Source organism: Brachyistius frenatus, unplaced genomic scaffold (genome assembly GCF_029030835.1).
Source record: "Brachyistius frenatus isolate BFR_SWC_R1_liver_20210118 unplaced genomic scaffold, ASM2903083v1 Contig_5, whole genome shotgun sequence".
NCBI lineage: Eukaryota > Metazoa > Chordata > Actinopteri > Embiotocidae > Brachyistius > Brachyistius frenatus.
Genome location: NW_027210604.1, coordinates 5,531,658 through 5,592,605, shown reverse-complemented (window position 1 = coordinate 5,592,605; position 60,948 = coordinate 5,531,658). Strand labels below are relative to the sequence as shown.

At 39.6% G+C, this 60,948-nt stretch overlaps 1 protein-coding gene across 2 annotated transcripts; it reads left to right on the top strand.

The window, feature by feature from the left end:
• Positions 1–18,176: 18,176 nt before the first annotated feature.
• LOC138632738 (glutaredoxin domain-containing cysteine-rich protein 2) lies at positions 18,177–29,936 on the top strand. 2 transcript variants are annotated; one of them, XM_069718529.1, is made up of 6 exons: positions 18,177–18,309; positions 18,526–18,641; positions 19,078–19,261; positions 21,218–21,327; positions 23,741–23,968; positions 26,397–29,936. In XM_069718529.1, exons 2-6 carry the CDS (start codon positions 18,585–18,587, stop codon positions 26,568–26,570), a joined length of 753 nt encoding a protein of 250 aa, XP_069574630.1. In that variant the 5' UTR covers positions 18,177–18,309; positions 18,526–18,584; the 3' UTR covers positions 26,571–29,936. The 2 variants fall into 2 exon arrangements, with proteins under 2 accessions (XP_069574630.1, XP_069574638.1); XM_069718537.1 differs by lacking the exon at positions 18,177–18,309 and having other exon boundaries at positions 18,320–18,641; positions 21,236–21,327.
• Positions 29,937–60,948: the final 31,012 nt, after the last annotated feature.

The following is a 60,948-nucleotide window of genomic DNA, read 5'->3' as shown; positions in this document are numbered from 1 at the left end:
CTTGGGACTGACCTGGATTATTCTACCTTGGCAATTACATTTTAAAGCGAAGTGAGTGATGCTGAGAAATACGCTGGCCCCATCCAGCCTGTCTCTCTGTTGGTTTAAAGTGACCTACTTGCAATTTTTTTTTTAGCTCTATATAGTTACTAATTGCAAAGACAGATTTAATTTGGCCTGTTCTACCCCGCTGCAAAGTGTTGTGCTGTGAATGTGTGTTTACATCATAGGCTTTTTGTATATTATGAAAAACTTTTGAGACGTGATCTGACTTGTCCTGATTTGATACACCTCACCAGTCTTAGAAGATTGAAACAAATATTAAAGATAATGTGAAACTACTGAGGCCCTGATCTCCCACTGTGAGATGTCTAATCAAAACATAGTCTGCAGAGTGTGAACAAGTATGAGAGACTATAAATACACCAGTACCAAACTGGCTGTCTTTCTTCAAACAGCCCGGGCTGCGATCGCGCAAGCGTGTCCAATCTAGAGTGCCTAGGCGATGCAAACATCTTTTGAGGATGACATGTCAGTCAAACGAACAAGAAAACAATGAAGAGCGATGAGGCATGGAGGAGACCGACTGGCTGAGGTGTCACTCAGTGCACAGAGGATGCACGCACATATATATATATATATATATATATATATATATATATATATATATATCGCAAACATACACGCGTGTATACATGTATTTACAGCTAAAAATGTACTTGCACAAAAGAACCAGAAATGCTCAGAAAGATTTGAATAATTTTACCCAGAAGAGCTACTAAATTCACAACTGTGAGCTTCGCCATGAACAGATACAGTGAAAGCAAGAGTGATCGACTGTAGGGACGCTGAAAGCAACCTCACGAAGAACACAAAATCTTAAGGAAATGGTGAAGAGAGGGTGGGAGAAGACGCAGGGCCGGGAGACAAACATAAAAAGAAAGAGTATTTAGACAGACAATCAAGGACAGCACAGAAGCAAACAGTATTCAAGAGAGAGATTGACTGTAAGGGAGTGAGGTGCACAGTAGCAACAGGGATTCAATTACAGAGTATTGTTCTGATTCCCACTCCCTGGGACACCAGCAAACATCAGTCTGTCAGTGGCAACAGCGGAGAGGGGAGGGGTGTGTGTGTGTGTGTGTGTAGTATGTGCATATAGATACATATAGATACAGTACATTTGTACTATGCATGTATGTGCCATCTCAGCAAGAACTAAAAAGCTCTTGCGGTGTAACTTTGTCTGTGGTCGAAGTGAGTTTGGCCCGAGGCGAGCCCTGCAGAAAACTGGAGAATAAATGACAGGCTCCGTCTCCCAGCGAACACTTACATCAGTCATTCTTTCATTAGCACAGCTGAGAGCCGTGCGAGGATAGGGAGAGACAAAGTAAAGGACAGGGAAGTGACGAGGGGGGACTAAAAGAATAGACAGGAAGGAAAGCTGTGATAATAATAGCAAGGTAGAAATATGTAGAAACAAAAAAAACATGTATGGAAAAATGAAGCCACCAATATGCTGGTGCACCAAACTCTCAGAGATTCATTAATTGTCTGAATAGGGTAAAAGTTGACATCTGGTGGAACAGTATGCAGAAAGGGAAGAGCAGCCGAGGGTGAGGAAAAACTAAGACGAGGGGATCAAAGAGGAAGAGACAGCGTGAAATCAAATTCCGGAAAAACAAATGACAACCCAAGTGTATGGAGCTCCTCAGATCTTACCCATGACAGAAAGGAATGCGAAAACAGTAAGATGATAGTATATTTAGAGCACTGATATGTTTGCAGTTGAGCTCAACACCAGCTGTGGTGTTAACAGCAACCCTGGTAAATGGACCTTGTGGTGAGACTGTTTTCCTGTTTCCTGTGTTTCAAATGTCACATTGTTCTGCCAACAAGTTCTTTCAGTAAGTCTGGGTTGTTTGTTGCTAACTTCGAGTCGACTCGACTCGACTCACAGGAGCATTTCCTAAATTGAGCGTAGGCACGAATACCCGTTTGTTAAGGGTTAGGGAAACATTGATTTGGATTCAAATGAACTTCAAACGTGTCGAGTGTTAAAGTTGCTGCTTCCTTAAAGTTATCCAACTTTTGCTGTCATGGCAGTAAACACAGTAAAAACGACTCGTGGTAGGAAACCGGCGTTATCCTGCAACTAAGCCTTGCTGTTATATTAAACGATTACACCCAAATTTCCGCGAGCAAGGAAATACAGAAAATTATACAGACTAATATTTGGATTGCTACCACAACAACGGATTGACTTTCCATTGGTATTGTTTTCGTGCTACTGGCACATAAGGCTGTAAAAAGCTGCTTGCACAGAAGACCAATAGGGTCTTTTCTTGGAGGAGGACGGTCTCTCTTCTTCCCTCCTTTTTATAGTCTGGGCCATATAAGAGAAACCACTTTCATTTTAGAGTATTCTTCTCTTTAAAGTTTTAACCAGCATTCACTTGGTGCAATGTTGTTTATTTTGAATTTGCAAAACACCAGTTGTTTTATAGATGGGAAGAGCATGACGATGAGCGGTGGATGACGCACTGTTATTCTGGACTGGTCAGGACTTATTATTAGAACAGATGAAGTGTTTTTGAACATCTGTAATTAGCTATGTGCTGCCTGTGTGAGATGCTGCTGCAGTGTTGTTATTTCAGCTGCGCAGACATGCTGCACAGTACCATGAAATTAAGTAGAATGTATGTATGAGATGAAATAATGTGTTTGGAGACAGCCGGTTAAAAGTGGCTGAATTTGCTCTCTTTTTTTTTTTTTTTATGGTGCACAGCTTTCACCGAGCGCACATTGACGTACACATGTCTACTTGGCCTGTTTAGTTTCTACCCATTCTTTAGCTAAACCCCACTGCAGTTGTCCCCTGGTGTAAAGATGTAAAATATATGGATGTGTCTGGCTTTGCAAGGCAGCACTACATGCTACACTATCCAAGACAAATGCAACTGAATGGAACGAATTTGGCTCCAAAGGGTCCGAGGTCTATTTCCCACTTGAGGAAACCATGCCAGAAATATGGATTTTGCCCCTTTACTGCAAGGCAGTTCAGACTAATGCTTCCATGAGCTGCCCTATGCTGTTATTTATTACAGCGGAGACACCTTTTTCCCCTCACTGTGCCACAGTAACAGCAAGCAGAGAAAGATATCCACAGAAGGTGGGTGAAGAATAAGAAATGGAAACGATGAAAGTTCAAGGAATTAGATAAAGTGGGCAGGAGGGGATGATGAAATGGGGGCCTCGGTTTAATATGTAACGTTTCCGCTCTCATGTTTGCAGGGCAGACTTAACGTTCTGCTGTGAACCTTTAAAGATGCTGTAAAGTACAAATGAAAATGAGTTTTAAGTTCATCACACCACAGAAGTATGGGTTGTTAACAACCCATCCAAATTTGAATGAAAAAAAAAATACTGACAAGTTTGTTAAATTAGGCTTTGAAATGGTGAGAAAATCAGCAGTCTTCTCTGCTCTGAGACTGGGGGGGGGGGGGGAGCGTGTCCTGAAGGAGCTGAAGCTCCGCCCACTCGCTGGAAGGTGTTCAGTGTTCTGTATGACAGTCCTGTGGCTGCAGTTCTTTTCCCCACTAAGCGGTCCGTCTGACATCCAACCTGTCGGGTGACTTTATGCATGACGTCCCACTGGCACTCTGTCTCTCTGGTGGACGGAGCAGCCTGCTTTGGGAAAACACAATGGAATCAGAATTGATTTGTCCAATGAGTGAAACATACAGATGCATATAAATCCAGCTTGGGTTTGGAGATGAACGGCCGGGAGGGTGGAGCTCGGTTCGGCTCCGCGCTGCAGGAGAGTGTGTCCGTGAACTCCGTCCGTCTCCGGTGGAAGTTGGTGAAACGATTCGCCATGAAACGGTCCCTGCAGAGGCGGCTGTTGGTGTTAATCCCACGGTCTCCTTCAGCGAGGCTCTTCATGAAATCAGTCCACCTCTTTTTCCTTCATCAGTAGGAAATTTAAATAGCGCTGCAGCGCTGCTTTGGAGGTTCTTGTTCCAGGAAAGATGAACTTGCGGGTGGGGGGAGACGTCCTGTAGCAGCCAGCTGATGTACGATAACAATCTGACTACGGCAGGAGTCGCAACTGAAGTCCAGTGGGATGACCTCTTATGCAAATGAGCTGCAGGCTTTTATAGCATTTCACCGTGTGAGAGGAGGAGCCATGCAGGAGGTCATATAAACCGTCTGTGAGCTAACCTTGTGACGTAGATAGGTTGGCTTTTAGCCCCGTCTAAAAAAAAACCTGAGCTGAAGACGGGTGTGAAACTGTTCAACGGTCTAACTCCACATTTCAGTGCGACAAAGTTTTCTAGCTTTGCACATGCTTTCAGCGACTCATTTCGCTCGTGTATATAATGTACTGAGAAGCAGATCTTGGAATTTGCTTTGCAGCATCTTTAAATGATAGCTGCGGAAATTAAAATTCCCACCATTTTGAACAATGTTGTCAAAGGAAAACTTACGTTGACATCGAGACAGGCTGAAACAAGCAAATTGCTTAACTAAATTGTTTAATTAAATTTGTTATGCTTAGAATAAATGGGAATCTGAAAGCTGAAAACAGGCACCTCCTGTTTGGATGTTGACAGCACAGCAAGGTCATTCAAATGGGCACTAAAATCAATAACTTTAAATAGTGCCTTTGAAAAACATCTGTCCTTGAGCATTCTTATCTGCTCTCTTCCTCCTTGAACATGATCACATCCCCGCAGCAGTGACTCTGATTAGCTCTTTCCAAAGAAATCTGCATGGTTTTAGTTCCCCTGGCTGAAATTAGGCTGTTGGCTGAAATAACAATTTAGATGGTTTTGTCTTAGTCTTTGTTCTTTTTCTTTGGAGGGGGGAGAGGGGGATGTAAAACATTATTATGAAATATTATGGAGCCGTTACAGGTGGTTGAATGCAAACCAGGGAGCATCAAGTAGCTGCAACATCATCATTCAGGATATGTACCACGCAGTACGAAGGTGGACCAAAACGTTATGAGACTGCTCCTGTTGTGTGAGACCGGAGCGCAACACCGTGACCTTCGTGAGTAAATACTCCAATGTTGGTCCTGTTGGTTTTCCTTAATTTAGTCTGCATTCACTGTGTAAATATGGATTTATTTTACAACAAAATTCTAATCTTACATTACTGAAGTTATCACTCCCATGAGTTTTCTACTGTTTGTAGCAGCACAGTAGGAGCAGGAGCAGAAAAACAGAGCAGGAGATATGGCGGGAAAGTTTTGGTGACTTGGAATAGTGACGGGACTATTTGTTTCAGCAGCCAAGGTCAGGAATATGACTGATATTTGTGCAGAAAACTGTTTGTGGATAATGGCATGATCCATCACCTTAGGTCTCTCTCTCTCTCTCTCTCTCTCTCTCTCTCTCTCTCTCTCTCTCTCTCATGTGGGACCATATCTTGGGAATACTTTTGATGAAATAAGCATTCAGACAAGATCAGAATGTAAAGCATTTTACACGGACTTTTCCCACAGTGCTGGAGACAAACTCTCATAGAGAATATATTAAGGATACTGTGACATCAAAACATGATATTACATCTGAAGTACTTGCCTTTGTGAAATCATTTTCAACACTTTAGGTGATGGAGAAAAATCAGATATTGTGTCAGTGCTTGACATGATAGCCCACAAATTACATTTGTTGTACTAATAAAATTACCAATATAAAAATATGGAGGGAGCTGATTGTTATCCAATGTTAGTGTTAGTGGTACCTGTTGTTGGGAATCTTTAGGGTCTGCATGCCTGTTTTTGTTCTTTAAAAAAAAAAATAAAAAAAAAAAATCATTTTGCAAGAAATCTTCTAATCCAAGCAAACGCTGTTTTTGCTTTTACCTTTTGCCGTCTGAGTCGGGACGGGACAGCTGCAGAGTACATGGCTGAGAAATTTAGTTTTTTGTCTAATGAATACAGCATATTTAATACAGAAATATCTTTAACTAGGAGGGGTTGAGCAACCGTTTTAAACCCTACAGAGGGGATTTCTCTTTTCAACTTTATGAAGGCTCAAAGGTACTCTTTCAGCTTCATAATCAGACCATCCCCTTCTTCATTTCTCCCCCCACTCTGACACTTCTTCCCTTTCAAACATGTTCTGTCACAATGGCTTTGTGACATAGTCTATCTGCACTCTGTAATCATGCAGACAACCATGTGTAATTAAAGCCACATGTGTTGGCGAGCAGTTGCAGTGCTCAGCCTGAGTTCAGGAAGCCTCAGCTTTGTAAAAGACGACTCGGAGTATCAAATAAATCGGATGTCTAAGTCAGAGGGAGGCAGAGGAGTTGTGTGTTGCTGAGAGTGAAAAAGAGAGACTGAGCGCGGGGAGTGAGAAAGGGAGGAGAAAGAGAGACCTGCGGGATGCGACAGTGTGACAGGCAAATCAGGCTTAGAGGGAGGAGAAGAGAGGGGAAGATCAGGGACTGAAGCGAGGAGGAGAGCAGAAATGGAGGTCAAGGTGGGGGAGGAGGTGAGCAGTGAGGAGGGAAAGAGTTAGGGAGACAATCCGCCATGGTGTTACATGAGTCTGTTCAGCTCAATGCTGTCAGAATTTATCAGTGGTGTGGAAAGATGATAAATGGTAGCTCTTTGCTTCAGCGTGTAAGGTGGATTTTAGAAGAGTGTCAAGAAATGTATACAGCGAAGCAGGTGTCAGTTCGAACTTACATCCTAAGCAGCAAAGACTTCAAAACCAGGTGTGTTTTTATTTAAGAGATACTATATTCAGTCCTAAAAATAATATGCTATTACTTACGAGCTATCTACCTCTTAGCTATACCTTTGGAAGGTGACGGGGGGCTGGAGCCTGTCCCAGCTGACAGTGGGAAATTGGTGGGGTACACCCTGAATGGATTGAAAGTCTATCACAGCGGTCTATCACTGTGATAGACAGGCACCCACTCGCGACTACAAAGGCACAGGGAGAATTCTATGTATGAGTTAAGCCTTACAACCAGGTGTAACAGCAAATCATGTGACCCGTTAGTCCTTTACAGGATACCGTGTCATTCGGTGAAACGTAAGGTGCCTTCTACAGCTGTTTAACCACCAAACACCATGTGGTTAGGGTTTGGGATAAACAAAGTCATTTTATATGATAGGTACGGTACATTACATAAGTATAAGTTACATTATGTTGTTAACTTATTGTTAAAAGAAATCCATGATCGCGCTTGCTCCGTCAAGGGCACAAACATGGATCTACCGAGACAAAGTTCTGGTGTTCTCCATCCAACCCCCCCTGACCTCAGTCTGTACTTTGTCACATGACCTCCTGCCTTGACTCTGTTCGTACACGCGTGTACTTTTCCCACCTAGGTCAGGCGAAACGTGGCCCTGACACATTATCTTATAGTGGACTAATGGGCGTATTGCACATGTCGGCGTGATACTGGACTGTGCCTGATTATGTAGAATTTCATACTTCATCGTTTTACTTTCATGTTTTTGTGATGCATTACTTGCAAAAACACAACAAATAAAGAAGTAACACTAAAACAACAACCTGAAATTAAATATGAGAAATATAATATTTCTCATAATAAACCAGTCCATGCTTCTCTTTGGTTAGGGCCCTATTTAACCTCGCAGCCATGTTCGCATTTGTCCTGAAGGAAAAGAGCTGGCGTTTGTTTGTGGTGAAATCAGGGTGAAACCAAGATTGCACAACAGATTTCTTTGCAGTGTTAAAATTTGGTTGTAGTAACATCGGTATGTCAAAATAATATTTTTCTTCGATGGAAGTGACTTGACTTTGAACATTTAAGCACATTGTGAATGCAAGTCTGATATTTAATGCGAAAATGCGTAAAAGAGTGAGCAAACATTACTGCAAAGACCTTCACAAAGTTTAAGTGTAAGAAAGCGAATAATTTACAACAGTAAAATGACCAAACAGATGCAACACAAAATGTAAAACATCCCTCCTCTTCCCATGCTCTGTTTTTATTTATTTATTTGCTTTCACTTTAACATGTGTTCAAGTATTTATAGCATTTCCAAACTTACGGTTCTTCATGTTTTCATGTTTTATGCTCCTGTCTCTGATGCATTTAAAAAATTTTTTTTTTTTTTTTTTTTTTAAGTACAGTTAGTGTTGCAGTAGAGCCATACTACATGTATGTTAGCGGTAACATTTTTAAAGGTAACAGTGAGTTATTGGACATGAAATCATATTTCAGTCTTATTTCTATACTGCCAGTATTCTTTCAGCTGACAGGCAGCAGCTTTTTAATTGCACATGCACCAATTTGTTTTTGGTACAGCACAACTTGCTCTGCTTTTGCTGTGGTTGCATTGTTGTAGGTTTGTTTGGATAATTTCATTCAGATGTTCTTTTGTGGATGTGTATTTATGTGTGCGTGGTAACATCTCTTGTTTTGGGCTTATCACACAGGATTCAGGAGGATATGGACAGGCTAAATAGGCAAATGTGCAAGCAGACAACAGAACCAACCAAGAGATTGTAAGCTGCTTTTTGTTGTACAGGAAAAAAAAAGAAGTGCATTACAAGAACAGGGAAAGAACACACACATATATTTGTATGGCTTCGTGAGGACATTCATTGACATAATGCATTCACGCTCCCTTTACCGTAACCTTCAGCACAACTAAGAGCCTAGCCCCCTACGCTTATGCATTCACACCGAATCAGGAAATGTGGCACCCCTTTGCAGGGTTGTTGGGAGGTGTTGCATGTCACTACATGGCCCATTTGTATCATGCTGTAAACGTTAACCCTCCTAATCCAGAAGGCGGTGGTATCATGCACGTAAAAGCTCTTTAACAACCACCGTGGAACAACAAAAGAAAAAAATATGGAAAATGTTAACGATTACTGTCTTTGTACTCCCTCATCTCAGGTTTATACAGCTCTGGAAAGGTCATCACGGGCAAAGGTCAGTCTGTCTTCTATCTTCAAAGTTGCTTAGTTAACAGCTTAATGCTACAATGCAACATGTTAAACAGGGTACTTCTTATTGGCGGTTCAACTTCTTGCTGCATGGTTGCTGTTTTTTTTTTTCCTGCAACCTAGGCAGTCCTCACCCCTGCGGGCTAATAACGCTTTCCACATTTCAATGAATGGGAGGATTGCTGTTTTTTCCCGCATTGCCTGATTACGTGTGAATGCAGCTGAACTCCTAACCTAAAGCTAATTCAAACCTTAACCCTAAAAACCAAAGCTTGGCCCTCAAGCAACTGTTTGAAGAGGTGTGAGGAAGGGAGGAGTTGCCAAATGTCCTCAGTTTCCTAAAATGTCCTCATTACACTGGCCTAAACTCAAACTGGTTCTCACAAATATTTGGACTGTACAGACGCACGCACACACACACACACACACACACACACACACACACACACACACACACACGCGCGCGCACACACACACACACACACACACACACACACACACACACACACACACACACACACACACACACACACACACACACACACACACACACAGAAAGACTTAGTCAGACTTGGAATACAAACATAGCAAACTGCTTGCCTCACTGCTCGCTCTTCTAACCAGCCAAGCATCGCACTTTGGAGCTCCAGCTGTATTTCTCTCTCTCACTTGCTTCTTCTCTGCTGTGTCAGCGATTTAGTTTTATACATAAAGTTTTTAATTACTGACAAACATGATTACATGAATCGCAAAACAACAGAATAATAAACATAACAGTAAATGGTGTTGCATCCTGCCCACATAAATTATTGAGTGTACATCTTTTCACTTGTATTGTTCTCTATTCTGTATGGAGGATTATGAAGGTTATGTGAGGAGGCTGAAACTCACAAAACCTGCAGTGATAATATTCAGCAGCCTCTGCAATAATAAATATGAGGGGTTGCTGGTTATTTTGTCATTCCTCGAGCATAATCTCATTGTGCATGGTCCTCTTATTACAAATGTACAGTGATATCCCTCTAAAGGTCATTTGTGGATTTGTTTGGATCCTATAATAGCCAATGGGGTGCAAACACAGCTGAGAGGTAGAAGAGTATTCAAATTATATTTTCTATTCAGGTGCTTTTGACTCGATCTTGAATGCAGATGCACAAATTCTTGATCTTGTAAAAAAAAAAGAAGAAAAAAAAAAAGGAGAATTAAACTGAATTGTGAGTAGGATTTTTGTGTCAGAGAAAAGTAATCTCTGAACAAAGGAGCATGCAGAGAAAGTGCTATGAGTTCTCTCTCTATACGAATATGGAAATATATGACAGGTTGGGGCACCGAGTTAGACTGAATACAGTAAGTACAGCCAGAGGCTGTCTACACCATTATTGGACCAATTATAATGCAGGATGGGCAAGGAGGGAAGAAAAATTGGGAGAGACAGCAAGGATATAAAAAACAAACGTGACACCTCAGGGATTTCATATGAAAAAAATTTGAATAATCATATAATATAGATTTCCAGGACTTTTTAGACTTGTTATGGTGCATAATGTATGGCAATAGACAGAAATCTACAAAAGGTATGAAGAGTTTACAATCTAAGTTAATTCATTTTTGACATTTCATTTCCTATTCATTGTGGAACATTTCCTCTGATACGGATCTCTTCATCAGGAGCCAGTTCCACCAGCTGTTTGCAGAAGCGTAACCGACATTCAGTTTTGTGTGCGTGTTTGTGTGTGTGCGGGAACTTCCTTTATTGCACAGTTCATTCTTGTGGTGGAGCCACTGTAACAAAAAGTGAAAAGAACACATCATTTTGGAAGATACCCATTTAATTGGACTAATTCAGAATCTTAAACCTCATATTGGTTAAACTTTGAAATATATATATATATTTTTTTTTTCAAAAAGTGAACTGAAGATTGTGTATCAATTTAAATGTCCATTGAAATTGCACTAAAGTAGACATATCTTCACTGTCAGTACGGACAGAGGAATGATAGACATATTTCATGGCAGACATTTTGACTTGTTGCAAATAGAAATGCATATCAATGTTGGCTCAGTTCCATTTTGTGTCCTAGTAAACCATGACAGGGAGCCAACATGGAAAAAAAAAATTTCTCTGGAGAATTTTGAAAAAAAAAAAAAAATTCTGAATATGTTTCCAAATATATAAAGTAAATATTTACTGACATCAATATATACAAATTTTTGTAAATGCAGATATCTGTTATATCCGCCATTGTTTTTATGTTGGATTAAGGATTATCTGTTTACTTGGTTTCACTCCAGAGTAAACTCCCTCTTCTCAAGTGACATCTGCCATGGCCGTCTCTCTCTTTGCGACAGCCAGATCCTCTTGAAATGAAGGGCTCCTCTAAAGCCCAAAAAAAAAAAAAAAAATCCATTAGATGGAGACCGAGGCAGTCAGATGCTGCCTCAGTTTCTTTTGCTTCTTTAGCTATTTTTGGAAACAAACAAATAACCAACAAAACTCTTGGATCTGGCACAGATTATATTAAACCGTCACATGACATTCAGTTGCAAACCAAATGTTCTAGTTTCTCAAAAAAGAAGAAGGAAAAAGAAAGAAAAGTTGCATCAAAATTCTAACTAGATTCTGTATTCTTTTTCTGGCTTTCACCTCGCTAAGCCTGCTCATTTAAACCCCTGCTGTTGAAATGTTGAGACTCGTGTGCAGCTCTCTCAAAGTGCAGAAAGGATCTGTATTTCCAGTTTGAATGTAATCCATGAAAAATGTTCCAGTTCAACTGGATTCCTACCTGCACATACAGCTGGGTTGTTTAAATAAGTGGGGTTGTGTTGTTGAAGTGGCTGCATTTTATTGCCACATGTACATAGTAAAGTTTAAATACCAATGTCATCCACAGGGTAACCGATGGCCTCTGCACTGATCCCATGTCAAACGTTACCTACTTTATATAACTGTATCAAAACTTTTACATCAATTTTTGACTGCCAAAAATGACTGCCTGATGAAATTGGAATTGTATATGTACTTTGAGGGATATGTTAGAAATTCTTTATTGCTCCAAAATGTATTTAGTCTATCACAAGCAGGGTCATGACTGGTGCAACATTTTGATATCCAGGTTTAACGATAATAAGTTATGTGTTTGTCTGTGGCATCCTTTATTATGCTAATCAGACAGGTTTGTCTGTTTCAAGTTTGTCTGATGCAGTCAAACAGCTACACAGGGGTTTGGAATACAGAGATAAAAATAATCTCTGTCAGCACTGGACATTTTTTTTTTAGGATAAGTGTGGATTTCTTTTGAAAAAAATGCAGAAAGAGTTTGGGCAGTTGACATGGAGATGGTTTAGTTTACCATCACGTAAACTAAGTCAGTTTCAAGTCTTTCAGTCTCCACAGTCCTTGTTGTTGTACTTATGGTAATATTCTTTGCAGATGATACACTGTTTTTCTGACACTTCCTGTCTTCCTGTCTGCAGCAGCAGATATCTTGAGGTGTTGAATGTTTTGTGGTATGATCTGATTCCTTCTGGTCTTCATTCTAACTGGGATTTTCTCATCATCGTCCTCCTGTAACCATTGATTTGCCGTGTACCTCCTTCTCTGTTCTCCTTTTTTTCAATTAGGATCTTCTTCTCTGGGTATGACGGTCTTTACCACTAAACTTTTTTTTTTAATGGTTATTGGTGGTTTAAAATCAAGATACTGGTTTGTGTAACTGGAATGTAAACTTTTAAATGAACCCAGGTGTTTACAATCTGGGCAATCTGTTCAACATGTTACATGCACGCATTATCTTACTACTATTGCACTATTCCTTTACTCTGCTTCGAACAAATACCCAAAATTATCAAAGGCATTTCCTGGTTTTGGCAAGACATTATTAGATGGAAATTTGGAGCAGCCATTTATCGTTCCCAAAGGATGAATCCTAATAATTTTGGCAATCCCCAGGAACATTTTATTTCCAGCACCAGCAGCAGGTTCCCATTCTTGCCTTCATTAGAATATCTGGACAACAATTAGATTCTGCACCAAATAAGAAATTTGAAAATGTTCGAATAACTTTAGAGAACTAAAGACTTTTGCCTCACCGTGAATTTGTTGGTTTTACTATTTGTACATACATTGATGTCCCCCTTAGAATATATTTGAATCATTTTGGTGATTCAGTGACTTTTTATGTTGCATCATGAGCAGGTAAAAATGTTTATAGGTCCATTTTGTTTAACATTTTTGAATAAAAGTAATGACATCCCCTTCAGCCTCAGCTTTTCGTTGACAGCTTGACACACTGAATATAGATGATGAGCAGCAAACGTTTAATCTGCTCAACATGAGTATATTAGCTTTGTCATGCTGACCTTAATAACATCATTACTGGGATAACTCATAGCACTGCTGTGTCTAAAAACTCTCAAAGAGCTGCTAACAAGGCTGTATCCTTAGTCGTCAACCCCATTTCAACTTGTTATTTAATAAAAACAAACATTCTTGCAAAAATTCAACAGCAGAAATCAGTTTGTTTGCACCGCTCAACCCGCCTTCAATTATTTTCAGACACTGTGACTGCAGCTGCTTGACAAGCCATTTGAAGACTTTCAAATGTGCAACAAAATTATAAAGTGTAGTAGGAGTGTGTGCTGATTCTCTGCCCTGATTCCCTTGTTGCTGTCCTGAATATCATTTTGACTGGGATTGCAGTTGGTGGAGACAGTCATGCATCATTTTTGAGAGGGACTTTTGTTTTTTCTGAAGATAAAATTAGAGTGGGGTGGGGAGGTCACAGGAGGAGGCCTTTGTAACATTCCAGACATGAGTTTCTGCATGAGCTCAAGGTTTCATGGGAGCTGAACAACCATCGTCACGAGCATGCAGCTAATTAAAATGAGATCAAAAAAATGGTCCCAGTGAAATATTAAATATTAACTTGAATGTGACGTGCGACATCTATCATTTGATAGACACTGTAATTAAGATAATGAAGTTTAAATGCATTAGTAGTTCTATTTAAAACATTGCTGCTGTGGAACAGATTTTTTTTTTTAAATGGCAGACTAATTTAATTAGTGTTGAAGATTTCTGCTTTGTCATCATTTACGTGCTTTTGTAACTTTGGCAACTTCTGCATTTTGTAGTGAAATTAGTGAAAAGCATACAGACTAAATCTGCTGTCTGGGGTCCTGATCTTTTGTCCCTCTTTTTTTTTTTCTTCTTTGGTCTAACCTTCAGAGAGGATATGACATTAATGTCTTCAGACATGATTTAAGACAAATATGGTAGCTTCATTGCTCCTCCTCTGTCTCCCCTCGGTTGCCCCTCGTCATCCCATCCATCTCAGCCTTTCACTTCTATCCATCTCTTTCTCTTTCTCCTCTTCCTCTAACAGTCCTCCTCCGTGCTGCCTGCCAGCCCCCCGAGGGCAGAGCAAGAGAGTCCAAAAGTACAATCTGGGGGTTGGTGCATGAATTCGGGAGATAAAGGGAGAGAGGGTGTAGAATAGAAGTGGTTTCATTTTAAATGATAAAGCTCTTGTCTTTGTGTGCGTGTGTGTGTGTGTGTGTGTGTGTGTGTGTGTGTGTGTGTGTGTGTGTGTGTGTGTGTGTGTGTGTGTGTGTGTGTGTGTGTGTGTGTGTGTGTGTGTGTGTGTGTGTGTGTGTGTGTGTGTGTGTGTGTGTGTGTGTGTGGTAAACACCGTATGATGACATTATTTCATAGTTAGAAACCCTTTGCATGTTACTCCACTTTTCCCAAATAATCTGTCTTCAGGATAATGACCGCTATGGGGAAACTGAAGTCAGTGTTTCCTGCTGATCCTTGTTCTGCTACTGCCTGAAAATAGGTGCTTGCTCACAACAGAGTCAGTCAATACCGTTTCCCCTTGGGAGAACGTCAGATTGAGTACAAGTGAAATAATGAGTTTGTATCTTTTACAAGTGAGTGTTTTGGCACCTTTCTCTCTCTCTCTCTCTCTCTCTCTCTCTCTCTCTTTGTCTTGTTTCTTTTCTTTTGCACTTTACTTACACAAGGCAAAAGTTCAGAGTTGGAGGGAGAGACACATGCTGCCCCCAGGCTCAAGACTTACCAAGTATGATGTGCACACCTCCTTAGGGTGCGCCAACTCTCGGACTCTAGGAGGAGAATGTTCAAACTCAGCACACACACATGCGCCTACAAACACGAAATGTCGATTGTACAGGACATCCATTGATGCAGGGGAGGGGGGTAGTTAGGTAGGATGTGGGGCTGTAGCTGCAGAGGGTTTTGAGGCATAAACAACTGTAAGCATGCTATGTGCACGGGGCAACACAAAAGAGCTTTGGAGAGGAGCAGCCCGCACTCATCACGCTCATACCTGGTCCATGGATATAGCACAAGATTGATTCAAATTTACACACCAGTTAGCATGCAGACTTTCCATCAACCCATATGGGGAATAGACTTCGATTCGGCTGTAAATTTGTGGTTCAATGAGCCTTGTCTTGAGCACTTAGGTCCAACTGCATTATCACCAATACAACGAAACCAAAACTATTATTTCTCTGTTTCGATCCGCATCATCAGAGCACTGAGAATGGATTAGATGAAGATCCATACTGTAGCCAGCCAGTATGCTTTTGTACCTGAGTGATGCATCTCATGTCGTATTGAGGGAGCATAATGGGGATAATAGAATATACATGAACTGTTAATGTGGACACACCGACAAATTTACAGCGGCAATCACTTTAACCGAAAGCAGCGCGAATCCTGGCACATTAAAGGATTCCTTCACGGCGATGCACCCAAAACAATTTCTCGCTTGAGTAACCATACTTGCTTGTTCTGCAATCTGATTAAGCTAACTGTCGGTCAGAGATGAGACAAGAGAGGCTCTCTGTCCACTCACAGTGCTCTCGCTCTCCCTTTGTCTCTCTTTCAACCATCCATTCACACTCGGCTTAATAACAGTCATCTGTAAAGATAATTGTAAGATTGATCCCGACATGCATGGGGTTAATGGCATCCATTTGTTTCATTAGTGTTTGTTCTATAAAATGGCCTTCCGCAGATGCAGGAAGAGTTGCCACTGCCATCAGCAGTTTCAAACTGTGGAGAAGAAAACTTTGCAAAACTACCTAAACAGAATAATTTCAATATGTTGGCCTTTATGGACCCGATACACAAAACAGGTGCACACACACACACACACACACACACACACACACACACACACACACACACACACACACACACACACACACACACACACACACACACACACACACACACACAAACTAAAGATCCCACACATGATATCTGGATGTGACCTACCTGGAATTGACTCATCAGAAAGTGATGGAGACTTCAACTTCAGATGTGATTGAAATCTTAAATTAGTGTCTAAATTGGTGACGCTGACATCATGAATCATCCCCAATTAAGGCTCGGATGGTAAAAATGGTAAAATTGGAGATTTGAATGTTTCTTTTACATGATGAGATCATTAATGAGGCAAAACATTGCTTATCTGAAGCCTAATATTTAGCTAATTCACCACCAATCTATTTATACTTGTGGACCGTCTTGTATATACAGTTTCTCCTGGGAAGCTTTATCCGCATTATTCAGCTCATATCAGGCAGCTTCTCAGTGAAACAGAATTTAAAGGTATTAAATGGAGAGTGAGTTACAACACATTTCATAAGGTGTTGATGGCTAAATCTTACTTCCTCTTTCAAGAGGACAAAGGTCATTATATCTATGATATACAAGCTAGTAGTCAAAATTATTTGCTCACCTGAGAAAGACAGTTTGATGAACAGATGTCTCGGTCCTGCTATTGTGCATGCTGACTCACACTGTGGTGGCTTCATGGCACGCTTGAATTGAACAGAGACATTGATAATTATTGCACATTATTATTGCAGACAATGAGGAGTGTGACTCTTGTCTCACAAAACTTTAGAGTGGAAGTGAACTTTTCACAACCAGTATGGACTGTAGGAACCATTAAAGTGACTGATAGTGTTTTTAATGTAAATATGAGCACGTGAAGATGGGTTTGAAAGAATGTGATCCAATGATTTAATAAAACAGCACCACACTATGAGACTTTATGCGTGTTTAATGCATGGTACACTTCCTCTTAGTCATACAAATTGGATGTCATTCCAAGTACAGAATAAGAGTACCTAATTTACCTAATGAGTAAAACCATTACACTACACAGGAAAATAATTAGCACATTGGGAATTAGTTAACACGCTAATTGTATGACTCATCAGTTCACATAATTACAGTGTACAATAAGAGTGGAGGATACATTCATTTGATACTTTTCATGATTCATGATCAAACAATTTTTTTCTGGAAATTACTTTCTTTTAAAGTTTATAAAATCATTTTGGTCTTCATATTTTTTTCCACCTTAACTGTAATATGTAATTGTTTTCCGTTATTATTTGTCATACTAATTGTACAGGGAAATGTTGCAAAAATGATTTTTACTGGCTTTTACTTCAAAGGTATCTATGCTAGAAACCCATAGACGTAGAGGCACAAGCTGTTGTAATTCACAGATGTGTTTGGTACGGTTCATCTCAGTTTAATGTCTAGACTGAAGTAACTTTCTCATGTTTAGTCTTTGTTATCTGAAGAATTTGCATTTGTGATATATAAATCTGTTTGATCTTTCTGCCTGATCTGTCGCCGAATCTGTCGCCGAATCTTCTTGGATTTCCAGACAAGGTCCCTGAAGCGTTGTCTTGTAGAGAAAAAAAGGGTGTGCAAACTTCTCTTCATGGGTCGTTGATGTTGATGTTGGTGGTGGTGTTGATGTTGTTGGTGGTGGTGTTGGTGATGTTGGTGGTGGTGGTGGTGTTGATGTTGTTGGTGGTGGTGGTGGGGTGTTACACTCCTAGAACTCTTTAGATTAGACTTTCAGAGAAATGAAGTCTACTCACTCGTGAAACAACACAAAGAAACAAAGCCCGGTGTTACTTCAGTCTGATAGTCTCCCACCCAAAGCTGGCTAATTATAGATGTCTTTGATAAGGATACGTGTTTTTTATATGACAGCAGCAGACATCAAACATCATGTTTACTTTTCAACACTGATGCACTCGGCTCTAGTCCAATGAAAGGCAGTTCTACAACTATCTAACAACCCCCCCCCCCACACACACACACACACACATACGCTGCCTCTCTCTTTCCCTTTCTCTCCCTTAAACACACAAACACGCAGCGCTGCACGCAGGCTCCAACTCCCTTCTATTCTGGTGATCATAATTATTTGATGACGGGGCTTCTGGTTTCTCAACCACTCATTCGTACACACGATCTAGCTGTGAATAATTTAGCGCGGGGAGCTCGAAAAAGGTGGGTCCCTTAAAACAGCAGGTACAGTCAAACTCTGCACAGAGAGGGCTTCATCATCCTGTCTTTATCATCCACCCACTCCTAACACACAGCTCTTCAGCTCTCATGCCCAGTGCTTCCATCGAGCTCCGTATCGATCCAATCTTTAATCCATCCATCCAAACATCTTTTCATCGCACTGAGCACCGGTGTCCGGCTCATGTCATTTCACCCCAGGTAAGGAGCGTCTTGGATGGACTGACACTCTCCCAGCGTCCCCTCCTCAATCAGTCACCATGGAGGAACTCCAGAGGAAACTGAACCAGCACTATGAAGGCGCCAAGCCCAGAAAGGTGAGTTATTTACAGCGCCACTTTATTTCAACTTTATAGTTTTGATGTACTTATAATAAATGTGTCCCACTGAGGGGAAGATAAGTGGAGGTCATTTTAGCTACCAGGCTTTCTCTTTGAATGAATTGCATTGCATAAGTATTCCTGGCAGATTGCTTTGCATTGTAGCTCACAATAGTTCTCTGTTTGCATTTGATGTTGTCAAACTGAGAGAGAGAATAAAACAAGATGTTTGCTTGTATGTTGACACGCTGCAGATGTTCGCATGTGCCCTTCTCGTCTGATCAAACAGCACTTTTTCCTGCTCACAAATCTTCTGAGCTTGGAAGCTATGCAAATAAGACACTGTACTGTAACATGCTGATGCATCTTTTCAGCATGAAAAACCTCCAGAGGTAAGGAGTAAAAACATGTCACCTTCCACGTCACCTTGCAGGTGAGGTTCAAGCTGGCGTCGTCCTACAGCGGTCGAGTGCTGAAGCACGTGTATGAGGACGGTCAGGAGCTGGACAGTCCAGAGGAGAAATACCCTCACAGCTTCGTCCACCGCAAAATCCCCCCCAGCCACCTCGAGATGGAGCAACTCTGCGGGTTTGAGGATACTCATGGGGACCAACAGGGTGGGTCTCTATCATTGTGTAGCATACCGTACAACTATGTCTTACTTTGTATGCATGACTGCTCTTGGGTTTGGTTGCGTGGGCTATATGATATGTACTCTGGTTACCAAGGAGACCAACAAGACGAGTATATTACATTTGAAAATAGAACTCTAGCCTTTGTGATGTAGACGTTTGCATGAAACGATTCGGGCACGTCTGACCGTGCATGACCGAGACTTTCCTATACAGTGTGTTTGCATTTGTGCACATATTTAAATGTACGGCAATGGTGAACACTTGAATGCTATACACTCTTAAAGTCTCCATGCTGTCCATTATTTTGGTATACAGTGAACCCTCGCTATAACGCGGTTCACCTTTCACGGTCTCGCTGCTTCACGGATTTGCATCGTGCATTGTGTTCTGCATTCTGATTGGCTAAACAGTCTCTCCGCTTCTTCTCTACCTGTTTGTCAATAACGTTGCGGTTTAATATGTACACGTACGTAAAACAGCTTGCCAAATTAAAAATAATCGATGGTGGCATGTCGGTTTATAAGAATCTTTTTGCCCAGAAGAAAAAAGAGCGACAACAACTACCGATAACTATGTTCTTCTCTCGAAAAACCACACCTGCACCGCCGGCTTTAGAAGAAAGAACCGCTGCAGAGCGGAGTCAGGATGCAGCGGCTCAGTCAGAAGAGCAGTGAAATACACGAGTCACTATTTGTCCTACTGTACTTTGTATTTGTTTTCATAATCATTTTTCATTTCCTCCCGTTCTAATCCAATGACTCGGGTCGCAGTGGGGCGGTGCCGATCTCAGCAATTTGAAGCCTTCAGTTCGTATTGATGATTCAAATTATTATTTTACAGTACAGTAGTTATTTGTAAAAAAAACATTTATACAGTACTTTTATTTGTTAAACAAATGCTTGGGCCTGTAAAAAGGTTTTGTTCTTTGGTTTCAATGTATTATGGAGTATTTCATTGTATAATAATTGTAAAAAAAAAAAGGTTACTACTTCACGGATTTCACCTATCACGGTCTCTATTTGGAACGTAACCCCCGCGATAAACGAGGGTTCACTGTATGCTAAAAATTATTGCAGCATGTGTCAGTGGAGGTCAAACAAACTGTGACCTCGGAACATGACCAATGTCAAAGATGAAACACTCAAACAATGGGTTATTTTCTTGTGCTTATTAAGAATTTTTAAATATGATTTACGTTAAATAGCATATTTACACAAACGAGTTTTGTGTGTAAGGTGTAATTAATGGAGTAGCTTGATATATTGGTAAAACTTAGATGAGAAGAATAATAACTCTGACGCACCACTTAAGACACCATTGTTAATGTTCTGGTTTTTGGTAGTTGGTCCTGGGTCCTTCTTACCGGTGCATGTTGTGACAGACAACAGGCTATTTCAAAAGTCAGCAGATGGGTAACTTAATGCAGGAGATACAGAGACATAATGACAGAGGGAAAAGACCAACATTTCCCCCAGAATTGTTATTGAATTACAAAGAAAACCTCTCTATGAAGGTACGAAGGTACAATGAATTAGCTCAACATCCAACAAAAACTGAACTTCCATTGCCGTTGTGATTTCCGTAAGCATCAGCAAATACGTCACAACTCATCAACCGTGACCCTTCAGAAAATTCCAAGGTCCAAGATCGTGAATACCGTGAGCGGTGGCTCTTCTTAACTCTTCTCGCCTGTGTGGTAAACATGACCCTTTACAAAGGCAGAACAGGTCACAGTAAAACTGCTATTCTGATGATCCTAGCTGACAAAAACATGTAGTCTGGAAGCGGCATTAGTGAGATGCCGTCCAAAGCAGCGAGTGGTGACTTCATGGCCAGATAACGAGTGGCAGATTGATTGCTGCAAACCAAGACTTGAGTCTGAAATATCTGGCTGAAGTTCTTACTCCATCTTGCCAACATGTTTTATTCTGTACATAGGTGTCTATCCTCCAACAGGGCTCATTGCCCAGAGAATAAATGTATACAGAGGAATGGGAAGCTACAAGCCTGCCGTCGGCCCGGCTGACGGAGCAGAGGGAGACAGCAAGGTAAGCAATGCAGCTCTCGACTTTGCTGAATTTTGATTTTACCCCGAGTTGAGGGTGACTGTTGATGGGATTTCCCACTAGCAGTGTCAGTTTTATCGACATGAATGTCTAAAGTATTAAACCTTGTCTTTATTGTCTTAATTCATTTGTCAGTGCAGTTTAAATGAGCTGGAACCAAAAGCAGTCGCTCAGTTGCTGTTACAGTTTGATGAGTGTTGATTAAAATGTCTATTAGTTGACATTACTGTTAATCGTGAAAAAATAAACTGGCAACAGAACTGAGTCGTAAACTCAACTGATGATACATTTTGATTAGAGGCAGTACAACAGTGGAAGAATAAAAGAAAAGGGACTTGTAGCAATTACTGTGTGTGCAAATTACCCTGTTCAAAAAGCACACAAAGATCTTTTTCCTTAGCTGCGTACATCTAGTATCAACCTAAAGAAGCAATGTCTTCATTTTGACACCGGTAGATTAACACTGCCTGTGCCCTCTTTACTTATTCAATATTCGACAAGCAGCCAGACAATATTGTTTGCAGAGCGCAAAAGGCAAAAGTCAGGGGAAAAAAAAAAGCTGTTTATTCATCAGGAATCTAACTTAGCAGCTATCGTAAACACAAACATAAATTATTGAGAAAACCACAATATCTTACGTATTTCCCGACTCTGTTGGCCAAATGTATCCTGTTAGAGGACAAAAATGCTCACTTAGTAATCGTCTACGCTCTCTCTCGGCCATATGCTCTGGTCATAATGGCGTAAATGTGGCGGTTATAGACATTTTGGGATGACATTTTTGCTGGTGGAAATGTATAATTTTGAAGTACTAGCTAAAAGAACAACATTTTGTTTTATTTTTAAGTCACCTATAGAGCACCCTCTCGCTGACCAAACAGCTGAATTAGCCCGCAGTTCTTTGAGCCACCATCTTCATTACTGCACACATCAAATGGCAGTGCTGGTCCTGGAAGAACAACACATTTTGCAGCTGCTTCCCAAAGACACAGAGCCTTTACTGAGGAATTGATTTTTTAAATGGACAACATTTACCATCAACATTGATTAGACACCCCCATAACAAAGTGGTGAATCTTTCTTTTCAAATTATGATTTGACTTTGAAATAACACACTTCTAGTTTTGGAGCCTATTCACTGTGCACCATCTGTTTGGATATATTAAGTCCTATTTATGCATATTCAAATGTACACGAATAATCAATGAGCATTGTATGCCTACATGTGCTGAGAAGCAAACAGATGCAACAGAATAAACACATACAGAATTATGAGCCGATGTTGTAGTTTATTAATTAATTTGTGGATCTTTAGAAAAAAATAAGCACTCTTGGACTTAAAATAGAAAATGAGACGAGTGGATAATTAAAGCATCCACTGCATGCAGCTCAGTCAAACATTTACAAGAATTAAAGTGGAGCAACAACAGCAATGAATGAAACTGTTCATCTGACACGAAAAAAGGTGTTTTCACTGAGCTGCTGTGGCAGCGGCTTCATTAGTGCAGTGGGCTAAGAGGGAGGTCAGCTACTGTACATCACCTGCTGGCTTCACGTCAGCTTCATCCTCTAAACAAAGGCACGCTTGGCCCTGGTGACCAAGTCAGTGTTTATCACATCTATCATTTAAGACAGCAGTTTGGATTTAGTTTATCATGTTAGTCCATAATCGAAAGGATGGCACAGTGGTCTCATGGAGGACCCCTACCTTACAAGGTCTAATGATTTCACAGCTATTATTGTAACTGAGATTTACTGAGAAAATAAGTTGTTCATCTGATTTATATTTCATGGATCTTTGAGAAATGCAACCATTAAGATTACTGAAACGGAAAGTCAAAACCAGAAGGTGAGTTTGGAAACTCAGAAATGTCAGAAAAGTGATTTGTAAAGTAATAAATGAGACATTAATAACAATCAACAGTGTAACTTTGCATGTAGGATACAGAGTTGCCAATCATCCCTGCTTGTTTTGTTCCCACAGACAAATGAAATATCAAAGGATCCAATATTTTTGCCACTATTAAAGATGAGGAGTTTCCTTTGAGATTCTAGTTAATCATTCAGGAAGATATCTATATTGAAAGAGGAATAATTAGTCTCCAATTTCTCCACCACCAGAAACCTCATTAGACCTGAACAGCCACAGCTACAAAGCATGTTGTGTTTTACACGATGGGTGTGGCTCTTCAACTGCATTCAACGAGAAATCCTCTTCTCACCCACACATGAAGCCCACAGCTAAATGTGTTCACGTTACACTTAGAGTTTTTGGAATTAAATCTGGGAAATGTAGGGAATAGATAACATGAGTTAAGGGCTGTTAAGAATATTTCATCTGAGGATGCACCAGATGTAAGTGTAGGCCTATGTGACATTTTTCAATTTCCTCCAGTCCTCAGTGTTGGACTTTGGCAAGATAATCATCTACACCAGCAATCTGCGCATCATCAGAGCACCACCGAGGAAGCCTGAAATGCTGCGGCACCATTCGGTACCCCCTGTGGACTTAGAGGGATACACAAAGACCAGGGACAGGGGGACCAGGAGGAGGGCCAAAGCTCTTTATACACAGGAGGTGGAGGAGAAGGAGGAGCGGCAGATCAGCGACACAGATACCAAGGTAATGATCCTTAGCTAAATTATTCTCAGCGGTGTGGTCGGGTTTTTGTCGCCCCATTTCTGTTTCTTTCCGTTCTCAGTCTCGCCATGTCCTCCTCCTCCTCCTCTTCTCACTCTCCCTGCATATCTCTTCAGCCATCCTTTCTTCACTTTATCTTTGCTTTCAAGAGAATAACGGCAGAATTGTCTTTTGGTTTCTCGTTTTACAGTCTCCTCTGTGTTTCCTTGTATCTGCCACTTTATTTGTACCCCTATTCTTTTCTCTTCCTCGTGCCCCCTGCCCCCTCCCTCCCCTACTGCTGCAACAACCAACAACCCATTGTCCTAGTGTTATCTGTCAACTGTGAACAGATACTGATGAGTCTACAGTTTTACTCTGCCCTTGCAGCATCTGCCTGCCACTTACCAGCCAGCGAGGATGCCCAGCTCGCTATTATTCCCTCCCTCTTACCTGCTTGGCTGATTACTGTCCTCATCCCCCCCTCTCCCTACATCCTTTTCTCACCTCTCTCGTTATTTTCTCATTTTGTCTGCCTCTAAAAAAAAGTTCATTCTCAGCTTTTTTTTTTTTTTTTATTTTTTATTCGGCAATCTTGCTCCTCTTTATTACTTTCTTTTCTGTATTATCTGTGTTGCCCAAACTCCAAAGTAGTTGATTTTTCACTGCCTTTCTTTATTTTTACGTTATGCGTAGATTTATTTATGAACACATTTTACAGCTGTTAACCCAATCAGGACATTCATTGCAGCAGATCATCACAATATAACGGGTGAATATATCACAAGCCCTAATGCAAGTTTAAATGCACCAAAACTTAAAGTCAAAGCGAGCAGCTTTCATAAAAAGACAAATCTTGCGTGCAGCTTTACAAGAAAATACAACTGTGTCCTACTTGTGTTTTATTGCAGATACAGTAAGCCAATTATCGACCATACTAAAACATAACTATGTTTTGTTTTTGTTTTGTTTTGACATAGCTACTGAGCCCTAAGCTTTTATATTTTGCCATTTGTGATGCATCTCATGCTGTATACATTTGCTCGAAGGATAGGTGTGCATTGTACATGTTGTTATTCAATTTTGGTTGCTCATTATCTGATTCAAGACCAGTGGTCTCAACAAAAGAGTTCTCGACACTCAATAATGTCTTGCCTACTTCAGCCCACTATTTCCCTTTTTTTCTTAACAAATATCTTTCTATGCCAGTTTTTATTTATTCGCTGACCTTCTTCTTCAGAAATATTTCCTGTTGATTAACGGCATGCATTTTGCTAAGTTTGAAAGGTCCCATATTTTACACTTTTCCAGTGTTTTATTTGTAGTCTTATTATACATACTAAGAAGATACTTTTTGGCTTAAAGTATGAAAAGTCATCTCAATATTGTAAATCTCAGCTTCTCTGGAGATCTACCAAGAACAGACTGTTTTGTTTCTGTGTCTTTAAGGTGCATTGATATCAATGACCCTCTCTTCTGATTGGCTCTTTTCTGAGTGACGCACGTCCAGACCAACCGCATGTTTTCTTCAGTCTTGTTGGATAGCTCAGTGTTGCTTTCTTTCTCATAAAAGGTTGGAAAATGGACAATTCTGAGGGAGGATATATGACACGAGTGTGACTTTGAGACTTCACAAACTTACAGAAGTCCAAACGTCTTTCCCAAACAGTAGAGTTACTGAGTATGACCTGTGTTTATTTCTCCATGGATTGAACATTTGGACATTTTTACAGTATTCATAGCACCTAGATCTGATTTATGAGCAAAAAAGAAACAGAAATCTGAATTTATATAATGCAGGACCTTTAAATGTAACCTCATCGCTCAACTTCTGTTACTATCCACATGTCAATTTGTCAGTAAAATATAGACAGCTGCCCATTATTGTATGCATTTTAGTAATGACCATCTGGCTGTACATAATCTTGCAACACAGCTACATACCAAAACCTTTTTTATTAGAAATACTGGTGGAGACATTTTCTATATCTTAAACGTTGTTTAGTGTTTGATAGCAGGCAGGCCAGTTAGATGAGACAGCTGTGTTAACAGGTGCAGTGTAAAGTTTTATAATATGTGTCAAGGTAAAACTGTATTATTACAGAAAACAGATGTATATATATATTAAAAAAACAACAACAAAAAACAGACTAACATAATGGCCAATCAGAAATGAGCGTTCAACCTAGCTGTGTGAGAGTGACATTTAAATACATTATATTTACATTTGGGGGACATGAAACTCTCCCCTCGCTGTGAACTTGTCCAGCTTCCCTTTTCAGGTCCATCTGTCACCCTGCGTCGCTTGTCTTTCTCACCCATTCCCACCTCTTCATCCCCTTTTTACCCTTTGCCTCACCTCACAGTTCCTCTCTTCCACATCCTCTTTCTTCTCCTCCTCTCACCTCTAATGTGTTTCTTCTGTCTCCAGGAGGACAACAGTTGCCAGCATTGTGGCGGTTCAGGCTGCGCTCCCTGCTCTCTATGTCACGGTAGCAAGCTGTCCATGCTGGCGAACCGCTTCAATGAGTCCATCAGTGATCTGCGTTGCCAAGCCTGCTACCCCCATGGTCTGGAGAAGTGCCAGTCCTGCTCTAGTAAATAGCACCATTTGGCTGACACCCATGTCTGGCACACAGAAAGAGTGAGTGAGTGAGTGAGTGAGTGAGTGAATGAGAGTGTGTAGCTGTGGGTGAGTGTACGCTCGATGTGCTATCGGTTTGTCTGAATTGTCTCCGTGGCAATATTGCTCTAATCCAAAATGTTCTTGGTGGGGTGTTTCGAAGCACTACTAGGAAACATAAGCCATCATTGGAAAGGGGAATTGTAACTGTGCAGCGGACACAAAAATCATAAAATACAATTACTGTGTGCAGTGAACATGGCTTGCGATAACACAAACATATAATCACTTTTTTTTGTTGTCACATTATTTTGCATCTGTGGCCCTTCTTCCAGATAAAACCTGGTTCCACAACAGAGTTATCATTTTAATTAAAATTATGCAAACATTTTGCAGTTTATTGTATCTACTGGGAACGCTGCCCTGTTCCTATCTCCCCTCTCTATTCGCCAGAGAGAATGAAACATTATTCATCACAACATCATGTACTGTATGAGGGTAATTGATGCTTTTATTTTTTCAATGCAGAGGGAACATGAGACAAGGAGATAAGGACTTGGCAATGGAAAGAGGAAAAAAAAAATTACAGGCTGAGTGAATTATAAGTGTGAGTGAGACAAACATGACAATTTCATAAATCATGACCGCATTAATCAGGAGATGATGTTTCAGGTGTACTCCATCCGAACACAGCAAAATGCACTAATGCCTTGAGGAGGGTTAGAGTGTGACAGAGAAGAAGTGTTTAACTACTGTTGTTAGCAAGGAATGAGATTATGAACCTTTTAAATCCACAATTTCAAGCCAACAGTATATAACTGTTTGACATTCAGAATATTGATTTCGGATGGAATATCATCAGGACTGTTCTGTTGTGTGAAAGTATGAGACGTTGCAGATAAAAATAGAAAAGTAGAGCAGTAAAGTAAATGGCCACCTTAGGAGATTGAATTATGGCAATAATGACAACTTTGTTTTTTTAGTGAATAGGCTCGTTCTTATATTATTACCACTCTGACTTGTTTCGAAGCTTTATCCACACAGTTTTGGCATATGGATGAAATAAAGCCCCTAAAAGCTTTTTCAGTGCTTCTTTTATTGTGTCCATTTACTATTTTTTAAAGTATAGCTTTTGCTTTAGTTTAATTTGCATTTCCTTATTAACATACCATTATCATATAGATCAGATTGTTGACTTCTTTGTCCATCTCTGCATAAACATAAACAATACACCAGAATGCCCAAGGTGACAGATGTCTGTTTTATGGCAAGATTACAGTAAACGTAACAACTCCATAAAAACAGAGAACCTGCCAGGCAGTCATCGTATGTTGTACATCAGTATGCATGAGTCAAAGATTGATCATCTTGCCTTGTCACTGAGCCTCAAATGAGTAAGACGTGTCACCTTCGTATCAAACACGTTTGATTTGTGTGGCTGCTCTAAATGCACCTTGTCGTCAGAGCTGCATCATAAATCTAAAGGCAGTGCCTTAAACAGTGATGTCAGTCCTTCAAAGTCTGTTTTCATATACTGGGTTAGGAATGTTTGTGTGTTACCAGCTCAAAAAACCCTAAATGAAACACAGCGACAAATGCAAAACATTGTGTAATTCATAGTCATTGCACCTCCATCAAATTCCTTCATTCATTAAACTTCAAGTCAACTGCAATCAACCACAATATTTTCTATCACGCCGTGTGAGGATGATTTAACAGAAAGGGAAAAACTCAATTTAACATTATCTCCCCAATGGTAAAAGGTTTTAATAGATTTAACACTGCTATTGTAAGTTCTGAGTGATCACCTTCATGCAATTATGAATTTGTTTTTCTGGCAAGATTACAGTAACTCATCACCAGCTATCATAAATTCTACCCACAAGGTTCACACATTAGGTTGTGATGTTATCCGCCACAGATTTCCCTTTTCAAAACAATACAAGATCAAAGCCCCTCTGACATGACCAAATGCTCGCTAATCAAACATGAACTGCCCTGAGCTGTAGGATATTTTGCACTGGCTGCTGAAAAGGCATTTTTCACCACTCTTTATGCGGCAAGGCAAAAGAGTGATCAATCAAAATCTGTCAACAGTGGAAGACACTGACCACACCCTCGAAGGTGTCCCTGGTTCAAAAAAAAAGTCATGCCAGAACATCACCTAGCCCATTAGAGCCCACTATCCCTGCCGCTGTGTCTATCTCTGTGCTGGAGTTTCCATTATTTGACCTTATTGTGTTAGATAGCCTCACATTCAGCTAAATAGCAGACATAATGGCTGAGCAGCAGCCTAGCCGAGTGCCCCATCAGCAATCAAATTCCTGCCATTTCTGGGATGAGAAACCTGCATCTACACTTTTCCCCTTTTTCATTTCACTTTCTCTCTTTCTTTGACTTGTCTGCTTAGAAATCTGCCAGCCATGCTGAAGTTAAAACTCTACTTTTTAATGTTGTTATTTCAGCCGCCATTCTCACCAAGCACTCTGCAGGGTAACTAAAGTGATGCAGAACTGGGTCTCTAAACTGTTCTTGGCTTCCTCTGTCTTGCAGGACCTGAACTGATATGGGAGCGGGTAAAAACACACAAGTGTTTCACTAAATACTGTGGATCTGGAGTGCACAGGAGGGAATTCAGACAAATGATACTCACTGGAGCATGAATATCCTGTACTTTGTAGGCTGAACAAGAGGTGGTTGTATGCACATCTGATCCTTTATATAGGCCAGAAGAGCAGGAAAGTAGATTAAGTAAAGAATTGTAAGAAGGCCCGTGTACATTCGATCATTCTTCTCAAACTTTGTCAGTAATAATATAGAAACATGTTGACACACGCAAAAATACATCAACATTAAGTGACCTGGTCTTCTTACTGCCCAAATCATGAACTATAGGCCTACAAAGGAAACTAACTAAGGACAAATAAGGCATACTTAATGAGTTTTGAGCATATTTCTTATCTTAACTTATTTGTTTTCTTTGTCACCACATGAAAAAAGTGCTATGGTTGATGAGATGAGACCGAGGCTGCTGAACTAAATGTGCTGTCAGATGCTTTCCAGCTAGTCAGAGCGCTTAACCAGCCTCTAATTTTAACTATTTTCTCCAAAACAATACAGCAAACATCTTGCAGACTTTATGAACCATTTCATTTTGACTTGTGTTTACTTACTTTGGTGTTTGCACACACTCACAATTGTATAAAGCCACGATATCTGCTGTTCTTGTAATATATTGTGGAACATCACATGACATTGTCATTTATTCCATTATCCAATAATGCCCTGTTTAACCACAGCAGCTTGTAAACAAATATCTTATGAATACAAAGAGAAACATTGTCCCCAGTGGCAACATCATCATTTATAATGCTTTATAGTAATATCTGTGATCTCATACAGCCCATTTGTAATATATTGTCAGACACAGTAAGGAGACAGAGAGCAGAGGCATTAATCATAAACTTCCATACAAGAATACTGAACTGCGAGGGTGGAATTAATCCGAAATCACTAACTTTCTATGTTTGGTTTGTACTGATCATGCTGCGTCTTTTTACTTTGCAAAACAATTTGCTAGTGTAATTTCTTAACAACAGTTAAATGTTTTAATTTTGTCTGAATACAGTGCTTAGACACATTACCAAATGTCTTTTCATTGTCTGCTGTTGAAACAGCAGGGAAGTGATTGTGTAACGATAAGAGAGACTGCTGTCTGGATCGGGCTTTAAGCCTCCATCACAGCAAGCATTGACTCTGCTGAAGTGTCGCAAAATGCTAAACCCCTCCTTCCAGCTCCTATTAACTACTCCTGACCTCTGACCTCTCTGTCAAGGGAATCTGGGAAAATTGCACCTTTTAAACAGATAAAGTTTTTTTTTTTGCCTCAGATAACTGACAGCATTTGTGCCTCTCAGAAGAACGTGTGTGGGGGAAAGCAGAATTAGAAAGCCTCTAACAGTGCACCTTGATATTTTAAGAGATTAAATGAAAAAGTTTAACACAGGGGTTAAAGATGCCAGAGCTCGGTATTTTTCAGATCTTATTGAAAAGCACCAACACAACAGCGGGGCTCTGTTCAGGAGTATTAACTCTGCCACAGAGGCTCTTCCAAGTGTCAATATGGATTCCTCCCCTGAGAAATGTGTTGTTTTTTTTTTTTTTTTTTTTTTTTTTACCTTCTTTGTCAACAAAGCCTATAGCATCAGAATGAACTTTCCCTCTCCTGCACAGGATCCAACAATTTATTTTAAGACTGCTGCCTTCCTTGAGTGTTTTGACACGATATCTATAGACAGTCTAACAGAAGTGATTAAAAAAATGAATCCCTCTTCGTATGATCTCGATACCCTGTCTGTGAGATTTCTATAAGAAGTATATGGCTCTGTCAGCCCCTGTATTCTCTCTATAATCAACAGTATTGACTGGGTTTATCCCTGCTTATTTTGAGAGTGCAACTAAATTCCCTGGATAATTTCAGACCTATTTCCAAACTGCCATTTCTTTTAGTTGGATAAAAAAGACTGCAATCGTTAAAGTGTACTGCCGGTTGCCACTGATGCTGGAAAATCTGCAGTTTTCCCTCTATTAGATCTAAGTGCTATATTTGAAACTAGTGATCATTGTTTTATTTTTAGAGAGTCTCAAACACTGGGTTGGAACTCTGGTTCAGATTTTAAATGGAACGATATTTTAGTGCAGCCATTGATAAGTCCGTGTCATCCATGGTGAGGTTGATACTTCGAATGATTTAATTGAATCTTCCTGTCCATGGACGATACCATTCTGTCACAAGATTTTGGAAAGATGCTCTATCATTCTTCACGTAATTCTTTTCAGATGCTCTTTGCTTGTTGCCTCTTTTAAAACTCCTATGTGATTGTTGCAGTGTGTGTTGGGTTTATTGTCATGTTGGCAAATTTCTCTCTTGAACTTCTTGACACCGGGAGTCCATCTTTCCATTCAGTATTTGGGAATACAAACTAGCATTTATGGTCTTTTCTATAAATATAATCACTTCTACACATTTTACATTCATACAGCCCCATTTCAGCAAACTTCTACGTCCATGTTTTAAAGTCAGCACTATGCTTTCAATGTGACCCCATCTGATCCAAATAAGTTCATTATGGTTTCATTTGACCAAAGAATGTACTGCCAATATTCATCAGGCTGCTTTTCATTGCAAACTTTCGTCTTGCACTTTTGGGCTGGTTCAATAGTTCTCTTCTTGTGCACCAAGCTTAGAAGGCTGACATCTGAGCAGTCATTGAAACACCCGTTTCCAGGGGTAATCTTTGTGCCATGTCAGAAGCCTTGTGTATTTTCCAATGCAAGGTTGTGTGAATTGTGTGCTGTTTCAGTTTTCTGGGACAGCTGCTGTGCCGTCTGTTATTGATAGTATGGATTTTCTTACACCTCCTGCTGTAACTGTGTTTCAGCTTATGTTCAGTAATCAACTGATGGCGTTGTACCTACTCACAAGTTTATGAGGCCCCACAGTCTGGTTTCCTTCTTGATCAGGCAATTCCTTACCAGATGGAGCTGTTTTATTAGACACAACCTTCAGGCCAAAATTTCCCAACCTGTGGTCATTACTGGTTCTTTGTAAGTTGTTTTTTTTATTCAGTTAGCCTCTGGAAATTACACAACGCTGTATCGTGACAAAGCCTGTAATAAATAAGCTCATCCACTCAAGCAAAAGGTGTTATTTTGACGCCTAGTCAAAGCCAGGTGCGACAATTGCGCTTTTACCTTTTGTCTATGGGCGTTTCTATTACACGCAGCAGCTTTATAGGAGAATGAAATGACGTGGAAACCCAGGTAAAAACCACATAGTTTGAATTTAATGAACAAAACATATATTATGACCTCATTGTCCTGCATGGTAATCTGCGTTTTACATTGCCTGACAACCCATCCTATACTTCCTTAAAATGTGGCAAAAATGGTCTTTGAACTTTGTCTCTGGAACTTCGTTGTGGCATGAGAGTTACATGACCTTTGTCATGTGACATTCCTATATTTTCATGTGTTTTATTCTCACGCCTTCAAGCTTAAGCAATTGCATTTTTTTTGATTAAGTGGACAGGCGTGTCTATTACTTGCTTTGCCGTGATACTGGGTTGAATTACATGCTGCTTTTGTTGCAGTGGATGAAACATGTAGCATTATGGATGGGACTCCGAACATTTAAAGTGCCCAAAACCTTTGTACCGTACAATATATCCAGAAGCATGTGTGGCTTTTTAGCTGTGAAATTACATGTTAAAACACCAGTTTCACACGTGTGTACTGTGCCTTTCCTATGAACTTGACAGCATTTCATGTGATAAATTCAAATACTCTGTAAACACATAGGGCCTGATTTACTAAAGGTTTGCGTGTGTAGAATCACGTGCTTGTGACACGCGTAAAACCCTCATTTAAATACAGCAATTTGCACCTGACTTCAATGACGCAATTACTCTTAGTAAATCACTCGCACAAAGGGTACAAAAATATTTGCTAACTTTTGGAAGGAAGACGCAATTTAGTACCCTTTATTTTAGATCTTAGTAAATCAGGCCAATACAGTATAATTAAAAGACTTGCATGAAAGCACAAATTTCACAAGCTTCAAGAGTTTCTCCTCTACAGGGGAGTGTGTGTTTTTAACAGGTGCTGCAATTGGATGCCAAGGTCACATCTTGTTTTAACAAACGAGACAACACTATTGGATAGCACTGTGTTTGTACAACACTGACACTTTGACATTGTATGTCCAAATGTAGTGCCAGTATAACAGCCCGCACCTACACGACCTCAAGGTGAGTGCCAGTTAAAATAAGAATTTATAAGGCAACCCCATAAAGTTTGTGTCATGTGAAATTATCCGCCCTTATCACGGTGCTGGGCCTACTGCCACACGGAGAAGTCTAAATGGAATCACCCAGAATACTAAAAGCGTTCTTCATCTGCGGTCTCAAAGAGACACTAAAACCATGACGAATCTTTCAAATTGCATCCCTGGAGTCCACCTCCAAGTTTGTGGAAACTTCTAATGAATCTATCCATTCCCAGTCTGCACACCTGCTCATGTTGTGTGAGAGAAAGATTCAGAAGAAGCAAATTAAACTCTTGCTGTGGCTTTTCAACCACAGTCATAGGGAGATCTTTTTTACTGCCTCTAATTCCCATTATAGAGGCTCGACTGGCAAATTCTGTGTTCATCTGCATGAAGACAAAAAGCAATCCTACACTTGCACACGATAAAGAGAATGTTTTCTTCTGCAGTTAATTTTTTAACTATTGACCTATGAAGCCATTAGCTTTACCTGCTTTATAAATGGTTTCTACGACGCAACAGTGCTAACCACTGCACCGCCATTACGCCCTGAAGCACTGTGCACTTCGTTAAAAGGAAAAGACATACAGAAAGAGAGGAGGACTATTTAAACAGTTCCTTTCTTGAAAATGTCACTCACAAGGAAAAGTTAGTCCATTGCCATCTACTTCTTTAACGTATTTTTATGAGAACATTATCATTTTATCTTTCTATATCTTTCATCACTCTTTTCTCAGGTTCACACTGTTCTCAAGGTACACATTTTGTTATGTGGAAGTATAGTTGTTTTATACAATGCCCACCATGGATCTGATCTGGGAATGCTGAGAAAAGATTCTGGCTTAAAGAGTGACCATGGTGACATGTCTGTTGGACTTAATAAAACCATTAAAAAGACTGGAAAGATTAAAATACTATGGTTTAATTTCTCCCTGCTAAATCATTCTCAAGGGACTTTTCATTACCGCCACATTATAAATTCTGCTCATGCAGCTGTTGTCATGCAGCTCACCAGTAAAAGGATTTTGAAGTCAAGTCTACACACTTCAAACTATATCGGCTGTATCTATGCTGCAGACACTCAAGGCTGCAGCTCAGAACATCAGCATATTCTTCTATTAGCTGACTGCAAAGAGGACTTTACAAGGGTTTTTGGCACAGAAAATAAAGAATTCAAAAGGAATTTTTATGAATAGTTTTTATTGATCGGTTTACTTCATAGAAAGTGAAGTAAAGAAAAAAAAAATCGAAACAATGTGTGTTGATAAAGTACTTGGCAGTTTGGTGGTCTAAACATCCTGGAGAAGTTGCCACAGGTGGGTTTATGCTAACTGTATCCTGTTGACATTAGGACTCTTTCAAGGTCACACTATCTGCTGCTGGGAATCCCGGCTCTGACTCTGTTTGGATGACTGACTTTTGGGGTCAAATTCATGCTACAGACTGAATTTGGGATCTACCAGATGCCTTCCTATTCCATAGTGATATTTTGAACCGTACTGCTTGTTGCCAAGTAATGTCACACCCACGGTTGAATTGAACGATTCTTGACCCTGCATGTTTTATGGTGCAGGCACAAACAGGGGAAAAGAGCAACTAAAAAGAACATGCAGATTTTCTCGCATCCAAAGGGCAGGTTTAATCATTTTAAAGGCCACACAGCAAAACATCTCCCCTCAGCAAACACAGACCGATATGATCTGTCACAGGCTGAACTTGCTTTGCGGCTGCAGTGTGAAACAAATGCAAACATTTCATCACACACTGAATATTTATCAGTCAAAATAAAAATCACTCTCCAGTCTTAAACCGCCTCCCAAGTAGCTGGTGGAATTTGGAAACTTTCGAGCAAACATTGATCCAACAGGAAACTGGAATTAATTTCTGTCTCGGTATGTAAACATTGTTATAGTGTAAAGTGCACAGCGTTCTATTTAGTTTCTTTCTATTTCCTTCTGTTTTAAAAAAGTACCCGCTCAAACCCACTCACAAATGTCCCGGTTTGACTCTGGTAAAAAAAAGAAAAAAGGTAAAATCTAATTTACGGATCATGGCTCAAGGGACAAAAACTCCTGAATGGTTTTGTACTTTTATTTGGCAAAATAAGCCCGGCTTCTGAAGGGGCTCCCCAGTGAATCTAAACAGCACTGTATGATTCAGGTGGGAGCGCAACAATCTGCACAGGGCTGTATGGCGCAGAGCCCAAAAGACACATAACACTGACATATGGGATGCACGAAATACACAAGGCATGAGATATGATTGCTAAGTGTGGTAATAAGAACTGCAGCAGGTGCACCGGTAGGAGGAGAAATCAGTCAAACCAGTCATCGTTTAACAAAGAATCTCCAGCATGGCTGCGATATGAGATTCTTTGTTGTGCTGATGAAGACAAGTTCATCTTCACTGTTGTTTGAAAGTGATTGGTCTATGTTTCATCTGATACTGATGAACTGGGGACGTGCCTGACTTCAGAGTCACTGTGATGCCTCATTGGTAATCATCTCAGAAACTCTTCAGTGGATTCTACTTTTGTTTTATTAATTCTGTGCTTTGATGAAGTACCACCACCATCTGTTTCTTGGATTTTAAAAATGAAGATGGTTGCCCTCAGCTGATCTGACTGAAGACTGAAGAACATATATTTTCTTCTTTGTAATTCACCTCTAATATACTCTGTCTCTGCCTCTATCTTTGATAGTTTCTCTGCTTGTAGTGAGGTTGTATATGACCTACTTTGTCTGTTACACAATTTAATTGCTTCCTTCGGTGACATTAATGTGTTACAGCACACATTTGTCTCCGAGAGATGTTTTTACAATAAAACAATAGACAACAACTTGTCCTTAAATTACCTGAGTCTAAAAGAAAAGACTGCAAACTTTATGCCAACTGTAATTAAAGTTCACCACGCCTGTTCCACATGTAGCTGGCTTGTTAACCTGTTTGACACTTTTTTTCAGCACAAATAATGAACACATTTCTAGAAGGTCAAAGAAACAACTCAATTGTCTCCATATTCTGTAAAATCACACTGATTGTTGTTTCTTTTGCTCACTCCTCTGCTCATCACTCTGTCCTGCTTCTCCTTCTTCTCCAAACCCAAAGGTAAATCCTAAATGTCACTGCAGCAGGGCAGCTGTGAATCTGAGGCACACTGCTGTTTCTGACTCAGTCTTCTCTCCGCCTTTGCCTTTTGTGCTCCTTACAATTTCCTTGCAATTATTGTGGTAGAAATGTGTAGCACACCAGAAATGGGATCCAATGACTTACTAGCAGCACAGCTACAATTCATGGCTCCTGCCTGGGCGGAAGACTTACCTCTCAACAGTTCTTGTATTTTAAAATTGAACATTTTGTGCTTGTACTGTAGATATGGTAATGGTCTATCAAAACCACGAATAGCTATATTTGACATGAGGAATTAAAAAAAAAAAATGGAATCCAATCAATTGCAAAATATATGGATATCAAAGACGGTTTTAAATAAATGTATTCATATTATCAAAATGTACCATGCGTGCTTAAATGTGAGAGCTTTATGAATTAATGTACACGTCCAACTTTAGCTGAGGGAAACTCAGTATTGCAGAAAAAGAATCACTATCTTCAGCTTAACTTTAATAATATTTCATACTATATCATTTCTGCACTTAATACTAGCAGTTGATAGGTCTTTTAGAACCCCTATATGCACTAGATGTAAAATACGAACCTCTGCCCTTATAAGCAGACACAATGGGCTGAAAAGTCTCTGCTCCTCAGTTAATCAAGCTACTTTATAGAAACAGCAGGCCAAGAGGGTCAGTGGAACAAGGGTTCAGTGTCACAATCAATTAAATGTGGCAGGGGCTATGGGCTATGAAATATGGTGGTAATATATGATTGACAGGTCAAACAACAACAATGGTGAGGTCATCTATTTAAATATTTATATTGCATACAATCAAGCTTTTCCGAGTGACAAATACAGATAGCATGAGTAATAAGAGCAATAAGAAGAGCTAAGAGGTGCATTAAAACTAAAATAAATTTAGTTTGAAATAATGTGACATACTTTACATGCTTTCCATAAACATGAGGCTCAAATAGTGAGATATATAGTCAGAGTTATAATGTGATTAAACTACAAAATAAAGTTAATTCTAATCCATTACAGCTACTGAGAAAAAAAATATGATTACACAGGGAATCTGAATATATTCTTGTCAATAAAAAGCAATATGTAGAATCAGAACATTTCAATATTGATTGAAGTTATAGGCTACTGAAGATGTTTTATTAGAAGTTTGACAGTAATCAGTGATGAGTACTGTTACAGTTTTAAACGTGATTTTTAAGGATTCTTTTTGTTCGAAAAGTAGGCTAATTAAATGTTACCAGTTACATTACTTTGACGAAGTAATTAAAATAGATAAATTTCTTTTTTTTTTTTTTTTTAACAGTGTGGCTAGTTATCTGTAACCTGTTATATTTCCAAAGCACCGTTCCCAACACAGAATATGAGGTGAATGCTTGATGTTCGAAAATATACGGAATGCACCTTTATTGATAATTTGTTTTTCCCCCGCAATCAGTCAGGCACACCTGCTGTGATTGGCTGCAGTTGCGGAAGAGGAACAATCAATGGCGGAGACACGTGTGTAACCAAAGGAAAGCGAGAGAGAGAGAAGAAAACGTCATGCTACTGGTAAATAGAAAATAAACTAGTCGTGACATTAAGAATTAAACACACACTGCATAATTACTGTCGATTAAGTTCGTCGTTTATGGACCGTGCAGGACTGCACGTGCGAAGCCGGCCTACCTAAGCTCATGGTTCAAAGAGCTTTGTTTCATGACAACTAACTGCAACTCCTAGAAACACAGTAGGAGGAGTTAGAGAACCAATAAACTGAATACTGTTTGTCACATAACACTTGTGGTGGTTTAGAACAGTGTATTTAAACACAAATGCATTGTCGCAGAGAATGCTGGGTAACTGCCCTCGGTCCGCTTTGTACTCCTCGCCTGCCATTACCCAGCATGCCCGGATCCTTCCCTGACCTATAAGAATAAAGCAACCAAGTTGGTGCTTGTTAGAAAGCATCTTAAAAAAAAAAAAAAATTAATATTTTTTTTTTTTATAAAACATGACGTGTTGGAATACTAAAAAAAAAAAAGACAAATTCAGATAGTCTACACAAAATGAGTTGTGACTCAAAACAAGAAATGTACAAGTTGGGACAGTGAAAACATACATATCAATTACTTTGCCGCAGCATTGAGATTCAGCTGAATCCATTGTTCACTTGAATATCAAATCTACCCTAGCAAAATGACTAGTGACTATGGTCAATGTGATCAATCACAGTAAATCATCAGTGGAATATAAAGGACTTGTGGTTTTAATCTAAAATACTGATATTGGTCCCAGTTAGTTGACTACAACACTGACGCTTTGTATACCATCAATATCACACGAATGAGTGCAATCCTGGTTGTTAGCTATATTATCAACAATTAAAAGGTGTCCATATACAAATTATTGCTAGGGACTACAATTTACTGACATACCATGAATGCCTCAGCTGCTATCAGTAGATGCCTTGTCCACACAGAGAAGCCTCCCGTTGCTGCAGCGCACGCAACTCAGGTGTATGGGAAAAGTTACGTGTGAAATAAGGCAATGTCAAATTCTACATAAGCTACATAACTTGAAACAGAGAACACATACCGCTGACTCAATATAACATTTAACACTGGCCAAAGGATAATCTGTTTCCCTGAGGATATTCCCACACAGCCAGACCTTCTCCACTGCACTGTGCCAGCGCTGGAGGTCCTGGTCTGGCTGCATCCATCCATTATTCTTCAAAATGTTCTGACTTGTTTTTACTTCTTTAAACCAATCTTGAGTGACACCAAGCCCGGATTGCAGCGGCAGGGCTCTTGCAAAAATATTGTTGGGGGTGGGAACTTGTTATGGTGAAACATGTGTGTGTGGGGAGGCTAGCTGTGGCATTAAAGTGACTAAATCCCTGCAAATGATAGAAAAGGACGAAGCAGGCATGATTTAAATCGTTGTCCAAATAGCTCAGAAGTTGTTGTTGTTATTGTTGTTGTTTCCCATCTTGATGGGGATTTTGAAAACGATAACACAGACAGTGAACTAAGTGGCTAATGTGAGGCTTATTTTACATCCGGTGAGTCAGACTACCAATACACAGTATTTTTCCAATCTTGTCCAAACCAAGTTAATGTGAAGAACATTGGCATCAGCTTCCCCACAGTTATTATTATTTTTTTCAAGATTGGACCAGTGAAATGTGGAATTAGGAGACATAATGTGACTTTTGTTCCTTTCTAATAATAATACAAAAAAAAAAGATGACATTTTAGCAGTAAAACGATTTCCCAAACATGTCTAACAGCGAGGCAATGAGTCAACCAGGCCACAGCTACAGCATTATCACCAGAATCCCACAACACCAGCCTTTTGCAACTCCATCCAAGCTGCTCAGAAAGTGCTCATCTTTGAGGGACTGGAGTCAAATCAGTAAAGGAGAAGGTAGGCGAGAGGCGTCAGTTTACACCCTGTTGAGCTGCTCTCCAACCTGTCTTGTATTGAGACGGTGTGAGGCTGATGGAAACACGGAGGCTGAGAGATGGTGTGATGGTAGAAGCAGCTGTAGTAGTAGATTACATGGTGAGAGAACAGCTGATGGATGCAGAGGGATGGTTATTTTGGAATAGCAATGGCTGTTAATAAGGATTGAGAGCTGTTTGGGGGCACAGGAGTGTGCTGGTTGTGTGTGTGGGTGTGTGTCATACAGAATGAGATATTTTCACAGCTTTGGGACTGCTGAGCTTGTTTGCGTTTCTTTTTTAACAATAGTTTTACAACGTTTACTCGCCCAAACATTCTTTAGTACAGGATCTTAGCCAAACTCTGAGCTTTTCAACCTTTTTTGTGGCCTTTTTAGGTCAAATTGCACTGAATACAAACAGTACAGGCTGCCAAATACCATCCATGTTCGTTTTGGTACAATCATTTGAATTTGCATGGTCTTCTTGTGTAAGAGCTTCCAGATATTTCTCATCTCACAAGGTCTATGCTTCTCCATAACAAAGACGAAGGTCTGTGTAGGTTGGTGGAAACAGTCCGAAAGTGTGGCTTGTCCAGTCTGTCTAGGTTTTAGCCGGTCTTCAGTCTTCAGGTGTGTCTGAAGCTTTGAGGAAGAGCAGAGCAAAAGCCATATTCTTTAAACATTTTCTTTTGTCTCTCCTGCATTTATTATTTATTGACACAAAGCAATTTTGTCAGTTGTGCACTCCATTTAATTAGCTGCCTGTGATGTTGTTTTCTCATTCAACCAGGTAGCCAGTTTGACAAGCTGGGGTGTTATCTAACAGTTTCAGCAGGTGGCAGGAAAATGTTTAACCCCTCCTGCATTATGCTTGCTGACAGTCTGATGTGTTGTGTCTAAAAGTAATCATCATTCACTGTGAACAATTAGTTTAAATTGCTAAGTCCTCGTAGAGGGTTCTTTTGCTGGAACCGAGTCAAAGCAGTGCTCAATTTCACTTAAATTTTTTCTCAGTCTCTAACTTTAGAAAAACTAATATGTATACCTGCCAGTTCTTTTTATCCCTTCACCTGCTTATTAATCTTTTAGTGTCACCTCTAAGTAATTTATTTGCTGCTCATTTTTGGGCTTTATACAAGCTTTTTACAAGCAATGAAGGTGGTTAGTCTTCGGCTTCTGCCTCCAGGAATAGTGAGGGGGAGCGACAACTAAAAGAAAGTGCAGCATTGTTGGCTGGTAGTGACTAATTATGAAACATAATTTTCCAGTTGTCTCTCCTGTTATATTAGTTGATACAGTCACCGTGGAGTGTTGTCTCTGAAAGAAGTTTAATTGTTCCTCAAATTACTGTTGGATGCACTTGATATTAACCTTTTATCTCTGAAACTGCAATCATAGCTTACAAAAATAAAGAGATTTCTCCCTTTGCGAACACTGTTTTTGTCTGGAAGACAGGTTGTTTGCAATTGACCCAATTGAATTGAATTGAAGTGAAGCGAATTGTCAAGCTGTTCGAGCGTGTCAACTTTATAGCCTGCAGACTGCTTCAGAGGACATCCTTGATAGAAGAAAGAGAATTCTAAAGGAGAAGTGACAGTGACTTGTTTACACTGAATAACCACTAGTTATCCGCGAGACTGCTGACTTCATTATCTACAACTCCTTTTGAGAGGTAATGAAATAGGGTGTGAATCACTGTGTGTGTGTGTGTGTGTGTGACAGAGAACTCTGCTGTACTCATGAGGTCCAAAGCTTCCCTCGAGGATTGGAAGATGGAGCAAAATCCTCCAGACTGAAGATACCAACTTTTATTCCACCAACTTTCTTAAGCGACGACAAGGACATTGCTCCTGTGAGTCCATTGTGTTTGGTCTGTGCTCTTTGCTTAGGTGTACAATACCTTATATTAGTTTTTCTACCAGGCCCTTTTTTTCTTTCTAAACTTATTTAAGTCTCTACTTGCATCCCAAAATAATTCCATGCACACACACACACACACACACACACACACACACACACACACACACACACACACACACACACACACACACACACACACACACACACACACACACACACACACACACACACACACACACACACACACACACACACACTCTCATCTTTTGCTGCCTTCTTCTTGCCCATAAGTGGGTATTTTCTGTGAGCCTTTTTCTACCTCTGCCAAAGAAGTTATGTTTTTTGGGTGCGGTTCAGAATGTTTCAAGCAAAAGGTCCCACGTGTTCGGTTCACTGGTCGCGGTTCAGGGCTTGTCTGTATTGTTGGGTTCATTTAAAATAGGCTATGAGGCATCAGCAAAAAAAAAAAAAAAAATTCAAAAAAGCTACTGGGGGAAAAAAAAACAACAATAAACTAGAGAAACATCCATTAGTATTGTGTCAGTCTGCTGCATAGGAGCATTACACGTTTAATGTTTAAATTAGTTTTAGTTAGATATACCAACTAATTTAACAAGCAGCTAAGTGTCTACAACTGCTTCTAACAGGCTTAATTTATTGTCAATGTACTTGCATCATTTAAAAAAGCAGCATGGTTTGATTTAAAGTAAATATGCAAGTTTTTCAGGAAAATATAAAGCTGATGCACTTTCCGTTTCATCTTACTCGTAGCCGATCAACACTTTTGGACAACTTGGATTTTAAAGTTCATCTAGAGTTTCAAGTGAGAAATTGTGTATTATGAAAGTTATACATAGCTCAAGGCTCACTGTATGATACGACTGGGAAAATTTAGTTGCCAAGTTAGTTATCTGTTTTACATACTTCAAAGAGCAGAGATGGTGGGGTGAGGGTGTGGGACAGACAGAGAGCGAGAGAGAAGAAGATCTGGCAGGACTGCAGTGTTTTCGCTGTTTTGGAGTGTTTAGAAGTGGACTTCTTGTCTGGAGATCTGGAGACGCTCGCTTTGGGTGCTGTGCTGATTTCTCCTGTTTTGCAAGTTAACCTCCAGATAGCAGTGAACTTGTGAGTTGAGCTGAAGTGAAAGCAGGAGAAGTTTCAGAGAGTGGGGGAGTTACCTCTTAGAACAGAACTGATGAGGGATTCAGCTATAGAGAAAGCTGCTGACAGAAGTTGCTATATTTGAACATTTTATGGTTAATGCTCATATTCAGGAAACTGGCAGGTTAGGCTGTTTTTTTTTTTGTTTTTTTTTGCCTCAAAGTGATTTCTGTGAAATGGATTTAAATAAGGTGCCAGGAAAGCAATTGGTAGTCTTTGACTTGCAGGTATCATGAGACCTCAACGTGTTATAAGACTGACAGTATTTTCTGTGTTTGGATAAAAAAAGAATCATATCTTTTGCAGAGTGTGAAGGGGGCAGATCTGAAGGCCACCAGGAATGTATTCACAGGAAAAAGCATGGAAAAGAGATTTGACAAATAAAAATATCCGTAATTCTTTCTGATTGGAGGTTAATCTTTTTCTGCTAAGCATGCTAAGGGTAGTCATTTTAACCAGTACTTAACTAGTACTGGTGGATGCTTCTGCTGGGGCTGTGCTCTTTTCCCCACAGTGCTTGTCAAGGGACCTGAATAACTGTATGAATTCATCTGCAGCAAGTTTTGTAATCTGGCGACTGAGCTCAGTCGCTTCTCGTTCTTTGTGGTGATTGGATTATACGCTCAGCTCCATCACACACTTGGCCGAGGATCGGATGTGGCTGTGGACTTGGTGCAGCTCTACCTGGGCGTGCTTGGGGCGATTTCAGTCTGATGTTGTTCCTTTTGGGGCTCATATTACCATTCAACGCTGCTGAACTAACTGGTGCTGTATCAGATGAAGACACTGCTTTGGTGTGCAGTCTGCAGAGAAATCAAGCTGTGGTTTTGTACCTTTTTTTCTTTGGAATGTGCCTATTGTGTCCCTTTAAGATTTAAGCAGGAGGTCTTTGAAACTGGGCTTCCTAAAAATATAACTTTTTGTCAGTGGTGATGAAAGGAGCAACGTCCATTAGGGGACTGGAACACGGTGTTCCTACATAATGATTTGCACGTTACAACTGGTCTCTTCTTGAGTATTTATAAATGCAGGAAAAGACAGAATACGTTCAACATGTGACATTTTTTTCTTTAAGGGCTGCCTGGGAGATCATCAACTGGCTGACACAGAAAGAGACTGAACTAGTAAGAACAGATATTGTGTTAAGAGTACAGTTTCCAACATCAGCCAACATGATGAGCTACTGGAGGTTCAAAAGGGTTTATTTGTGAGCGTGGGCAAGTGCTGCCTGTTTGTTCATGTATATGTGCAATTTCTTTTTTCCTTTGAAGTGATGTAATCTATATTCCATCAGTGGTGAGGGCTCTTAGGTGCCTGGTTATCACACTGTTATAGGCTTTGAGCAGCAGAACGTCAATATATAATGTCACTCCTGTGCCCTGCTTCTCACAGAGAGAGACAGAATCACTTTACAACTGGATGTGAAATTCATATATCTCAGCTGGTTGTGTCTTTACCACTTTAATGACCAAATAAAACCATAGGATTCCAGTCATAAGCTGTTGTCATGCACAGTGCCTCTCTTTTGCTTTAATGACCATCTCTCCCCATTTAAAGAAACCAGACAGAAGATTGATTTGCTTTTAACCCCTTTCATGACGGATAAAGATTTGTACTGCTCTCCACAGAATCTGTCAGTTTTGCCACAGAACTTTTCCCTGGTGAAGATGATTCGATTTACATCACGAGGACAACAGGACAGATGGGTGGGAGTAGTGAGAGGCAGCTCGAAATTGCTGGGTGCTAGAGAAACAGATATCATTCACAGTACAACATACAATCAGTGCTGTGAAAAACAGATTGAGCTACAGTATCATCAAGTGATGTTCATTTTCAGATCATTCTCAGAACATTTACCTATGTGCAACCAAATCGAATGTTACCCGATAAACAAAATAGCCTTATTCCTGTTTCCGTGTCCTCCACTCTATATCTTTCATTTGGAACCTTATTCACAGCAATGGACATATTACCCAGTGTCTGCAGGGATGCATGAGACTGTAATTTGCCAATATACCGCGGTTGAACAGATTCCCATTTCCTGTCTCTTCTTTTCAATGCAGGCCTCCACATGAAGCGAGTGAAAGTGCACAGAGAGGATCGAGGAAACGCTGCGGCCAGGAACACCAGGTGATTAACAAGGAGTTTGCGGAATCGTGGTGAAAATATACTTGGGGTGTGTTTATATGTATGACTATTAGCGATAGAAGTGTATACCGATGACAGTGTGTGTGCTTGTCTGCACATGGCATGCAGTACTCATGCGGTTACCTGCACAGCGGTTGTGTCAACTTGTACATATGTTTCTATAAGTGGACGCTGTTTGAAGTATGAGTTGATTTATAGTAGTTTGATGGAGGCGATAATTTTAACTACTTGATCTTGAACCCTCTGTATGCTGTACCCTAATTATACCCTGAATTAATCAGAGTGTGTTTTATTTATCTGTATATTTTTATGAGATGATCACACTTTTAGATCCAACACTATGAAAAAGGTCAATCTTACAGCTGAGTGAGTCTGTTAAATGTGTCCTTTTTTTTTTTTTTTTAATAATATTTGGAGTGGCCTTAACCATGGAGAATGGACTCATAGCAGAATCCCCTGAGAGTATACAGCCTTTGAGAACATTTACAGCGGCACATGAACTGTTCACGGGGTCTTGCCACAGCAAAACTGCTCGAAAAGGAAAATGTCAAATAACAATAAAATATTGCTTCAGGATTCAATATAGACTGCATGCTGCTTACGTTGGTAAAAAGAAGTACTCTTATAAGTTTGGGTAGAAAGTTCGGGGCACCTTGATTTTCTGAATCAATTCCTCGTCTTTCCATTTGAAAGACTGTGTATTACAGTGTATGGCAGCTCTGCACTCTGGAGTCTCATAGCTGGCTCTGTGGTCAGGGGACTCCTCTCTGTCTTATTCCTCTAGAAAAAAAACCACAATCGATCAGCTACCCGTCCTGCCGTTCTCCACCGCCCTTCCTTGATCTTTTGACCCGTACTGCTCAAGTATGCTGAAGACTGCACTCAATGTCTGTCTCAAACTCTGTAATGCATCATTTATTTGTTCCATTAGGCACCAGACAGCAACACAGAGCTGCGTGTTTTTGTCAGAACAGGCCTCAGAGATCAGCTCTGAGCAGTGTTCTCCAGTGTTTGCAAATTCACCTGAAGTACAGATGATTACACAATTAGCTGTAAGATTTATTCATTATCAGGGAATATTTTTTTATTGCAGAAGCTTCTGGGTGAACCTGCAGGTGTGATATCAACTTGGCAGAATGCAAAGCATTGTAAAACAAAGTAATGACAATACATGCTGTGCCTGGTTGTCCCTTGTAACAACTTACTGATGCATGCTTTGACAGCTACATTCATCTAGGGCTTTGCACGGACAAGTGTTCCCCATAAGTAGGGATATATATATGTGTGTGTGTGTGTGTGTAAATGTTTGCATTTGCATTCATGAGCATGTGTTAGTGTATTTTAGCATATGTGGGAGTGCACAGGGTATCTTCCTCATATTAGTGTGGACCCTGGCATGGAGGATAATTCCTTACCAGGACCGCAGGCACTCTTTGGGAAATTATGAATTCAAGTAGGTTAAGCAATTGGCAACATTTTCTCTGATGGGTGTCTTGGGTCAATGCAGTGCATCTCTGGGGGTCTACTGTGAGCACAACTAGAAATGCAGCTCAGCATTATTTGAGCAGAAGCGATGATGATTTTTTTTTCTCACCTCAAGCAGCAATGCCAGCAGCTTATTACAGATACAATTTTATGGCAGTCTATCCAAGCAGAGGACTGCCTGACCAACTGTCACTACCATTCCAGTCACACTGAAAAAAAAGAAAAGAAAGAAGTATTGAAACCACCGCTGCTGCTCACTTCACATTTCATTATCACCTTCCAACAGTCCATTGATGAAGCTTGATAAGTTTCAGCTGCCGCTGAAATTTAATTGCTTTGTTCATCCACTATTTTTCATATCGTCTGTGGGTCTCAAACGTGCCCTTCATGCCTTAAGTGTAGTTTTCCTGCTCTCGGGTGCTTGCGACTGCTGTAACTCCTGCCAAAAAGATTTTCTCCTCACTGAGGTGCCAGGGATCATTTGTTTTCCGGGCTAACTTGAATATTGTGCGTTGCTGTCTGATGCTACGGTTTGTTGTTCTGCTTGTGTGTAATGTCATGGCCTGCTGGCTGCTATTTCCTGCTCTACCTACATGCAGAATTTGAATTGAAATCTATTGTGAATTAATTTCTTCTAGTGGCTGGGCTTATTTTGGTTGTTTAACACATGCCATACGGGCATTACTATCGATGACCAGGTTGTGAAGCGTGAACTCTCATGTTTGAGTATTGTGAGTGTTATGGAGTGAATTGATCAGCTCTTCGGGGATGGTGGTCCTTCATGCGTATCTAATTTCCCGCCACTTCTTCTAAATGAGTGCATAAATAGTTTTTTTTTTTTTTTTAAGATCTGTTTTACAGGATTTCACTTGTTACATGAAAATGATAGAAAAAGCTGAATGCTGATATGTCAGATGACAATATATGCGCTGTAGCTGCTCTTCATAATGGCACTGAATGATTGAAGGGACTTTTTTTTTGCACAAAAAGCTGCTTAAAATATACAAATAATCATAATTTACAGTAAGAGCAAACTCAAAAAGTGTGAAGAGGTGGATAATTAAAAATATTCTCTTTTTGTGTGTGCTTTTTTTTTTTTTTTTTCATAATCTGAGTCAGCAGTGTTGTATTACCTGTCAAATGTGTGTTCACTGGCTGGAGAACTGGATAAGATTCTTGGTTCAGGCAAGTCTAACTTGTGAATTTGCACACAAACCTGCACACCAGATAATACTCCTGTTTTGCACACAACGAGACAAAGCTCTCTGTGGAAGTGTTTTGTAGTTGCATAATATTTGAATTTACAGTATTCATACACATTGATTCAGCTTCTCTCTCGTGAAATGTGAGCACAATTTGCCGCAGAAGACCTCTTTGTTTTACATTGAAGTTTTTTTGTCAGGGTTTGTGTACACTTTAACATCATGTCTGTGAATGCCTTCAATATGTACCATCCCCCTCTGTCATGTGAAAAAAAAATAGTCAAGGTCTCAGCTCAGCTCTTTGGCCCTCTAATAGGTTGATCTTTCTTGTAATAAGCCTCAGTATTGTTTACCCAATTAGGAAGAGCACACAGTGATTGAAAGTGTCTCTGTAATATCTTCCATAATGTAATAAGGGATGTTTCTGCATTTAATCGATAAATGATTCATGGTAAGAAAGGTGCTGAATTATTTAGTTTCCTCAACTTTGTGAGGCATGGTTGAATGCTAGTACTGCTTTTAATTGTATCATTTATCATTCAGACTTGTCTGGGGTGGAAGGCTTTAGACTGCACTTATGTAGGTGGTCAGAAGTTGTGTATGATGGGTTGCTTCATTGTGATGCTACTTGGTATTCAAGAAGCCCAGAAGTTCTCAACTTTTAGAGATGGATAATGAACAAGTGGAAGAGAAGCTGTGAGCTAATTTAAAATTGGACTGTGGTCGTGCCTGGTGAAATGGTAAATCTATTAGATGAGAAGTGATGAGCAGAGGTGTGCTCCAAGTCAAAGAGCGATCAAAGTCTTAACTTTTATCTGACACATTACTGCAGTTTGAGCGAGGGACTGAGGAGCTCACATCAGTGAAGATGAGGGGAAGGAGTGAAGGAGATTGAGGGAGGAGAAAAAAAAAAAAGATAAAATATGCAGTAGATGGGTAATGTGCAGTGAGAGAGCAAGAGGCACGTTAGCTCACGAAACACCGGGTGAACAGAATTTCATGCTCTTGTGCTCAAAATGTTATATTATTAGAGGTATGTATTTCCTAAATGTCTTGAAAAAATACTAAGATGGCGAGAAAAATGTTGATATTCTTTTGTTCAATTAAATTGTTTTTATTTAGTGAGTAAAAACTCATTCGTCAAAAACAAATTCAAATGATTACAGACTTTGCCCCACACTGGAGGCGACAGCCAAACCCTGTTTATCGTTTATCCGTTTTTAATTTTGCATACTTGTTTTAAATTGTTGAATGATATTGCCAATATTATGTCTTTACAGAATTCAAATCTTCATTGTAGCCTGAACCTCATAGAATGATGTTTTATTCCTATAACATCAAATAAGTTTGTGTTTCAGAAAAATACTGACTTTGTGTGAGACACTGTTTTGTCCTAAACAATAAAGAAAAGTTCATTGGCTTTTTAAAACATTTGAAGTTATGATAATTGTGTAGACTGACCTTTCTCTTTGTTGCATCAGGCCGACTGAATTGCTTTGGCTGCCGCTTTTTCACGTGTGTGTGTGTGTGTGTGTGTGTGTGATTTCATGGTTTCATGATTAGCTTCTATGTGGATGGTTCATTAAAGACACCTAAAGGGAAAGTCTCAGTTGCCCATTCCTCAATGAGGGATAATTTGCAGGAGATGAGTCTACCATTCTCCATGTCAACAGGAGGCTAATTGTTGTTTGTTTGCTTTCTTTTTTCATGGATGTGAGTCCTTCCCTCCAGTGGGGCATTGGTGGCGTTGGTGAAACGGGGGAAGGGTGGTGTGAGGGAATATATCTGCACAGAGAGAGAGAGAGAGAGAGAGAGAGAGAGAGAGAGAGAGAGAGAGAGAGAGAGAGAGAGATAAGGGGCAAGCAAGATTATGAGATAGTCATTATTGCCTACACTAATGAGGAATTAATTACACCACAGCTGGCTCCACAGACTGTATTACTGGAGGCTGAATGTAGGGGGCAGTATGCAGCATCAGTGAGGCTTAGAGGGATTTGGGGCAGGCAAGATAGACCAAATTAAGTAACTGTGGAAAAGAATCAACGACAGAGTAAAATAGAATATAATTTGCATCATTATGATAACATAGAGGTCAGTGTGAAATCAAAAACAAACCTCAGAAACCAAAAGTTAGACAAACCTGATTTGAGAAATGTTTAAAGACATTTTTATGTTCACAAGCCACCACAGATTGATATCTGCCTCTTTTTCATTACAGCTTGTGAAAGTGCAGTAATGCATACAGATGTGCATGTTTGACATTTTAGATGTATGCACATTGAGGGATCGCAAATATACCTACAAACAACCAGTACTTCGCACACTAAGACGCCAGCCCCCCGGGATATGTAGCTGTGAGCTGGACATTTCAGTTATTCCATATTCTCCATATCCTTTAAAATCTGACATGAAATAAATGGAGAAGCAGTTTGTTTCTTGGCTCGTAGTATGGACACAACAACAGTCACACCGACACACCTGGAGACATAAAGGTAGAAACAAGTGCATTCATAGTTAAGGAGACAGACACAACCAATAAAGAGACAAAAACAAACTCCGTCCATATATATAGAAAGATATGACACACACACACACATACTTGTAACCTGCATGGCAATAATACAATGTCTTAATGTTTCCTTTAATACCACACAAATTTGCTTCAGAGCCAGAATCAAGATTGATGAACTGTAACTATGTATTCAATTAAAAAGTATATAAATAAATGAGACATTTAATAAAAATATATGATTGTACTCAAATTAAAAACATATTCTCATTCAAATGCACCATGCCACTCTGCAAGATTAAATGCATAATCTGTTAAAACTGAACCATTAAAAATACTTTTACACTCAAAAACACAAATTTATTTTCATTTCTGACCCCATAGTTACTCCATCAGCAAATGATTAAAAATGATAAGCATGACATGCTCTTGATATGTGTAGATTCAACAGTAGGTCTGTGCTTGGAGACAGAATTTTTTTTTTTAACAATGTAATGCTGTTGGTGCAGTAAAAACATATTTTTTAATTTTTGGCTAGATATACAAATAGATTTTTTTTCAATTAATCATGGTTTTACTTATTAATTATTTACAGATCGATCTTTGCATTTGTGCTTTTTTCCATTAACGTGTTACATCTGTTAAATCTGATGTGTATTCACTGGATTCTAGCAACCGTGGGCTGTGTAATGATCTGTGAAATGCTTTGGGGAAATCCAGTTATTACAATTTTGCACACAAAGGTTATTGTAAATTAAACAGTAACCGTTGTCTTTGTTAGCTGCTCTGAGTCACAAATACTTAATGTTTAGGCAGTCCAGCTGTGGTTTATGGGGCTCTCATGACTCATGATGGTCAGCAAACTCAAGCTATGTAGTAGTCCATCCAGAGATTGCTGTTATGAGAGTAAAAAAAACTCTTCACTCTTACTTGTGCTCTGTTCAGTGTGAAAATGTAGGCTTACCATCCTATTTAGTATTGTACATTTTATAATTGATCACACATGTATTAATTGTGTCACCTGAACTTCTGCACCTTTGCTATCTTTCCATGAAAAGTCCAAGGGTAAATCCTAATGCCTAGACTTTATTGTGTTCTTTGTAGCCTTTGTTGTAGTTGTGTGAGGTTCTCCTACTCATAATGCCCTAAAGCCAGACACTGCGCACTCACTATAAGCTGCCATGGATAAGAGCATCAGACAGCCGACTAAAAGGCATCTGCATGTGTCTGTTTGCACAGATTCAACACTGTGTGTGTGTGTGTGTGTGTGTTGTGTGTTTGCGTGTTTGCCCCCCCCACCCGTGCGCAGTTACAGTTACGAGGGCCCCGGTAGACTTGATATTCAATTACATGATCGAGTAGTTGTGAGGCGAGACCGATGGCTGCTGCATGCTCTGAAGGTATGTGCCATGGCTAATTTAGCTTTCATAATGAGATTGCAGAGAAGAGGAGGAGACTGTGGGGGCAGCGCATTATGGGGGGAAGAAGCAGCGTAATATTGCAGATGCAGCTTAAATATGTGCACAATGCAGTAAAACAGAGGAGACACTTTGATTTGCCGTCCGCACAGTAGACCGTAATACATGTCTTTTAGTCAAGCTGTCGGATTAAAAATGTTTTCCAGGGTCAAATGTAATCACAGGTAATTAGAAAATAAGATACACATACGCATAGGACAGGAAAGAAGAGGTGAGAGTGAGGTCAGTTTAGACAGATGAGAGGAAAGGGCTGCAAAGTGCCGTGACTATGCGCTCGAATGCCCTTCTATTCGAGAGGGGAGGAACAGATCAGTCCCGTTGGAATTAGCTCATTTGTAAAATACACACACGGACACATGCATGCACGCCAGTGTTTCCCATACATATACTTTACTTGGGCGGCCCCGCACAGGTAAATTGACGGCAAGCCCAGGTATATTTGGCGACCAACTTTTGCATTTAAAAAAAAAAAATTATTTAAAAAAGTGGAGGGGGGCAGCAGACACTCAGACGCAGACCGGCCTGCTCTACGGGCAGCAGCGGAGAGAATAAATGTACAAAAGTGCCGTCACTCTTCACTACAGTCGATGTTGACAATCGTTTGCATGTAAAGGTTGAAAATTGTGTCTGTCACATATGGGTGCAGCAACGCAAAGTTTCCGACAAGCTCGAAGTTCATGTGTCGCTGCTGCAGTATGCAATTAGCCTAATTATACCAACGTGGGTTAACAAGCAAAAGTAACCATATACATTTTTAAATTTGTTTTATACTTTTACTACCTCTATTTTTACTCTGTAATTTATATTGCTTTTTACGTATCTTCCATGCTGATGTCACAAAAAAACTGTCTCCTTGCAGGATCAATAAAGTCAGTCTATCTATCTATCTATCTATCTATCTATCTATCTATCTATCTATCTATCTATCTATCTATCTATCTATCTATCTATCTATCTATCTATCTATCTATCTATCTATCTATCTATCTATCTATCTATCTATCTATCTATCTATCTATCTATCTATCTATCTATCTATCTATCTATCTATCTATCTATCTATCGAGAACTGAAGAAGCAATTTAAATATGTATTGTAATATAAAGTATTTATTTCATGGAGAGCTGTATCTGTATGATGTTTGCTAATTGTATGTTTACACAAATGGTCAGAGTTTTAATTGCAAGGTTTTTAGTTTTTTTTCCTGAGGTACTGTCCTCTCAACGCCCTTCAATATAAACCTTAGGGTGAGATGAATATTTTTGGAGAACTGACACATTTGAAGCCCTATATTAATACAATTCCTGGCAAAATCTAGATATATTACAGAAAGCCTGTGCTTTACCCTGAAGCTACAGGTAGACTAAATCCACAATGCTTGAAACTGGGCAGAAATGGGGAGTATCGGCACGTAGACTTTCTGCAGGCGCTGCAACCCTCATCTGAATGTCAGAGAGGATTTGGAGAACAGCCATGTTTGCTCTGCCAAAATGAGGGACTGAGAGACAGAGAAACAAAGTTGTGTTGTTCCCGAAGGCACTCATCAATCTGAATATAACAGCGACTTGTTTCATATGGGGAATTCTACCCCGCTGCGACAACCTGTACACCACCGCTAGCTTCAGGGCAGCAGGGTAGGTAGCTATCTACAGTACAACAACAATAATGGCCCAAATACCTGAATATCAAAAACACACACACACACACACACACACACACACACACACACACACACACACACACACACACACACACACACACACACACACACACACACACACACACACACACGCACACTTTATTGCACACACTATAACCAAATGAACTATAAAGTCCCAGACAAGTTCATGCAAACACATTCACTTGCAAACAACTGCACACGTTTCCAGGCCTAAACATATTAGATTATTGTCGCTATACATTGTAGGGCTATATAGAGTCGTTTTCCCAGAGAAACATTTGATCAGTAAAAAGTGGTGGCAGATAAATCATGTAAATCCATTTTGTAAATGGTTATATACCACTAAGAGTGTCAGACGAAATAGGTTTGTATGTTTTGTTTTGAAAGACAATGAAATGGCATATATTCTGTCATTTTAATTTGGCCGTCATGGAACCCCAACCATTGCAATCATGTGACGTGTCGGTAGGTTTCAAGGCATTATTATGACACACCTATGCTTACTTTTTATTGTCGCTTATACTGATTGTTTCATGCTAATAAGAGTTGGAAGCTCTGTTGACATTCACCTAAATTTGTCTTTGCAAAAAAATGACTGTTACCTTTCATACCCTTGACACTTGATACAAACAAACCTACTCTATACTCGTGTGGTTCAGGACCCCACTGCAGTTGACACAGCAAAATACCAGAATACCAAATGATGCCGGCGAGTACAACCGAAACAAATTCTTTTGTGTCATTTGTTCAGCATGGTTGCCTAAAATTCTGTTAAATGTTTCTGTTTAATAGCTGTCTCTGCTTTTTATTTTTGGATCTCTACTGGGAAGTAGAACTGGAGGTTATATAGTTGGACAACCAAACAAATGCTGTTTTTCCTTTTTAATTGCATGTATCTTCAGAGAATAAATGTTTTTTTTATGATCAAAGTGAGATTTGGGTATACATCTTTCTCCCACAAAACAACTCCGGCATTACACCAGTGTCTCTCGCTCTAAGATGCTGCATTATACCAGACGCTGCAATATGAAAGCTTTTGGATTGACAGAATGTTGGCTGGCCCCTCCGGCACAGTTATCTCATGGGTGACTGAGCCAGGTGTATGTAATCAATGGGTCTAATTAGGAGGTTGTTTACCAAACTGCTGATATGCATTGGCCTTTTCACATTGTTTTTCTGGGGCAGGGCAGACACCATATGGGGATGCAGGCTGCATAATCTCACCTCAAAAGGAAGCATGCAGCCGGGGCTAAAATCACACAGTACAACAGACACACAATGCACACAGATTTTTTTTTTACACAAGTAAGTAAAGAATCAGCCAATAATCTTAGCTCCTAAGTCTTTTGTTAATCTCTTGAAGTCAAAATGTGGCCATAATTATCTTTAAAGAGAGACACAAACGTGTCGGTAGGGCCTAGAGACTCAATATAGGTAATGAATGTGTTCACAACCTCAAACGCACATTAAATACACTCAATTGGAAGATTATAAGACCCCTCCAATGAAAATTAGGTCTTTAACCTAGTCCATTTTCTATTTTTGATATGCCACAAAACATATAATGTGCAAAAGTAGTAGTCAATGCCATGATATTTTTTCTGCTTTGAAACTGCTGGGTGCCCATGATAGTCTCAAAAAACATGGACTGAGACATCTATGGTTTCATACCTCACATACCCAACCAGCCCATCAAATTTGGGTTTCATACCATTGAGTAACATCTAAGGAACTTTGAGATATTAGTGGGTCTATTTTCTTTGAAAAAAAAAAAAAAAAAAAAAAAAAGGTGTAAAAATATTATTTTGATGAACCATGATGTGTTTTTAGGGGTTTAATCCATGCATGGAAAGGGACTTTAAAAACCCACCTTCACTCACTTAATGCATACATACTCACATAAATTGTTGTGGGAAGGCAGTCCTTGAAATTGTCTTAATCAGTAGCCTCAATGAACTGCATTAAAACCTTGATAAAATTCTACAATACATGTCCCTATAAGCAGTTGGAACCTAATGACTTGTGTGTGTATACACTGTGTAAAGACCAATATATAATATCCATAAAGACCAACCATGTAATTTGCATTTTGGTTTGTGCTAACAGCATTGCGTTGCATCATCTCATTTAGGTAATGACCAATGCCCTTGGAGGTGTATCTGGGTTTGCCCTAGTTTGCTCATGCATCGTGCACCCAAAATTACACCTCTGAAGTCGAGTTAAGCTGAGTAATCAGATGTTGATGTGGCTACATTCAGTTTTATGATTGTAGTTACAATGTCTACAAGGTTCTACCAAAGAAGCGTTGATCGGTGGTGAGAAAGAAGAGACAGATAATGGTACAGAGCCAGAGAGAGAAATCAATGGAAAGGAATGAGAGAATACTATGACTTCATCCATTGCTGTGGATTTATTTAACAAGGGGAGGAGAGAAAAAGGGGAATAAAAGGAAGAAGGGTGAAGAAGAGGAACGCTAGTTCCCTCGGGTCTGAACATAAGCCTACACTCGTTGGAAACTTGAGGTAACCTGTAAGTCAGAGGAACCGTGAAGTATTTCTCTACAAGTAGGTGAACTTTGTGTGTACGTGTATGTGTGTGTTTGCATGTGTGTCCAGATGAAGAATGTTAGGGTTGACCAGGCAGTCATTGTGTGGGCTGACACAGCGGGCAGTGAGTTGCCAGAGCTGGAGAACACATTTAGTCTCAGAAGGCTGCCTCTGTCTCAACCTGGTGCTCAACTAGTTTGAAGATACTGGCCTCTGATTCCTTCTTTCTTTTCCTCTTTCCTTCTTTCCCCCTATTTTTTTCTCTTTTTTTTTTTTTTTTTGCAGGTTACACAACCTTCTTCCTTTTTTCTGAAACGTTCTGTATTTCACATCCCTCCTTCTTCTTTCCTTCTTCTTTTTAGTCTCTTGCTCTAACAAGCTTTAAATCTGTCTCATCAAACTGTCATTTTTTCCTCTGTTAGTTTTACATGAGGCATTCACTTTTACCTAAATCATTTGAGATAAAAACAGGATTTGTTTTCCATGTTAAAAAAAATAAAAAATAAACACCCAGATTTAATTCAGCAACTTTGGTAATTTGTCTGTAATACTGGCTTGTTTTAAGTTTTATGATGTCAATTGATATTATCCTTGTGTTGCTTTGATGTCTTGCAGTTTGTTGCTCTAGATTTGATAATGATATGGTATGGCTAGCTGATTGCAAGGATTGGGGGGCAGGGTCCAGGTTTCGAGGTAGCTGTGTGTCTTGCAACTAACTTTTAGTAGAAATAGGTGGTTTCTGATGAGTCACTGTAGGGTGCTTTGTAAGGATGTCGATAGGTGCAAGAGTATAGGACATGGTTTCCATGGTTATTCTCAGCGGGTTGCTTTGGTATATATATTATAGGGACTGGAACATCTCATTACGACTCATAATTATGCTCCATTGTGGCAGGTCCCTCTAGCGCCCACGGTGATTATGACGAGAAGAAAGGGAAAGGAGGAAGTGAGGTGAAGTAACAATCGAGGAAAAAGGTCTGCATTGGGACGGCGTGGGGTGGATGGATGGTTCAACAACAGATTAGATATCTAGAGAAGTAGAGATAGTTTTTCTCCCTTCCAATTGTTAGTCAACACTTCTTTCAACCATGAGCGCTCCCCAAACTTAACTTTGCGTCTTCTGTAACAAGAAAATGAAGATGCTTTATTTGAACCCTTCTGGTATTTGTGGTTGAACCGAACTTTCCTGCAACTGGCACTAACTAAGGAAACACTCCCCTGGGTATTCAGAGTAAAGGAACAAATGATCAGTGTTGTTGTTCAGGTTTGGATTAAAACCCATTCTTCCCACCATCCTGCTATTCCCCAATCAAGACAATAGGAAAATATAAAAACACTGACGATTGCCAAAACCTACTGTAACATTGACATTCATAAAATATATTCAGTGTGACCGAGAGGCACAATGAGATACCATTTGAACGTTCTGCACCATGTTTTGCAGCTGAGCAAACAGAATTAGTATAGACGTAATTGAAGCATTGCTTAATTAGTATTGGTAGCAGTAGAAGTTGTCACAGAGGGGTACAGAGATCTGCCCGTATATCTGGGGCTCCAGCTGAGTGTCTGACTGTGTGACTAATTAAAACTGCTCTGTTGCATTTAGTGACTTCAGTGTCATTTTAAATGGAAGAAATGCAGTCATAGCTCGAAAAAGTAACTTTTACACCATAAAATATTTCTTACACAATTTGAAATTTAGAAACATTTTGAATTACAGAAGTCTTGGTCCAACTGTCAGACAAGTCCGTTGCTCCAGTAGAAATTACTCAATAGGCAAGGCCAGTTTATTATGAATTAAAGAGTTAACTAGAGAATTGAAATAAGAAATACAGCAGCACAAGTTACAGTGCAGTGTACTGATGAGTAATTATTTGATTTAATGAAAGACAAACAGCCTGGATTTAAGAGCTGAGAATTGTAGCAGACCTTTACTATTCTGGAAGTTTGTTCAAGATCTGCGGATCATAAAAACTGAATGCTGCTTCTCCTTATTTAGTTTAGATCCTGGGAGAGAAAGCAGACCTGTCCCAGAAGACCTGAGGGGTGTGGTTGGTTCATAACCTAGTAACAGATCATATATTTTGCCACTAAACCATTCAGTGCTTTATAAACTAACAACAGTATTTTAATAATAATACTTGTCAGAAGGCCACTGAAAAAAACAACAACTTAGAACTGGAGCAAAATTATCAACTCTCTTACTCTTAATGAGGACTCGTGTAACAGCTTTCTGAATTATGTGCAGCTGCATGTTCGACTTTTTTTTAAGAGTAACCTGTAAAAACGCCCTTATGGCAGTTATGATAACATAGACACGTTTTTCCAAATCCTGCTGACAAGTTCTTTAAACCTCTATGTACTTAAAGTGATAGTAGACTTTGTAATTGTCTTAATGCGGATATTAGGACTCAGGTCTGAGTCCATGACAAAGGTTTTTCGATTGGTTTGTGGCTTTTAACTGTGCAAATTTTTGTTTCGAGCAAACTTTTATTTGTTCTTCCTTGTCTTCAAAAACAATGACTTCAGTTTAATTGAAGACAATTCTGGCACATAAAGTCTGATTTGTATGGGATTATAGTCCCCGGGTAAAAAGGTTTTGTAAATATGTGTGTCATCTGCATAATTACGCAACAAATTACGTTGGTTCTGTAATCTGATTTAGTTGGAGCAAGTAGATGTTAAACTTTACAGGACCCAGAATGCAGTCTTGGGGAACTCCACAGTCCACATATCATTTTTGACTATATTTGTAATTAGCTATTGACACAAAGTAGCCCCTGTCCTCAAGGTAGGATTTTAAAGTTTAGTACTTTCCCAGGGAGTCCCACACAGTTTTCTCATTGGTCTAACAATATGGTTCTGCACTGAGATCAAGCACTACTAAGATGGCCATTTTGCCACTGTCTGTATTAAAGTGGATGTCATTTAAGACCTTAACAAAAGCAGTCTCAGTGCTGTGGTGTAGTTGAAATCCTGACTGAAAGACATCAGAACAGTTATTTAATGCCAATATTTCTTCAGCTATTGAAGAAAAGCTTTTTCAATGATTTTACTTAAAAAGAAGAGATTTGATACAGGCCTATAATTGTTCATAAGTGACATGTCTAGGTTGTTTTATTTTTAGAGTGGTTTGATGACGGCAAGGAGAATTTCAGTTGTTGTATAATATCCTCCCAAGTTTTTCTTTGATGGGGTCAAATTATATCATGTGACTTGGATTGATTTTAAGTTGACACAGGGGCAACATCTTGTAATAAATATGGATTTTTAAATGATATGATACATTTATAAAAGCGTCAGCCCATTGGAATTACAATCACAAAAGCTTAATTTTCCAACTTTGCCCAAGTTGTATTGAGCAATGCAGACAATTCTAATTTTATGTGCCAAAATTTTGCAACATCTGCCAATGAGAATTCTGGCACCCCTCTACCACAATGGAGTTGAATGGGATTTGATCTGCTTAGGGCATCTAAAAATGACATCCATGTAAGAAATCAGTTGCCAAATTTTGCCAAAACCGTAGGAGCCATAGTCCAATAAAAAAAAATATTATAATGGAAAAGAAAAGATTTTAGTCCTGTTTATTATTAAAACAGGACACATGTCTCAGTCACATATACATTTCCAGTAGCAGTCTGTCAATGTACTTTTTTAATGCATGTAGAACGCAGGCAATTTTTGGTTGTCTGTCTAATACTGTGCTTCATTTACTTTCTCAAAATTAAAAGGTAGTGTGTTCCAGCCTCTTTCTGTCGGTGTACCGATGTGTTGTACTGTGTGTCTTGCTGAGAGTCTCATAAAGTCCATTTCTAGTCCATTTTGAGACTCTTTTGGCTGTGGTAAATGCTAATGAACCGCACAACACTAGCAAGTGTTCCTCTTCTCTCTGCAAACATTGTGTGATGTTATTTTCTGGCAGAAGAGTGAATAATGGAATTTCTCTTCCTCACTGATTTTTCTTCAGTCATACTGTTTTTCTCACCTCCTGCCTCCCCTTCTTCTTTTCTTTTTTACTTTATTTCCCTTTCTCCTTTATTTGTGTTTGCATGCATACTGGTCTGAGGTTGTTGTTTTTTTTTAATTAGCAATCTAATTAATATATATTTTCTGCTTCATAACAGGCCTGGCTAACAATCCATGTGAAAATTTGAGAGGATACAGAGGGAGAGGATGGAGACTATCTGTCACAGGAAAATGTTGCATTTCTCTGGTGGCTGCATTGACAGAAAATTGTCAACTAATTTCTATCCTGATTGATAGTGGTTTCCAGATTCAGCACAGAACTGAATTATAGAGCAGGAATGATAAAACCAGACGACATTTATATGCTACGACATGCTTTTGTTTGTAGAAGCAGTCAGTGGAAAAAGAGGATCACCATTTTGTAAAGCTGTTTTCTCCTGCACGATAGCTTTAATAGTTTTAGTGTTATGTAAAATATCAACAAAAAAGACATCATGTAATTAGTTCATTTGCAGAGAATGATAATGAATGGGTTTGTCATGTAGGCTGCTCAGTTGAGTCCAATAATGGATTATATAATTAACAGACGGTTAGAAACACTGTCTTTTTTCTGCCATTGTAATTAATCTTTTGCTTGTACAGACTCTCCATAAAGACCTTAAAATGTATGGATTGGAACTCAGATCTTACTTCTCAGACATGCAATAAGGTCTGTGGACATATATTGTCAGTAATAGATGCTATGAATTACAGAAGAAATCCACAAATTCAGATTAAATAGTTCCATTTCTTACAGTTGTTTTAGATAATTTATAATTCTTATTGACAATAGATGATAGATATTTAGCAGATTAAAGATTATCTGCTGGAGTTGTAACATTGTAGTAACATATAGTTGTATTATGCCTTTGAGTAATATCAGAAGA

Excerpts from the sequence above, each read along its gene's own strand:
- LOC138632738 (XM_069718529.1), top strand. The coding sequence starts at position 18,585 with ATGGAGGAACTCCAGAGGAAACTGAACCAGCACTATGAAGGCGCCAAG. Across the intron at positions 18,642-19,077 it reads AAGGCGCCAAGCCCAGAAAG|GTGAGGTTCAAGCTGGCGTC; the intron begins GTGAGTTATTTA and ends GTCACCTTGCAG. Across the intron at positions 21,328-23,740 it reads GAGCAGAGGGAGACAGCAAG|TCCTCAGTGTTGGACTTTGG; the intron begins GTAAGCAATGCA and ends AATTTCCTCCAG.